Source organism: Urocitellus parryii, chromosome 6 (genome assembly GCF_045843805.1).
Source record: "Urocitellus parryii isolate mUroPar1 chromosome 6, mUroPar1.hap1, whole genome shotgun sequence".
NCBI classification, from domain to species: Eukaryota; Metazoa; Chordata; class Mammalia; order Rodentia; family Sciuridae; genus Urocitellus; species Urocitellus parryii.
Genome location: NC_135536.1, coordinates 8,344,555 through 8,416,441, shown reverse-complemented (window position 1 = coordinate 8,416,441; position 71,887 = coordinate 8,344,555). Strand labels below are relative to the sequence as shown.

Genomic DNA, 71,887 nt, shown 5'->3' with positions numbered 1-71,887 from the left:
CGCCCCTCCTGACTCACCCCCGAAGGCGTCAGCTCACCCTAAACTCAGTCGCTGGGATGCAGAGAACACTGAAGTGGAGCAGGAAGGAATCATGTCCCCGCTGTCACCCTGGTCTTTCTTTCGCATTTACCACTTGGACAGAGGCATTTGCATCTGAATTGAACCTGCGTTGAAATCTCCAGTTTCTGTCCTGCCAGCTGTAAACGAAAGGGTTAGGGCAGCGGTGGGTTATAGAAGCCTGTCCCCGTTTCCTGAGAGGTGCCTTCCTTACTGACCTCCACAGTCCAGAGGTGACCCGACTCCTGAGACACGTGGCACATTCCTTAGGGCAGCGTTTCATCTGAAATGAGAGCAAAGAACAAGAACTGCATTTTGTGAGATGCAAAGATACATTCCTGAGCGCTCCCAGCCCTTCCCACCTGCACCCCGAGGTCTCTGTTCCTCTGTTCGCTTACCTCCTCGTGTCTTTCTAACACGAAGCTCTTTCACTCTTCCTCATCAAGGGAAGAAATAAAACTTAAAGAACTGCATTGAAGTGATTCTGCACCTGTCACTCGCTGTCCCTGGACTTGCCCTCTCTAAGGGTAAGGACTGTGCCTACTTTACATGTATTTTCTCAGTGTGTCTGACCCAGTGTGACTATGGCATCAATGAAGGAAAGAATGATAGAAAATATGGTGAAGGAGACGCGTCAGGCTTTGGTCCTTGGTCAAGTCCTAGTGCAAGCCCAGCTCTGTGCTAGTCTAACTACGTTTATGTTTCGTTCCATCCTCACGACTCTGAGGTGCCAGGTGTTTTTATCACTGTCACCTTTATTGACAGTCTTACTAGGTAGGAATCTGAAGTGTGAAGAGGTTAAACGACCTTCCCAAGGTCAAGAACTGGTGGAGCCAGGACTCAAATCCAGGCCGTCCAACTTGGCACAGAAAGCAATCTAGGAATCTAGGAAGCAAACTATAGGAATGTGAGGGGTTGACCAGATGGCTCCGGGTACAGCACCTGCCTAGCATTGGCGAGAGGCCCTGGGGTTGATGCTCAGCACTTGAAGAAAGAAAAAGAAACGTAAGGAAACCAGTGTTCCATTGTGTGTGCACCGAGTACAATGGGTTGTACCCGAATACTGTAAAACCGAGATGTCCCCTTTGGTCTCAGACTCCAGCTCAGCTCTGTCATGCAACTGCTCACTCCTATGTGACCAACGCCAGAACACCCACTGTTGGGGTCAGGACTGGCCACATCTAGGGTGCTCTAACCCAGAGACCTTGGGCAATGTGCCTCCTGAGCTCCAAGAACCACTTTTATCATTTAGTCTTTCTCAGGTATTTCCTGTTCTCTCTAAATGTAGACCTTGTGTCCTCAATTTCTGCCTAGAGGTGAGATCTGGTGCCCTGGGAGCAGACTGGGCTCTGCTACTGCCTAGAAATTGGTGCTGTTATGCTGCCATGAGTGAAGGTGGAGAAGGGAAAGTGGCCTGAAAAATTATCACATTTGGAAATAGAAGTACCCTTAGGCCACCAGCATGCCATGCCTGCAAAGCAGCAGTTGGCTTGGGGACAGCAGGTTCTGTGCAGATCTAGGTGGTGAGGACAGCAGGAAGCAGATGCTAAGATGCCGCCTGAGATGACTGCCCCCTGGTGGGCACACTTAGAAAATACCCTCGGGGGCGGGCAGGGGGACAGACTGGGTATGTGGTGGACGTCACTCCCTGATTGGGTTCCTTAACAGGACCACAAAGAACCGGTGATCCTGGAGAAGGGACTGAGCTCTGGCTGAGATCACAGCTCAAGCTAACACCTGCCACACTGATTGCAGCCCTGGGAGACATAAAATGTCCCAGGGTCCTTGCTAGCTGGCACTCTGATCCTGGGACACTGTGATGATGACTGGTCTGTGCAGTTCAAAGCTGATACATCTGTGATAATTTGTTATGTAATAACAAAAAAAAATCATACGCTGAGGTCTGAATGCTGCTGTCTTCCCCAAATCCACGTATCAGAAGCCAATGCCCAGTGTGATATCATCAGAGGTGGGGAGTCTCAAGGGGTTCACCTCCATGTGTAGGACCTGTGCCCTTACAGGTCCTTGTCCCTTTCTGCCATGGGAGGACAAACATTCCCCTCCTCTCTCCCACCATGGGAAGATGCAGTGAGGAGGTGCCACATCTTTGAAGCAGAAATCAAGCCCTCCCCAGATACCAAATCTGCTGGCACCTTGGTCTTGGAAGTCCCTACCTCCAGAACTTGATGCTGCATATGAATGACCAGTTTAAGGTATTTTGTTATAGCAACCTGAGGAGGACTAAGACATTGGGGATGAAAAAGTTACTTGTTGCCACAATAACTTTCGATAATAAGCAACCATCAGAGCCTATGGTTTATAATAACGGTGTTTGCCATTCATGCACCTGTGTCTTGGGCCTGTGCTCAGCACAGGCCTGCTGTCGCTTTCCCCCTTCACATCAGCCAAAGCCAAGACCAATGTCAAAGGTGAAGGGAAGCATGCGTCACCCTGAAGAGGTCAGGATGGGCAGGGAGGAGTGAGGGGCAAGGATCACCGCCAACAATACCCTCTACACAGAGAAGAAATGGCAATGGTGACAGGCACTGCTGACCTCGTAGTGCCAGGATCTTTCTTGTCTCTGGGGTCTTGAACTGGTGGTGATAGACTGGACCTGTGGACCCTGGGCCTGTCAACTCAAACCCAAGGATGATGGGAATCTTTATTTTTTCTGCAACGGGATTCAGTTCTTTCAGCACCATTCACCTGGGTGACGCCTCTGAACCTCCACCATGATCTACCTCTAACTCCCATGGGAGGTGGGAGTTTGACTTTTAAAGAGCTTGCCAGGCCATTTCCTTGATTTGCATATCGGTATCTATTCCAAAGAAGCAGCTCTGCGCTGGTCCAGGGTGCCATGAAGATGCTCCATCCAGAGACAGCGAGGGTCTGCTCACCCGAGTCTCGGAGGCTGGAGAGCAGGGCCACACTTGAACTCCTAATCCGATGTCCCAGGAAGGGTGAGGACAGCATCCCGAGGCAGGATTTGACTCGTTCGTTCATGCTTATTCGATTCATGGAGCACCTGTGTGCCAGGCAGTGCACCGCAGCACCCAGGAATGGAAGTGCAAACAAGGTCTTGGGGGGGCCCTTAAGGAGTCACCCCCTGGGTAGAAAGCTGCTCTTTGGAAACCATCAATTATGACGTAGGGGGCAGGCTCCAGGGGCTGCATGCTAAGCTCCGGGGGGGCTGCATCTTAGGTCCCAGGATGCAAAGCAGCAAGGTGCTTGTCGGGAAGGTGTCCGTGGACAGAAAGGTGTGGTCTTAAAGAGGAGCATGGGTCTCCAGGAGGGGAGGTGGGGTCCCCATGGTTAGCCAGGGAGCTGGGTCTACAGCCCTCTCTGTGCTGGAAATCACAGGCTCTCAGAGGATCTGTTGAAAACCCTAGGCTCTTTCCTGGGGTCCACATACACCCAAGTGCTTGCCTGCAGTTTCAAGAGGTTCACCGGGATATTCTCTGAGATGCCCTTGGAGTTTCATTCACTGTCTTCCCTGGCCCAGGAGCCGCTGGGTGGTGCCAGGCAGAGCACAGTGCCCAGAGGAGACTGAGTCTTGCCATCTGCTCATTCGCTGGGGCTTGTCCACACCTGCGAGTGCCAGGTATCCCCAGGAGCTCAGAGGGAGAGGCAGGGTATGCCCCAACATCTCGGCCCAGGCACGTCCACCAGTGAGATGTGGGAGTGTCTGACTCCTCCAGAAACACTGTCACCTCGGAGGGACACAGGTTGACTCTGCAGCACGGCTCAGGAGGACCCCATCCTGTCAGTCACAGGGCCCTCCTTTGTATTCTAGGATTACTTTCCTCTTAATCTGTCTTATTTCGCTCCCTGTCTCACGGCTGATTGTTCAGTTTCTGCCAAGCAGGAGGAAAGAGCTCCGGATGAACCCAGGACTTCTGCAAGGCAAGGCAAGCACTGGATTTTACAGGTCTCTGCAGACTCCTGACAGCAGTCCTGGCCCCCGGCTGTGCTCCAGGAGAGATCTGAGAGCGGAATTTCTCTGAATATGCTGCTGACCTGGGTTTGCTCCGGAATCATCATTGGCTCCCTCTACCTAACGGTCTGTGTTTGGTCATGGAGCCATTTGTTCTCCAGGGCCCAGAGGGATCAGGCTAACCATCAACAGCAAGAACAACCAAGGATTTTATAAACGCTGGGCCAGGTGCTGTTGAGATGAAGCAGAGGAATTGTAAGTTGGAGAGCCGTCCAACTTGTTCTTACTGCGTGGCCTGTGGCTGGAACACTGACTACTGACCTCCCAGTGCCAGGATCTTTCTTGTCTCTGGGGTCTCCCCTTGAATACCACTGCTCCCCTGACTGCAGATCTAAATGTGTCCCACTGACTCTTGACCAATGCACTCTGTGTCATTTCCCTGTTGGCACTTACTGCCAACTTCAATCATTGACTGTAAAAGTGGCTGACAGTATTGGTTGTTCTGTGGACTCAAAGTCCCCAGATCAGCCTTTGGGACATTCTGATTTAATTTCTCAGGCTTACCTCTCTACTCGTTACTTTGGTGACTTCTCTTCACACCACACCCCTACATAAATGTGCACATGCAAGAACACACACAAATACACAAAGATACACAAACACATCTCACAAATGCCACAACACACTCATTCAACAAGTTCCTGTGGCCAAACACAACCACACACACACACACATACACACACATACGCACACTCCTCTTCATCTCTGCAGCCAGGAATGCCAAGGAGTATCCCAAGTGGGAGGTGGCAGGTGGTGGGCGGTGCACTGTCTTGCAGAGCTGAGGGCTCAGGTGCACTGAGAGACAAAGCCAAAGTCACCGCCCTCAGGTTTTCTGTTGTTAATGAGACCCTCAATGCTCATTTGATCCCAGAGCAAAAGGAGATGGAAATGAGACCCTCATGGGCCTGGGCACCTTCCCACCTTAGGGCAACAGGAGGTGTGGTGTGGCAACAGGAGTGTTCGAAACTAACTCCAGAGCTTCCTGGCAGCCTTCCCAACCAGTCGGCTGCCTTTGCCGGACCCCAGTGGGCAGCCAGAGGGTCCAGGCTGTGACATCCATTGGTGATCGTGATGCCAGGTCCCACCTGGGTGACCACTGCTGCCCTGACAGATGCCAGCGGGAACTCGGGCATCACGTGGCTGGAGAGGCTGACGGATCCAAAGCCTGCTGCAGTTTGGCAGAAAATCTTGGTTTGTGCTGTTGTGTTGGTTTTCTTTTCTCCTTCTTAAATTATTATTATTATTATTATTTAATAAATTGGGCAAGGTCCCTTCCCTGACCAAATGAAACCATCTCTTGTTTCTCATTCTTCCCAAAGGTCCTTTTCCCGGATGTTTCCACTCCCGCCTCCTCCTGCCACAGTCCCAGCCACGCTGCCCTCTCTGGTCTCTGGAGGTGCCTTGTTTCTTCAGGAATGTCCTCTGCCCTGTGCTACTCCACTCCTTGCCCCTGAGTGCAATTTCTGTCAGTGATCTTTGAACCAAGAAAGCATTTTAAAGCACAATACAAAAGCCTGATGCCATAAAAGGGAAGATTGAGGCATTTTAACTTTTATAAATATAAAACTCCTATATTGCAGTGTATGTGGTATAACTAGACTAATTTCCTTAATATACAAAGAGCTCTTGCAAATCATTAATATAGAGAACTAATCCAGTGGAAAAGTGGAGAAAGAAGATTAGTGGACAATTCATGAAAAAGGGAACACAAATAATTACTTAAAAAAAATGCTTCTCAGCTTGTTCATAGTGAGGAAAATGCAAAATACCAATGCTAGTGTGGATGAAAATGGGAAAAGGACTTTGCATACCTAATGTGTGTAAGTGATAAATTAGCGTATCCCTGGCAGCACAAATTGGCCATATGTATCAAACTTAGCATCACAGATACTCTTTGACCTAGCAGTTCCACTTTAGCAACTTGGCATCCCCGGACCAAACTAAGATCCGTAAATTAAACAAAATATAAAATATTCTGACAATACGATCTTGTGCAGGCATTAAAAAGAAAGAAGCAAAGCTATGTGTCTGTTTGCCAATAAGAAATGATCTCCAAGATGTATTTTAAGAAGAAAGGTGCAAAGTGTGTTACCCCGGGTGTGTTGCCCCTCATCAGCTTGTCAGAAAAGATGGCAGAGATGGGTGAGATTCAACTTTGCGCTGCTGATTTTCTAACAATATGCATGATTCACCTAGATTCTTAAAATTCAAAATAGGAACTCATTTTATAATCGTACATTTAATGACCAAAATCCATATATATATATAAAATCTATCTATTTATTTATTTATTTTTAGTTGTAGATAGACACAGTACTTTTATTTTATTTTTATGTGATGCTGAGAATCGAACCCAGTGCCTCCCGTGTACGAGGCGAGCACTCTACCACTGAGCTACAATCCTAGTCCTTCATGATATTTTTATGTACACATGAAAGTGAATTTCTATGATCCTCTAAAATGATTTGTAACTATATTATACATCACACCTGTGCCATGTCTTATAGCCACGGTAATGCTCTATTATAGGTGATGGCTACAATGCAGTATAATTCTGGCATGTCATACATGTACATATACATGTGCATTAATAATGATATAAACACAAATAAATACTCTGAATATTTATACTAATTCTCTAAACAGAAAAAAAAACTAGTTAGAGACTGAAAAAAATAATTCTGAATTTTTCTGGGTGTTGAGACTGTAAGCAACTTTATTCCTTTTATGCTTTTGTACACACACATATTTAGAATCTGCCTTATGAGGGTCTATGTGGATATACACAGAGCCTCTCGTCAGCATAGATCTTTAGGTTCTTGGTTTAGTTCCCTTGTTTCTGTTTTGAAAGCCTGAGAACATGATCCCATCCTTATACTTTGACCAGGTGACGCACTGTCACAGGCATTGCTTCCTGCAGTATCCCCACACTCTGGAAGAAGCCAGGATCTGCGGTGGAGCCCCATTTTACAGATGCGGTGCAGTCCAGGTCACTGAGAAGGTCACTGAAATGTCAGGGCGGGGCCAGGAGCTACGGACTCACTGACCTCCTGGTGGCCCTGATTTGGAACAGTCCCAGGAAGCATGGAGCGCTCTTGAGGTCCTGGAGATGCCCGCCAGCATCCCACCACTGTGCCCTGCTGGGTGGGATGCTGAAAGCGGGGCTCACACGGCTCCAGGAAGGATCCCTCTTACTTTTCTTCTCCTTCTCCACTTCACCCATGTATTTTTAAAAACCACGATCAGAGATGGCCACACAGATGAGTGCACTGCCTGGAGCATGATGAAAAGTTGGAGAACACACGGGTCCTCTTGTCCTCCCGCTCTGTTCCCTGTTTACTGATGTTGGTTTTGTAAACTGGAAAAACCCTCGCGTCTCTGAACCTGGGGCTCCCCATCCGCCTCGTGCTGGTGTGCGGGGTCCGCCCTGCCCCAGGAACCCCAGGACTAGAAGGGAGGCCCCAGGTGGACAGGACCTCATCTTTGTGCTCACTGCCCCCGGCAGGACAGGGCAGAGCACAGACGTGATCACAGAGGCAAAAGCACTAGTAGGTGGTTGGGTGCCAACGGTGATTTTCTCACTGTCCAGCTTCCTGCGACCTCCGATCTCCGGCTGGAGTGATCCCGAGCAGTGGATTTAACATTTTCATTAAGTACTTCCTTGTGTTTCAGCTTAAGATGTTCTAATTTTGTTGACTTACTTCACAAACATTTATTCAGCTCCTGCTATGGCAAGCACCTCAGAAATCGACTTCCTGTGACAGATCACAGGCCACTGTCACGCCGACTGCTGCGGCTTCTTTTTCCTTTCATCTTCCCTGTGGTACCTGGGACAATCCGTGCTGAGGGCCAGCCCTCTGCAAGGCGGGATGACACAAACCATCCCCGCGCTAGGCGCGTGGAGAAGCTCCACGGTAGCCATGTGCTGGTGGGTTAATGATTAGGAACATCGGTTTCTCAGTGCAACTGGGCACCCAGCTTCGTCAAGAACTTCTTCAGCTTGAGTTTGTTTGGATGAAAACAACATGGTTCCAAATTTCTGTGTAAATCTGAAACCAGACAAGTTTCACACAGTTGCACATTTCAAAAAAGTTCGGCTCCCGTTTGGTAAGTATTCTGTGTATCTGAAAGAAGAAGAAGAAGAAAAAAAAAAAACCCTTGTACTTTCCAATTGCAAAATGATTCTTCACTTCCTCTCCAAGCCCTTCAGGAGCATTGAGCCTGTGAGTGTAGACTGGGACGTGTGTGCACCCCAGGATGCTGCAAGTCACTTTGCTCTGAGACGTGCTGTACTACCTGCTAGGACAATCTGCTCCCTGTAAACACCCAGCGCTCTTCCTGACCCTGTGCACCACAGACCTTTAGCCATGATTTCAAACGCAGACCAGCCCACAGGAGAGCCCCGTTCTGAGCTCTCTCTTCACACACCCACACCCACTCCCACACCCACACACGCACATCTTTATCTTTCTGTCATTCTCTGCATTAACCACATTCTTAAAACCTGGAGATATGCCAATTTTTTTTTCAAAAAAAAAAAAATCGAAAGTTTTCTTTTTTTTTTTTGGTAATTGAAATTCATGACAAATTACAGACAGTTTTTTTTCCCCTTTCTTCCTTTCTTTTTTAGAACAACGTGTTCTTAGAAAAAGTGTCTACTTTCTGAGATGGAAGAACGTGGGAGTTCAGCGTGTCTGTGGATGGGGCACACCCACCTTGAGGGACCTGTGGCCACCCTGTGCTGAAGAGCTCGAGGGTCTGACCCTAAAGTCTCCGGAAGACCCTGAGGAGGTCAGGTGGCCGTGTGGCCAGAGGGGAAAGCAGGTGGCCCTTTCTCTTCCCGCTGCCAGCAAGGTAGGCCCAGGTGCCCCTGGCGGGAGGGAGCCCAGGCCTTGGCTTTAGTTGGCCAGGTATTCCACAATTCTGTTCCAGGCAAATCAGTGGCCTCCCCAAGTTTATCCCCAGGCAGGTCTCAAGGAGTTCCTGTTGTCCAGTGGAACCAATGACGTTGCATTTGAGAAAAGGTTTTGCGGGTTTATGCGGTTCGACTGCTTATTTAGGACTGTTCTTATCATGGCTTTTAGTAAATTCCTTTGATAATTTTGTTTCCCCCCAAAGAGATGTTTTCTCTTTTCAAGGCCATACCAAGAATATCACTTTGGTTTATTAATGGAAACCCGGGGTCTTGTAGCTACTGGTTAATTCATTACCCCACAGCACGATTTTAAAAGGCATCTGCAGTGTGGCTGTTTCTTTTATGTCTTTGCCTGTGCGTTTGTGCTGTCTGTGCCCTGCCTCTTTATCTCAGTGAGATTTGGGAGAATCCTCATGGAATATTATAGTTTTACTTGTTTTCAAGTCCATTTAAATTTTTAGGTAAATATGCACCAGTTTTTGGAAAAAAGTAAACTGTTTTTTTTCAGTTTCCCCATTTATTTCCTCCTGATGTCTTTAAACATGGAACGGTGGCACTGAAAAACTGCCTGGCAGGGCTGGGGACCGGCAGAGGCAGTGGAGGCAAGCATCCTACCTGCAAAATTCAAGAGTGTTAAAAATTCAGTCATGGAGAGAAATAATCTAATGCAATGTTATTAAAAAAATGAAAACGGATGCACCAAAATTCACGAAGAACAAAATATTTAACTTTTCAATAAAGACAGGATCTGATGCTGCCCACTGGTTTTAGAAAAATGAAATACACATGCAGGCTTCCGTTATTTCAAAGGCGATTTTGGGAAGCACCTTGGAGGGAATCTCTTATCAAAGGTTTGTGTTTTTCGGATAAAATGTTACCAGCACAGGAGTCGGTTGAGAAGAACTGGCTGGCTTCCGGCTCCTCCCTCCGGAGGTCACCCCGTCAGACGCTCCGGCTTTCCCAGCTCAATCTGTTTCCCAGTCCTGGACAAACACTTTTTAATTTCTGAAAGCCTCTCGCAGGGGGAGCTAGGGAGTAAGGCACTGCTCAAAGACACTCTCTATAAAGGGACTTTTTTTTGTTGTTGCTGGATTTTGATAGCAACTTTTGAGTAGGGCCAACCCGCCTTTGCGGGAATGGGTGGATGGCTGCTAAGGTCATTGTCAAGGACTTGGGATCAATTAGCATGCAGATCAGAGCCTCGGAGTTCAAAAGTATTGTTCCAATTCAATCACATTAGGCAGGGCAGAGATGAACAAGCAGGATGACCTTAATCACCAAGCCTTGCCCAGTGTGTGTGTGTGTGTGTGTGTGTGTGTGTGTGTGTGTGTGAGAGAGAGAGAGAGAGAGAGAGAGAGAGAGAGAGAGAGAGAGAGAGAGAGACTAGGCTGACTCAATCTGCAAAGAGGAAGCTGCCCCCACCCCTTATTATTTGTGAAAAATAATGTGGACATTTCCTTCCATGTATATTTGAGGACTGATTTAATTGGAAGTGAACAAACTGGATCTGGATTGTAAAGCGTGCCTCCACACATACCCAGATGCATTAAAATGCATTTGGAGGGGAAAAAAATAATATCCCTAGTATAATGCCAAGGTAAGTTTTCCCCCCTTTTCTTGCAGACAAATCCTATTCAAAATGTGCACAATTCTTTTAAGTCCCCCCAAGTGAGAGGACTTGAAATTCCACATTCTAAAATACAATCTCTGCAGCCCAAACATACCTTTCAACTGTGCAGTTAGAGCTATCATGGAGATAAATGAGGAAATTTTGAATTTTTAAAACATCACAGGAAGAAGAATCCCCCCTCCACCCTTCTCAAAGGAAAACCCAATTATTTCCCTGATTTGTCGGTGTTACACATTGAATTGTGGGCAAACCAATAGACGCCACGCACTCCCCGTGTGTCCTTAAAAACATCAGCATGGGAGGTTAGCAACACGGGGCACCCCATGTAAATAAGGTGCGGCCCATCTATAATTATATCTACAGCACACAGGAGATCCTTTTATGGTCTGGGTGGAAATGAGGGACGACATGGGGATTAGCCTTTGACAAAAATGTGACATTTAAACAGCTTCACCTGGTTCTGAAAACACTTTGTCCTCCGAGTCGCTGACTATCTGTCTTGGCGTGTAAGTTTGTCTCATCAATTTGGATAAACATTTGCTAAACACAACAATGACTTCTATTGGAGTGGATCACCCCGGGAAGCTGTAGGCTGTACTGGGGGGAGCACGCCAGAACGCCTCCTCGATATCTTCATTCCCATCGAAAATCAAACGTGATCGGTAACTAAGGTTTTCCCCCGAAGAACCCAGTCTCTGCCCCCACCTCCGGCCCTGGGAAGACAGTTAATCATAGCTCAGGAAGATGAAAGATGCGCGTGCAGGGAAACAACTCTCTCGCAGGCAAAGCTGCACCCCAGGGGGTCATGAATGTTGGGGGAGGAACCATGATTCCTTGATGCAATAACATATTGAGACACTTTCGGCTTTACACTCGCTCCCGAGTAAATATAGGACATCTCACCCATGAAGGGTGATTATCGCTCCGGAAAGGAGGAGACCACTTATTAAGGTCTTGTTCCCCAGCAAAAGAAAGAGAGGACTCTCTATGGAGAGAGGAAAACAATCTGGGATTTTTTTTTTTTTTTTACTCCCTATCAAAATATATTTCCTCTTAAAACTGTTTTGGCAGTTGGGTGATTACCATTATTATTATTAATTTTGGTCTGAAATTGACTGCGCTTCCAAAGCGGTTTTAATACGTGGAGGTTTCAAAAGGCAATTTCCCCGCTGCGCGGCCTTTCAAGGGTTTTTAGTAGTACTTTTATCTGTGGGTGCAATTAAAGACTTTTAAAAAATGTAAATCTGTCACCCAGACCCATAAAAATACTCATTCACTGTTTGCTATTTTATTTGAAAAACGTTGCTACGGAGCCAGGAAAAACAAAACAAAACACAGGACCCTCGAAACCCAGCGTTTACCCAATTATTCAGAAGCACCGTTTCTCCTTTGATGCTACTATTGTGATGTTTTCCCTGAAATGTGGTCCAAGAGAGACATTTTCTTCTTCTTTCTCTTTCCCCTAAACAAGGTCATAGACTTTCCCCCCTCCATGAAGACCAGAAGCCCCCAGCAGAAGATTAAGTAAGTCCTTGCAGTGATATAAAAGTGAGCGCTTCTTTCCTATAATAAAAGGTGTTTAAAAGGTTCGCTACAGCTTTAAACAGAATTACAATTTACTTCTTTCAAGTGTCCAGGCCATAAATTCTTCTCAATTCCCTCTCTCTCTCCTTGTCGGAATTAATGAGATCAGATCTGATCAGGGCGCTGATGTGTTCAGCGCCAAATCACACAACAGCGCGCGCACCGTAATGGAATTTGCATCTAATGCATACATAAATCAAACATCTTTCTGGACATTTTCATATGCATAATGTCATTTCATCCAGTTCTCTCTGTGCAGAGGGGGAGATTTTTCTCTCTGAGAGAATGACTTTCTTTAATGCTTTCATTTTATTTTCGCTGACTGCAGTCCGGGAGAATGCGCTCGGTCGGAGAATCTTTCGGGGCGCGGTTGACAGTTCCTCTTCCAAGAGGGGTCCTTCACATTTATCATGCCTCTTCCTCGGGGGCTTTGTTATGCAAATGTGGCTGAAATTGATAATTCCAAAGTGCTTCATTTCGGCTCCTCGGCGGTTGGAGATGGTAGATAAAAAGAAACTGACAAGACACTCTGATTGCCCTCAATGCATGTAACTCTCTTGCTAACAAGGCTGGATATTGTTAAAAATTCCTATTGTTATGAGGGTGGCGCTCCCATTATGCAGGCCTTGCAAATTTCTGATTTGAATATTAACCCTTTAATCACCCCACCCCCTAACCCCCTCTTTAAAAAAAAAAAATCAATTGCCATCCAATGTCTTCAGGACCCCAAACATCAAATTATTCTTCTATTATGGTGAACAGCTGGGGTACATTGAAAACACTTCATTAATCATTTGTTCCCAAGGTAAACTTTACATTTATTTTTTTTCCATGCAAAGAAAGGGGGTGTTATCTCAAGCAAAGGGACCCCCCAAATACCAAGTAAAGACGTGGGGCCTGGATTGCCTTCCATTTACACAAAGAGCTGGAAATTAATAATTGAGAAGAACAGTTTGTAAAAGAGCCTGGCCTTTCTCCCGCCCGCTCCCGCTCTGCACAGGGAGGCATCCGTATTTTAACTTGGCCAAGGTTTGCTTTTCTGTTCAGACCAGAGAAGGCCTCAGGGAGGGGATGTGTGTCTTCTGTCACCGGAGTTAAGTTTATTTTACCTGTCTGTCCAGGCAAAGGAGAAAAAAAAATCTCCCAGGTCCCCCTCTTAGTATAGGAGGAGGGGATGCAGAAATCTGAATACCATTTGGAGGAAGAATTGCAGATTGAGGCAGCTCTGGGCATTAGCATACCAATAAGACCCTGGCAGCACACTGGGTTTGTCGGCAGGAGCTGGGAGCCCTGGGCTGTGCGGCAGGGGGCCCAAGCTCGGGGGCACTTGGGGACTGAGGCCTGGGACTTTTCTCTGGAGCCTAAGGCCTGTGTCTCCCCACTCCCAGGACTGGAACCTGGAAAGGAAGGCCTCCTGTTTACACAAATACACACACACACACACACACACACACACACACACACACACAAGCACTCTTCCCCAGAAAGTGATCAAACCCACGCGTAGCTTCCCTGATTGGAAAACAAACTTAACAGGAACTCACCTGTCAGCTAATTAAAATTTGGCGACTAAAATTTCTTAGCAGCTTTCCCCTGGTGGCTGGTCTCCAGAAATGTCCACCAGGTAATTGGCCTCGATATGAAACCTCGGAGCCCTTTAGAATTTCGTTTTCTTTTGGACATGTTGCTAGTTTAGAAAAGGAAACCAGCAGGTTGGTGAGTTGCACTTAAGAAAAAAAATCCCCCCCCCACTCAACAAATGAGATCCTAAGCATGGAAAAGGATCCAAGCCTGTGCCTGGACTCACCCTGTGGGGCACGGCCCAGATACCCACTGGGGGCTGCGTTAAATGCTTCCCTTCTCTGTTCTGAAGCGGGAAGTGCGGTGTCAGAGACCACCCAGCCTCCCTGTGGTCTGAACCCCTCAGCTTCCCTCTTGCAGCATCTATGAGTCACCACGGACATTCACCAGGACCACACAGCCCTGCACAGGCCTGGGACACACACAGCCCTGTGGGTGCTCAAGGGCTTGGGCTCTTCCCCTGTCAGGCCTTGCGTGCCTGTCACCCTCTGCAAGCCATCTCTTCCTTACTAGTCCACGTAGATTTTCCTTTACTTGGAAACACTAAGCTAAATTTTAATGCTTCCTTATTTTGAGTATAACATCTCAACCTCACCTCTAATTTATATATATATATATATATATATATATATATATATATATATATATGTATGGCTTCCTAGAAGCAGATTATGTAAAGTTGGGGGCTGGATCTTGCTTGTGTCCTATGGGCCCACGAACTTGAGAGTCTCTCTGTTCATTGCGTGTTTCTGTCAAGTCCTGATATTTATGCCGGCTGTTATTAATATCGGAACGCAGCCACGTTTGCGTGATTAAGATTGCAGCCCGCACTCCCTGAACTTAGTGTGAGTCATTAAACCAGCGGGGTATAGTCAAAGTTGCAGTCAAAACAATGCTTATTCATTAATATCTGCTATGCTCCTCAGCACCAATAATTGTGAAGGTAGCCAGCCCTGCCCTGTCCAAGCCCCTCCTGGAAGGAAGGATCAGCTGGATTTTAAAAGCTTACACTTTCCTAGGAAAAGAGAAGCCTTATCTTTAGTTTCACAAGGAGCTTTTAGGATGCAAGATTTAAAGATGCGCCCCTGTGCATTTAATGTCTATTTTATTTTCAATTACACTTTGCAGCGAATCTGAATACCTCACGTTATCTATAGATTGCATGATATCATCGGACACTTGAAAGTGAGTTTTTCTGAGTCTATTTGATTTGAGAGGATGCTTTTCATCTATTTGCAGAATGCTCCCCCCACCCTAGGCCCCAGATTTTTTTTTTTTTTTTTTAATAGGAAACTTGGTAGTTTATTTCCTAGGTGCACTGGCTGACTCTCTGCAGGCCCCAGGTGGCAACCACCTAGGGAACGGGGCTTGGGCAGGGGCGTGGACACCCTGAGTCCTAGAAGCCTCTGCCAGAATGAGGGGCCCAGGCTGCAGTGCTGTGTGCCCAAGGAAAGGTGTAGGGACGTCCTTGCTCGCTGGCATTTAATTTACCAGTTGCCTCAGCGCTGGGGCTTTGGCAGATTCTGCTGGAATCTGAAAGACAGGCTGTCATACCGAGGGCCTGCTGCCGACTGCTGAAATTGAGAAACTTGGCAGATATGCAAACAGTAACTGGGTTTGAGTTGTTTTGATTACAAGTTAAACAGAGAGTCAACGGCAGGGCCAACGGATATCTGCTGAGGTTCTCACTCTCTCTTCTCCTCTTTCTTTCTCTCCTTTCATTTTCTTTCTTCCTCTTGGCAGGATGCGTGGAAGTGGCTGGTAATTTCCGCAGAATCAGGTAACATCTTGGCTTTGCAGACTGGGGGTTTCGTGGGGCAAGGAGAAAGGGTCAGTTTCCCCCTTCAGACCCACTTCACGCTGCCCTTACAATGGGGTGAGTGATGTGAAAGTTAGCCCTGGGTTCAAAGCCCTCAACACATTCAAGGTTTCCCCTCTAGGTGGTCTTCAGAGACAGAGCCCAGAGTTTCTAACTGTCCCATTATTTAGGGCACGCATGGAGGCTTTTGAGTCTTGAAAATGTAAGATGCTTCTCATAGTGAGAAATGGGGTGAAGGTAGTAGAGACAGCTTCTGCTTTTCCTCCATCCGGCCTTTGACCTTTAGCATCTGGCCTTTGACCCTTAGCACCTGTGTGTTTGGTCACACCCAGAATGTTGGGTGGTGAACTGTAGAAGATGCCTTTCCTCCCCAGGGACCTTAGGGGAAAGACAAAAGAAGGAAAAGTAAGAAATCTCAACAGACCTTATGCAGAAGGAAAAAGGCCATTGGCACCCTTGTCACCTGGCTGTCCTCCCTCCTGGGCAAAGCGGCTGCAGCAATCTTCAGGCAAAACCGGGCTAAGTTTGGAGGGAGGGCAAGGATGAGGTCTAATTGTTGCTGCCATTGTCTTAGACTGGCTGCCTAGAGGCAGATCTCTGTGAGGCTGTTTCACATGGCAACAAACACATTTGATTTACAGAAATGAGACTCTTCTGCCCCCTCCCCCAAGTGGGAAGCTGAAACTCTGAATACTGTGACAGAGTTCTTGGAAAGAGCCCAAATATATTGAATCAGACATTTTTTTTTTAATCCACCAATTTGACCATAAAAAAACTTTATTGAAAAATTAAAAAAAAAAAGACACAAAACAAAACACTGGGCTTTATAATGTATCTCTAAAGAAACAGTTCTGAAAGGGCCTCATTTGGACAAAGTTAATTACTGCACAATAATTGCATTTTAAATTCAGTGTCTTTCTAGATACAGTGAATTTTAAAGCTCACGATTAGGGAAAAAGTAAGTTTCTCCGTGTGCAACTTGTTAATTGCCTTTGTCAGAAACTGATGTCCCACAACTTACTCTCCCCTTGATGAAAAGAATTGTCCTGAGTCGTGCAACATGGGCCTCACAGACAGGCAGCTCAAGCTCCTCAGTCCAAGAGCTCAGAACAGCACACGCTGAGGAGGCCAGGTGGGGTCCCCGGGGACCCTGATTGTGGGCCTGATCCCTGTTCACCTGCCACAGACGCTGGGGACATAACAAAGGTTAGTAATATTTGGTTGCCTCTCTCCTCTCGACTACACTTTCATCATATTTTTTTGTGAGACATATGTAACATACATCTGTCACACAACTCCATCTTAAGCAGTTTCAAGTGCACAATTCATTGTCATTAAATAGATTCACAATGTTGGACAACCATCATCGTCATCATCTATTGTCAAAAGATTTTATGATATTGTATCAGTCAGCTTTTGGTTGCTGTGACCCAAATACCTCACAAGAACAACTTAGAGGAGGAAAACTTACTTTGGCCCACAGTTCCAGAGGTTTCGTCCATGACAGACCGACTCCATTGCTCCAAGTTGAAGCAGAATTATGGCGGAAGGGTATGGCAGAGGGAAGCTGCTCGGCTCAGGTTGGCTACGAAGCAGAGAGATCAAGGGGAAGGGGTAGAGGGAAGATGAACCCTGGCAGGGCACCTCCCCCAGTGACTTACCCCTTGATGATGCCCACCTGCCTGCAGTTACCAACACCAGTCAGTCCATTCAAACTGGGAGGGACTGATTAAGTCACTACTCTCATCACTTAATCATTTCACCTTGAAACTTTCCTGCATTAACACAGGAGCTTTTGCGGGGACACCTCATAACCAAACCATAACACACCCAGATGAAAACTCGAAGTCTCACTAAGTGTTGAATTGGTTTATTCCGCCTCCCGCAGCCTCCGCTGACCTCCAGTTCTTTGTCTCTATAACTTGGCCAACTCTGGGTACTTCGTAGCACTGATTCTCCTGAGAATCCTGAAGTATTGTCCTTTTGCTTCTGGCTCAGGGTGCTGAGGGTAACGGCTCCAGTGTTTATCCCCGTGACCTACGGCACCGGAAGTTCATGCACGTCTGTGGCTGCTTGTACTCCACTCCCTGGGAGACGCATTTTGTTTACCTGTTCATCTGTTGACCGGTGTTGGGTGGGTCCCACCTGGGCTGCATCTCTGGGTTGTGCAGTCATTCTGCTTTTAACTTTTTGAGGAACTGGATGGTCCATTTTACAGAAGAGAAAAGTGGGGCTTTGGGGGGGGGGTTAAATCACTGGTTGAATATGTATAAATAGCTCCGTTGCAGGGTGTGACGCTGGATCTGTCTGGCTTGGAAGTTGGGGTCTTCCGCCCTGTCCAATTCTCTCCTCAAAGGTGAGAGCTCCTTTTTGGTCTTCAGGAGGATGTCCATCAACTGTAAGTGTCCACACCAGAGGACAAAGCCCCCCCCCACCAACACAGGAACCTCTCTGAGCCTCCCTTCATCTCCCTTCATCTGCAAACTTGGAGCTGAGCAGGGCTGGCGTCAAGGTGGTGAGTTTTGAGTAAGTTGTACAGAAACAAGAAACACGTCATTCAGTTTGGTCAAGGACAGTGAAATATTTGGCTGTAGGAATACTTGTGAACTAAAATGACGCGGGGACTTCCAATCCCCTTTCCCCTTTTTCTGGATTCCTGAAGCCTCTCTTCCTTTCTGTGAGCACAAATCCCAGGTGCTCTGGAGAGCATGCAGCCTCTGTTCCAGCCGTGCGTTCTGCGCCTCTGGCTGGTGAGGTCCAGGTTCTGAGCATCCCGGGGCTGTGTCAGTGGAGACGGTGCATTTTATAGCTAACATCCTGAGTGCTTAAAAGTTTTTTCTGTGCTGATTCCACGTGGAAAGCTTCCAGCTGGATGGATTTGATGAGGTAACATTTCAAAAGCTTGCTTCCAGATTGGTTCTGTTCGCTGTCACGGGCATCTTTGCCTTCATCCTTTACTGTCTTAAGGTAGAGCATCTGATTTTAAAACTTTTCCCATACTCTCTTGTGAATGCAATCTGAAATTTTTAATGAGAAATTTCACATGATTACTATTTTCTTCACTATTTTCATCTGTGGTAGTGAAGGTAAAAAACTTTTTTTTGATGCCTCACCCCAAACTGGTATTGGAATAATCTGTTGGGCCCAGCGAATTCACTCTTTTTGCAAGGTAATATTAACACAACCGGTTTTCACAGGAGGTGATGTTAGAAGTTAGGCATCACACAACTGCTCTTCCACTTGGGTGCTGACAACTTCTCTGTTTTTTTTTGAGACTAAACGCTGATGTTAAGGTGAATTTCCTTCAGTCTGGGTTGCCCTCTTGGTTACACATCAAATCTAAATCATTCTTTTTCCAGACTTGCAATTTACCCCCTTAACATGATTATAATTTTTCTAGTCTGTCTTCCTCTGTAGCTTTGGCCTGATTAAACTCAATTCCCAACTTTCTTCCAATTAACCCCAGCTTCGCTGGGCCTTTCCCAGTTTCAGTACTGGGTGTCCCTAACTAGGCACAGCTGGAACTTGGCCTCCATTTCTTCCCCTTCTCAGCATTTAAACACAAATTGCTACTCCAAGGTTGGCTTGCAGGCGGGTCTTACTAGGATGTCAGTGGGCTGGCCAAGGGGTCCAGGAGAGAAGCGCAGGTTTACCATGTAGTCACCGCTGATAATAATAACAGTGCCAGATTTGCATTATTGGTTTGACAGAGGGGATTTGCCTGGCTGCACTGTGTCTTTGGACACATTGGCAATATGCATGAGTTTGTGTGATGTGCACTTCCTGCACTATGGAGACACCACACTTCACAGCTACCAATATCGGCCTAGGGTCTCAACACCTGAGCTAAAATTTAAAGCATATTCTCTTTTTCTTTAAACCTGCCGAAGAGACCAGTCTGTATTATAGTCGAACGGTCTGCAAAATTGCTTTTTTTTGCAAAATGAATCCCCTTTAAGCCTTCATAAATTTCTGTAAATAAGCATTTGAAACAGAGAGATTTTTGCATCTATCAAATTCTCTGTTAACAGGCTTTGTGGAGAATAGTTACCAAGGGTGTTAAATTTCTCCCCCTTTAAAAATGTTAAAACACCTTGATTTGAAAAAAATGGGTTCCTAGTCATTAAATTAAAAACAAAACAAAACTCGTAACTATCCAGGCTCCTGCAATGAAGAAGGGCATTGGGAGAGAAAGACAGAGAGACACAAAGTGTGAAAAAAATGATGATTTCCTTGGTGGCAATAAAACTGCATGAATTAGGGGTGCGTGCATTCTGAGTGATTTATAACACTCGAAATTTGTTTTAAAAATGGTTTCATGTAAGGAAATAACAAAAGCTGGTTGTTATTCATAGAATGGATAAAAGAACATGAATCTAAATATGGATCCGAACAGCTGTCTCTTAAAAGGATCTTATTATACCATTTATTTAAATTATTTCCTTAAATTTTTCTTTTAGACAGTGCACTTAATCCTGCAAAGTGGCATTATATATTTGTTTATATTTTAACTTCATCAGTATTCTTCTCCTTCACAGTTTCTCTGTTGGTGTAACTCTTGGTCTCAACTTATCAATAAAGTGTTTAATAACTGCACTTATTTTTCGCTTGCCTTATATTATTAACTCTTTGTAACAAGTACAAAGAACATCAATTTAGGAGAGATTTATTATTCTGAGGCTAAAAATACTTTGTTAAATTGTATAAACTTAGCAATTATATATTTTTCCTCAAGTGAAAAAAATTAGAATTTATTGGAAAGCCAGCCTAAATTGATGTCACCTTTGGTTTTAAAAGCATTAAAATTGCCTTTAATGCCTCTCCAACTCATTTAGCGTTTACATACGCATGTGGGATGAATGGTTAGAAAGCAATAGAACACCTTGTTATAAAATACACCTTCATCGTGAGGATTGCAAAGAAAAGCAGTGCACGGGACTCCGAGCATTAACTGATTTAGAGCAGAGAGGGATGCATTTTTCCTGAATTAAAAACCAAATCAAGTAAGCTCAATTTATTTCAAGCTAGATTCCAGATTTGAAAGCCAAAATGTCAGGCAGAGCTGTATCGACAACTCCTCAGGTGGGCCATGTGTGGGTCAGAAATGACAGTTGCCAGTGTCCCCTGTGCACTGTTGACCCCAGGTCTGATAGTATCAGAGCTCATTTGATTGTTCTTCTATTGCATGGAGCAGGAGTTCGGATTTGGGTTAGTAAGTGCTCTTGACCCTCTCAGATTCTCTTCTAGGAAGCAGCTGATTGTAGCCAGAGGTCCCAGGCCTTGGAATCCAATGGCCTATACAGCTGTAGGGATGGGACTGGACTCACTTGGGCATCTCTGCATCTGTATAATGGGCCTGATGCAAGAGATCAGTCCAAGAGATGTATGCCATTTGAACTATGTGAAGTTACAGAGTTCCACAGAAAGTACGAACACAGTTCTCTACGTCTTAATTTGAAATCATGTGTCAGAAAAAAAAAACTTACGTATATTTTTTGACATGTAAAGAAGTTGAGGATTTTGAATTTGTTCTGTCAAAGAGATTTTATATACAGCATGAGTGTCGTTGCTTCCTGGCACCCCCTTCTGAATCTGGAGCAATGACAGACCTGCCATCTTTTGTCAGAATTACCCACCCCACGTGAGCCCTGAATTGAGCAAGTGGATCAGGAGTGAGGACCTTTGGAATGTGGTGGAGGAGGTGGAACTTCTGCACAGGCAGGGTGACAGGAAGGTGTTTGCAAGACACCCAGTCCCTGGCAAGCCCTTAGGCACCCCACACCTCCTGCCACAGAGCATCACCCTGGAATCCCTGCAGAGGCTCCCCTGAAGAGCACCAGTCTCTGTACAACACTGTACAAGCAGGACGTACATTCTGTTTTCTCTCCAAAGGCAAAAACATTTCTGCTATTTGGGGTCCACATGCACAAACTGAAGAGCTCCATGATCTCTGCAGTGGACCAGAATGGGTGACTCTGCTCTGCTTCATTAGAACTGTATCTATAGCTACTGGACTTTAGTGATGAACTGCACATTTTTAAAAATTAAAAAATGAACGGTTCCAAAGTCTAACTTAATGGATATATGGTCTCTCATGATTTTCACAGAATTCACATAAAATAAAATCAAGTGTCCTTTCACTGATCAGGCTAATAATTTCAGTCAAATAATAATCAGTACTAGAAGATTAGACCCAATCTTTTGGAATTGGGGGTGGGGGGAGAACTTAGAGACCTAAGGTACATTTCCAGAACAGAATTTCACAGTATCCTTTTCTTCATCATATATCTGAAAACAAGACTGAGATTTTCAGTCTGGAGTTTGAGATGGGTGTATGGGGCTGAGTCCATCTAGCTTTCTGATTGGGATTATATTGCAACTGAGAATTTCAGGGTTAATTGTATCAGAAGCCCGAGTCTGGGGTAGAGAACGTGAGGGATTCTACAATAAAAATAGATGGAACTAAATTGCAGACATACACACGAGGGGTTCTATTTTTGTGTATGGGATGCATGTTTGGGGAGAAAGAAGGGAAAAAGGAAAGAGAAAGGGAGAGAGAGAGAGAATCAACACTTCATTCCTCAAGAATTGAATTGTTTTCAAATGTGTTCACTGAAAATACTTTTTTTTTATTGTAACAAACGCTCCAAGGCTGTGCCTGCTGTGGATTTGTGTGTCTTTGGGTTATTATAACCCTCGTCTTCACCGGTGATAGGTTACATTTTCTTGGAATGCTAATGCATGACATAGCCCAGGAAAAATACTCAGAAAGTACTTATAAAATAAATAAGCTTTAATTAAATATCATTGTCAAGCATTAATCATTATAGCGCTGCTCCCTATGGAAATAAGGGTGGATATCCAATTTGTTTTGATTATGTATGAATTTTAACAGAAGCCTAGTTTGTCTGTTGCTGTGGTCCTCAATGCAGCCCTCCCACGGCTCCGTCCAGGAGATGGTGAGGAGAGAGACTTCTGCTTGGATCAGAGTGAGAATCAGCTGAGTTTTATTGTGTACTGTGCTGTCATAAATATTTTGGAAAATAGAAATGGTAAGTCGACAGGGCACCTGCATCGGAGGGCTAGGGACCTCTGCACCAGCCTCCCCTCCCCACCTGCTGGTCCTGGGGTCTGCATTCCAAGCAGTGAGACCCGGGGGAGGTTTTCATCAGAATGTGAAGGAGGTACAACCACGTTGCCAGTTGTCATTGACAGCTGGAATCTTTTGGCGGGGAGACTCTTGCTATCTGAAATTTCTGGGTATAATTTTTTTGTTGGAAATGGGGCCATCAATTCTAAATGTGCTGAGATTCCCCCCATCAGTGGTGTCTGGAGTCCACCTTTATAAACCAACTGATTCGTTGTCCCCTGTCCCCAGCAAGAATGTTATCTAAATTCTATCCTTAAAACACACCCTTGTATGTATTGATCAGTCAGAGGAGGAATGCAGAGTGCATTCATTAAACTCCTACTATGTGCGTGCTCCCATCTAATGCTCACAGCAAAGTGAAAGCAACTCAAACACTTCCTGTTGCACAGACCACACACAGAACAGGGGAGGATAGGACTTGGGGTGGTGGGCACTGGGTAGAACCCCGACTGTCTTGGCCCTGAACCAATGCTCTTTCCATTGAAGTGTTTGCTTTCCTTTACAATGAAGTTTCATTTTTAAAACAACTACTGCTAATTCAGTGCTTAGCTAAGGGAAGGATATGATGAAAAACAATTTAAAGTTGATGAAGCCACTGAAACCCGTCAGGCATGAAAGGGTCTCTCCAGCCTCCCTGACGATGCTCTGCCAGGCTCTTCTGCCTTTGTCCTCTTGAAGGCCACTTCGAGATAGGTCAGTGGAGAGACCTGTGTTAGGTTTTGAAAGAGGTTGTGGGGACACAGAGATGACCCAGGGCAAGATGTGCACCATCCCTCCCTGGGGAGGCGGGCCCAGCATTCTCTACTCACTCATTCACCGAGGGTTTGCCGGCTGGTGAGAACTCAAGGGAGAACGGACATCGTCTGTCCCTGAGTTTGAAGACAGGTTGGTGGACAATGGCCATCTGCTGTGATCTGGGCTTTGGGATGGGGGGAGCATGAGTTGTAGAGTCCACCCAGCCCCCCAGAAGGACAGGCCTCCTGGAGGAGATGCCCAGGGAGTGGTCAGCAGGGGTAAGACCCAGGAGGAGGGGAGGGAGGGAGATGATGTGGGTGGAGTGGTTTGGGAAACTGTCCCTAGTTCTAAAAAGGTGGAAGGGAGAAGACGGGGAGGACTCCGTGCTCCATCCCAGCCTCTGCTGAGGTCTGTGGATTTTATTTTGTGATTTCTAGGAACCCAGGAGGCAATTTAGGTCCTGGGGGGCATTGTAGGCCTACCATTCTGTAGAGGTCGGGATGGATGAATTAGAGGGAATCGCTATGGGGTGAGTTTTGTCCCCCCTCAAATTCACAAGCTGGCGTTCGAACCCCATTACCTCCAAGTGCGATGGATACAGAATCTTTAAGGAGACAATTAAGTTAAAATGAGGTCATCTGGGTGGGTCTTAATCCAGAATAACTGGAGTCCTTGTAAGAGGAGGAGGGAGTAGGAAACAACCAACATGCCAATGAACAGGGGCAACCCCAGGAGGGGTCTCTGAGGAATGCAGCTCGCTGCCCCTTAATTCTGGACCCCATCCTCTGGGTCTGTGAGGTGTCGAAGGTCTGCTGTTCCTGCTGCACCATCTCTACTAGAGCTTGTTTTGGTAACAAGACGAACCAGGGGACCTGGGCACCAGCAGGAGTTTACTGGGGCAGTCAGGTGAGGGGAGGAAACTGGGAAGAGGCAGAGCTATGGGCCGCAGAGTCACAGAACGGCAAGTGGCCAGTGGGTCCCAGTGGGTGGGGAGGGAGGCAGGAGGCCTGGGAAGGGGTAGTGGGCGAACCCCCTTCCTGGAAGGCAGAACCTTGGGATGACTGATCAGATGATGGGTTGTAGGGGGAAGTCGGAGAGTGAGGTCCTGTTGTTCCTAGACCCCCGATTCTTTCTGAGGGTCTTGCCCATGAGTTCCCAGCACCTGCCACTGGGCAGGTGGCCAAGAAGATTTGGAGAGGTGAGTAAATGACCCAGTGCCCAGGAACCCTGAGGGTGCTCCCTGCTGCAGGTGCGTCCCCTCTTCTCCCCTGTGGTGCTTGGGCCTCCTGCTGGAGGGCGGACCGTGAGCTGCAGAGGGTCCTGGGCCCCTCTCCTGGGACAGAGCCTGCTGTGTCCCCATCATTTGAGCCCTGACTCTCTGGCTTGGCAGTGTGATGCCCCCTTCATTATTCCCTCTTTGGGAATTATTTTCCTCTCTCTATAATATTTTTTCGTATTTCAACAATAAAAAAAAATCTGTGCAAGGTCTGTGGATATATTTCTCTGATATTTGCAATGGGTCCAATCCTCGTTAATTAATTGCAGAACTGAATTGATTGCCAGAGTTGATCCGATGTTTTGGTAAGTGCTGTTGGTTTTAGAAACTCATGTTCTTTCAGGCGCCAGCCAGAGTGGCCGCACACTTGGTTTTTCTATTCTCTTCCGCAAGACGTTGGCCATTTCTTCTGGGCTCCTAGCACCCTTCAAAAGGCCTACGGCGTTTGTCCTCTGGTTTTCTGATAAATGGATCCCTTTCATTTTTCCCTCTATGAGAACAGGAGCCACTTCATTTTTTTTTATCCTCAATTCTTTGTGGGGAAGGAATCCTGCAGAAAGCATTTGTTACTTTAACAGAACTAAATCCACCCGGAGGGGAGCCATGTTTAGGTACTTGCTCACAAGGACTCCAACGGGCGCCTTTCTTCACTGTTAGTGTTTGGTTGACCTGTGTTGGGCCCATGCAGAGCAAAGGGGAATCAAAGTTGAGTGCAGCATGGTCCTTGCCTTCAACCAGATTCCCATCTAGAAGCCCATGGGATGCAATACTCAGGCTGTGTGCCTTCTTTGGTTGGCAACGCTGGTGGGTTCTTTATCTTGTCTTTTATACTCTTCTCTTATGGAGAAGGTTCCCCATACACGTCCTCATTGTAGACAAGTCACGAAGAGTGGACTTAGAAAATAAAAGTAGCAGCTACAAACAATGTATCTTTGTTCTGTGCTCTGAGCTCCTCTAAGCGCTTGACATCTGTGTCAATCAGCGGGGGCTGCTATAACAAAATGCCACTAGCCGGGTGGCCTAAACTATAGTTACATATCTGTATCTTCTCACACCCCTGGAGGCAGGCAGAGCAGGATCAAGGTGCTGCTGGAGAATTCAGTTTCTGGGGAGGCCTCGTCTCCTGGCTTGCAGATGGCCACCTTCTTGCTATATGCCCACCTGGCCTTTGTGTGTGTGTGTGTGTGTGTGTGTGTGTGTGTGTGTGGAGAGAGAGAGAGAGAGAGAGACAGACAGACAGACACACACACCCAGACATCTCCAGTGTCTCTTTCTTCCTTTTCTCATAAGAACACCAGTCTGTCCTATCAGATTAGGGTTCCATCAGATGACCTCACTTAGACTTTTTATTTTTTTATTGGCCTCATGTCCAAATACAATCACATCAGGAGTTGGCCCTTCTACCGGGGCATTGTGGGGAGACATGACTGAGCCTGGAAGTGTGTCTTCCTGAGTCCTCCACAGGACGACCTTTGGAAGTGGGTCCTTCCGCCTTCTTCACTGAGTGGAAGCCCAGGGCCCCGGAGGCCCGAGGAGCTGGAGCTGTGCCCCCGACCCGGGCCTTCCTGACTTGGAGGCCTGCACGCAGCCCCCGCTCCTGCTGAGAGCTGCGGGCCCCCTAGTCAATGGGCCATGGCCAAAAGTTAGCAACATCTTTTGTCTATTACTATGTATTTTGTTTAATCAAATGTAATGAGGTTTGTGGAAGCAGTAAACTGAAGTTATTTTCAAGTAGGAACTGTATTTAGCACCGTTAATTGAATCAGTCTAGTTAGTTAGAATAGAACAGTGGTTGTCTGCCCTGTAATAAGGAAATTGAGTTTCTCATAAAACAGCTAATTCTTGTCCTTCTACACTGTAGCACACACCGCGGCTGAGCCTCTGGAGCCATCTTGCAGCCCAGTGACAGCTCTGCTTGGACCGCAGCGTGGCTTTGGGTAAGCCATGGCATTCTTGGTGTCCAGGCCTGATGGGCTGTCGGGTGGGGCCGGACACACGTTGGGGCTGAATCCTCCCTGAGCTGTGCTAGTGGCTGGCTGGTGTCCTCCTCGTACAAATGGGGAACTGAGTCTGAGCAAGGCTTGGAAACACGATGAGCGAGAGGGTGACGGGCAGCAGGCGGAAGGCTCTGTGGAGCAGGTTCTGAGTGTGTGGGATCCATCCCTCTTCTCACCACTGCACCCAGGATGACCCTGGGGACTGCAATGGAATAGACATGGTCACAAACACTCCCTGTCTAGGAGACACTCCAATTCCTCTGCCCTCGAATCTGGCTGGCCTTAGCCACTAGCTGGGGTGCCGCAGAGGTGATGTCCTGCTGCTTCTGCCCAGGAAATTCTTGCTGTTGGAACCCAGCTTCATCCCCTGGCAGGATGGAGAGGTGCTTCGTCCCCACATGGCCATGGGTAGAAGGCCAGAGAGGGTCCACCTGCCTCCATCAGGCCCTTCACAAGGTCACCTGATCCCGTTCCTTAGAGTCTGCCTCAGGACTCCACCACCTGCTAAACTCTGCCTTACACTGGGGATTAGTTTGCATGTACATTTGGGGGACACCATCATTCAAGCCACAGTCCTGTGCGGGCCTCACCCACCGGCTGCATGGCAAGCATTTCTGGAGCTTTAGATTAGTGCCTGGAAAATGAGCTCCTGGGAGGGGCCACGGACAACGAGCCCTGGGTTCTGGGTACGAGCACTCTCTCCCTGCCACGCCTGTTCATCATGCACCCTTGCAGGGTTCTCTGGAGGTCTGCAGAGCCTCTCTCATTGGAAGGCCAGCCTCCAGAGGGCTGACTCTGAGCCCCTGTTGGTTTAGAATGAGCCCCAACCACACCCAGCTCCTGTACTCCCCAGGGAGGTTCCAGGAATGTCTGATGGTTGTGGTTTTGGCGGAGTCTCTCCATCCCTCTGCGCGGTCTAATGCCTGTGGTTGGAACGGCCGTTCTGCAGAGGATGGTGGGAAGGAAAGTAACTGAGACCTCGGCGGCACGGACGGACTGCATCTCCTCTCCTCCTCCTCTTCCCTCAGTCACTGATGTCCCTATCCATCTGACACCCGAGTTGGACACCCTGGAGCCTCTCTCCACCTCCGGATCTCATCCTGTGAATTCTCCCTGGGATGGGCTTCCAGCCCTCCCTCTCCTCTCCCCCTGCCCTGACCCCTCTTGGCCAGAGCTGCTTCTGCTCTGGTTTCCTGCTCTCAGCCCCGACCCCTCCCAGACCTGCTTCCCTGGACTTGGGATGCCCCCCACTCCGGGGCTCCATTCCTTGAAAGGCTCAGGCCTCATGTCCTGAGCAGAGTGTCAGGGTGCAGGGGGGGTCCCAGCAAACTGTCACTGAATGGCGGGGAGCGTGGTGGGTGTGAATGGAGGGGGTGCTTTAGTCCACAGCTGCCGGGACAGAGACCCAGGAGCAGCTACAAGTCCAGGATGGAGGCCGAGGCCAGGGCACAGCGAGCGAGGTCCTGGGGAGCAGCCTCTGCAGGGTGCTCTGGGGGCCTTCCTCAGCCTGGCGCCGGGGCTGCCTTCGAGCCTCCCCAGGTCCAGGCTGAGCTGACCTTCACCTCCTCTCTCAGGCCTCCCCAGCCTCCCTTCCTCTCCCCGCCCAAACTCCCTCCAGGCCCTCCTCTCTCAGAGCCCTCCACGCGGCTTCCCACCTGACGCCGGTGTCAGTGCTCTGTTCCCACCCACAGTGACAGATGACCACAGAGCGAGGGACTTAAAATAGTCTGAATCTATTATCTCGGGTTTCACAGATCAGAAGGTGACATTTAGCCAGGAGTCACTGGGCTAAAACCAAGTCACCCACAGTGCTGTGGCCTCTTCCGGAGGCTGCGGGGGAGGGTCGTCTCCCAGCTCCCCTGTGCTGTGGGCGGATCACAGCTCCTTGTGGCTCTGGGACTGAGGTCCCCATTCTGTCCCCGGGTCAACTCTTTGCTGAGGGACCTCCCAGCTCTGAAAGGTCGCCTGTGGTCCCTGGCCCTGGCCTCTTCCTCCCTCTGCAGAGCCAGCAACAGTGGGTAGGTCCACCTCAAGCGTCTCAAGTGTCGAACCCCCCTCCCGGCCCCCGGCCTCTTCTTCCCTGGGCACCACGTCCTTTGAAGGGTCTCTGCCTTCCTCTGCCATGAACAGGGATGAAGCTAGGCCCATCCATCTCGTCCAGAGGAATCTCCTCTTTGAGGTCCATGAACCTGACCCCATCTCTCGGGTCTCCTTGCCCTGTGATGTGGGGATTAAGACAGGAACATGGCTGGGGGTCCTGCTCCCACCCACAGGCCCTGGTGTGCCTGCTGCCTCTGCTGGATTGCCAGGAGGACTCTGGTCCCTTCCATGGGGCTTTGCAGGAACATGGCTTCCCCGCTGGAGTCATGCCTCCCCACCCAACAGCCACACCCACCCTGGGCTTCTTGGCTGGCAGAGGCGGCTCGTAGCACCCTCCACCCAGCTCCGTGGGCTAGACGCGTCCATCCTCTGTAACGGTGGGTTTGCGTGGCAAGTCCTCTTGGCCACAACAGAAGGCCTTTGAGCGCAGCACCCACCACTGGCCGTGTCTCCGAGGTGCTCCTGGATGGGTACCGAGAGCCTGATAGAACGACTGCGCAGACTCCTTGCTTCCTCGGGTGGCCCCTCGGCTGGGGGTGCTGTGTGGCAGGACTGCGTTGTTCTGAGCCGGCGTTGGTTGGCCTGCTGGCCCACAGGGGTTTGCAAGGGCAGCTTGGTGATCAAGGCAGAGGCTGCCGAGCCAACCACCTGTGTCCAGTGCTGGCTGCCCACTTCAGAGGGCTGACTTTGGGCCAGGGTGTTACATTCTCAGGGTCCCAGCATCCACCTGCATGCTGTGAGGACCCAGATAACTTGCAGCCTGGGCCAGGCCACAGGATTCCCATGGTAGCCGTGTTCCCCAGGTTGCTAGTGGTACAGAGCATGGCTGCGTGTACAGCTTGTTACCAGATCAAACATTCTTTGATTTTTTTTTTTTTTGTACCAGGGAGTGAACCCAGGGTACTTAACCACTGAGCCACATCCCCAGCCCTTTTAATATTTTATTTAGAGACAGGGTCTCACTGAGTTTCTAAGGGCCTCACTATGTTGCAGAGGTGGGCTCTGAACTCAAGATCCTCCTGCCTCAGCCTCCCAAGCTGCTGTAATCACAGGGTGCACCTCTGCACCTGGCCCCAGATTAAACATTCTGTACCATCCCATTCCTCCTTCTATAAGGTTTTCTAAAGGTCCTGAGATGGAACGGTACATTAAAATGCCCCCGAGGCCCACTTCTCCCCCTGGAGCTGAGTCACAAAGGCCAGAAGAGAGAAGCAGAGGGCTGCTGGTATGTGCTCCAGGCAGGACCTACCGAGGCAGGGGTGTGGGGGTGCACGGGGGGCGCCCCTCACCACAGAGGGCACCCTCCTTGGCCTGGACCCCTCAGGACTCCAGGGGGAAGACGGGCCCAACCTCGTCACGTGGGCTTCTGACAGGTGCGAACCCCAGTGCTGGGGCGGGAGCCGGAGGTAGAGACCAGGCTTCTGGCAGCCCAACGTGCTGGAATTCATTGGTATTTAAAGACACTTTCTGCCCTTTTTCATTATACAGTCTAACATTTAAAGACTCCAGAATCAGTGTTTATTAGTACAATGCAACTCGGGGAACTTGGAAGTGGTGTGGGGAAAAAGAACCTTAGAAGCTCTGTCTGAGGAGGGGAGAGACAGGCTGTCTGTTAATAGGGCTTTTTTTTTTTTTTTTTGGTACTGGGATTGAATTTGGAAGTGCTCTACCACTGAGCCACCTCTCCAGCCCTTTTTATTTTGAGACAGGGTCTCACTAAGTTGCTTAGGGCCTCACTAAGTAGCTGAGGATAGCTTTGAACTTGGATCCACCTGCCTCAGCCTCCTGAGTCACTGGGATCATGGGCGTGGGCCACTGTGCCCGGCTAGTAGGACATTCTTCACAAGCCATTTAAACCTCTCACAGAGCAACTGCAGGCTGATGGTCAGAGATGCAGTGCTGCCCTGTGGTCCCGTCTCAGAAGATAGTAGGGGCTTTAAAAGTGCTGAAGCTTGCCCTGGGAAACTGGGAGACTTCTCAACTTGCCTGATTCTAAATGAAACTCCAGGGAAATCCACAGAGCAAGAGAGAGAATACATTTTTAAAAGAAATTTGCTTCCCCTGTGAGTGCAGCCACTTTACTAAATGTTTTGTGGCACCGAAGAGAGAAAAGAAACGTCTCTGCCGTGGGAAGGCTGCTGTCACCTCTGTGTGTGCGTCCTGGTCTCTCTTCCTCACCTGTGCCCCTGGGGATGCAGCTGCCCTCCTGTGAGTTAGCCGTATGCTGTCCTCCCACAGGAAGGTGTGTGGTTCAGGATTGTGAACAATGTCACTGACCTAGAGGCTGTGGCCTAACAGAGGCCCTTCAGAGGTCTGAGGCCAGCAGTTGATACGGCACCTGGCAACTCACAGTGAGTCTGTCCCTCTGAGCCTCGGTTCAGGCACCTGGAAAAGAGGAGGGGGACCAACTGTGCTTTCCAGAGATGCTGCACGGTCACAGCCCAGACCAGAAACACACCCAGACTAGGCAGGCTCCAGGAGGGCCACTGGGATCCCTTAAGAGACCTTTAAAGAGCTCAGGGAGGGGGAAGCCAAACAGAATGGGAATCAAGACTCAAGACACAAACGCAACCGCAGAATCCAGTGGCGAACAATGGCCTCCAAACTTTTCTTTTTCGCATTCTGTTAATCATTTCCCCCCTTGTCATTTCCCCTGTCCCACATTTCCCAATTCCGAATCTTAGTATTTTTATTACTAAAATCCTAATTTGAAAGTCAGGCATAGTGATGCGCACCTTTGATCCCAGCCACCTGGGAGGCTGAGGCAGGAGGATCTCAAGTTCAAGGCCAGCATCAGCAACTTAGCAAGATCTTGTCTCAAAAATAAAAAAAATAAATAAAAAATAAAAAAATAAAGGATGAGGATATAGCTCAGTGGTAAATCATCTCTTGGTTCAAGTCCTGGCACTGACCTTGCAAAATTCTTGAGAGGAAGTAAAGTAGTGATCTGTTTAGTTAGGAGAAAAAAAAAAGTGTGGAACTTCTACTTTTAAAGTTATTCTCTGAGGCTTTAAAAATTGTTTCCTAGGAGAAGTGTCTTATTTGGGTCATTTGCTCATTTTTAAATTGGATTCCTTGATTTTGGTGGTTGAGTTTTTGCATTCCTTGTATGTCCTGGATACTCACCCTCCGTCAGATGAACAGGGGGTAAATATCTCTCCGTCCTGCAGGCTGGCTCTGTGGAGTCTCCTCTGTGGAGCAGAAGCATCTTAGTTTGAGGTCATCCCACTGGTCAACTTCTGATGCTCTTCCCTGTGCTTCTGGAGTCTGTTGCTTTTACCAATGTCCTGAGTTATTTTGTAGTTTCAGGTCTTACCTTCAAGCCTTTGATCCATTTGGAGTTGATTTTTGTACAGTGTGAGAAATCAGGGTCAAATTCTAACCTTCTGCATACAGATGCTGTCTGTATTGAAATATCACACCCAATCCTATTAATACATGCCATTAATACATGTTGATAAAAAATAAAAATTGTGTTTCTATCACTAGGTAATGGAAGGGCTATTGGCACTTATATGGAGAGACTGGAGAAGGGAAATTTGAAGGCACTTTTACATGGGATCTGTTCAGAAAGGGTGATCAGCTCTGTCTAGGCCTCAGTCAATCAACCCATCAGGTTAAATGGTGGTGGGATGAGAGAACACGTTCTCCAAATTGAATTTCAAATGCACAGGCCAATTCTGAATCTTAGTATTTTTATTACTAAAATTTTTACCTGTTTATCTGATTCTGCAAACACACCTCTGTTGATTAGAACTGGATGGAAAAAAAATGAACCAAAGCAGAGGCCATGAACTTGCAAAGTCAAGAGGGTTCTGTAAGCAGTCAGTTTATCGCTCTGTCTGAAGCTCTCTGATGTGCTCATTAATTTCCTCCTCGCAGCTACCCCGAGACAGACTGCTCTCTATGAGGTAGATAAGGAGGCCGAGGTCCTGGGAGATCTGAACTTTGCTAAGGGCCTCAGTTGGCAGGAGGTAGAACTGAGGTTGGAGCCCAGGCTGTCTTCTCCAGAGCAGCTGCTCCGTATCCCCAGGGAAGGTCAGCCCCAAGGTGTCAGGAATTACACAGGGTGTGGAGAATTAGGCTGTGAAAAGGTGTGATGGTCTCACTGCCCATACCAAGAGACTAGTTTATCTGGAGAACTTGGGTAATCCTCCCAAGGTCACATGATTGGTGGGCACCAGAACCAGGCTCCCAACTCAGATCCTCTGATCTTCAAAGCCAAGTTCTTTCATGGATAGTCCCTGGTTAATGATCTGCTAAGATCTATCTCCTTAATGAAAATGAGCTGGTAGCTGTCTAATTCCAAAATGTTATGACTATAATGCTGTCTACCACTTGGCCATTAACAGTGTTGGCATTTATACTTTGGGATATCTTTTCATCTCAGAAGAACTAGTCTAATAATGATAGTTAGGGTCCCATGTCAGCCCACCAGGGTCTGCTTGATTCTCAGGTGCTAAAAAGAGAAATGGGATGGTAAATGCTCTTTAGAGCAGGGTTTCTCCAAAGAAACCCACACCAAATTCCAGATGTGACCACTGTTGTTTACTTTGGAGTCAGAAGCTGAGTGTTTGCTCTGCTTATCCAGCCATCTCACCCCCTGAGGTCCCCTTGGCTTGTGTCCATCTGGTAATAGAAACGTCAGCATGGCAGATGGGCACCTGCAGTAGTCAAGGTCAGCAACAAGGCTTTGAAAATTGGCGGGCATGGGTTCTGAGTATGACTCTGTCAGTCACTAGCTGGCTGACCTTGATTTCTATATATGTGCCTTGTTATATATTCTTCCAGAGCTGGAGATAATAGGGACCAAGTCTTCACTGATCTGTACCTGGCATGAGAAATAGGAAACGTGGGCAGTGCCCAGCACAGAAACCAAGCCATAATCTAGCTTTGAGGAGAGGAGGACTAAGCTTTGTCCTTAAGTGTCTGTCCCTTGAGCCCGTGTTTATCTGGGCAAATCATTTTGCCATGTGTGTAAAGGGCTTAAAGCAGTACCTGTCACAGGGTTGCGTTCCATAAATATCCGTTCTATTGTTATTGCCATTATCGGTGCTGTTTAGTATCCTGATTCAGAGAACATTTTGCGCCTGCCATACAGCAAAAGTACCAAATGGCAATGTAAGAGGAAGCTGCAGAATCCTCCTTCTTTATGAAGTGTCATTAAAAGATGCCATTGACAGTATTGGCAGCTTCATTAAGAAGTCTGTTGACGACGGTAATAAGGCTGGCACATTTGGGATTCAGATTGACACTTCTCACGACAGTGGCAGAACTTGGGCTGGCGCGGCAATGCCAGGATGTGGCTCGGGATCTGGGGAGGGCTGGGTGCCCAAGGCAGCGCGGTCTGGGTGGAAAGCCCCTGCGGGGACAGGGCCTGCTGCAGGCCTCCCAGCTAATTCTTTTCTGTCTGGTGTCATCCCACTTCTCCGGCTCTCAGTTTCCCAAGCTGTAGCTGAAAGAATCTGCTCAGCCAGGCATTAGGCTCAGAGGCCTGAGTCCTGGGGGCTGATATCCCTGCGGGCACGGCTCTGATGCAGAAGAGTCAGGAAGAAGAACTCGAGTGGCAGGTGTCGGCATCCAATTTCTGCTTTAGAGAGGTGACTCTGGAGATGGGTGTGAAGGATGGATTGGGGAAAGGTGAGAGGAGTGAGCTAGGACAGTCACTGGGGACAGAGCAGGGGAGGGAGATGGGTGTCACCTTCACCAAAAGGACTAGGAGCCCTTCCCCATTGGTGGTATCCACCATCACACGTGGACTAGAAGAAGAAGCCAAGTTTAAAGAAGCAGTCAAGGGCCGTTTGAACCTAGATTGCTGATGAGTTTGGTGTGTGATCACCCAGGCTCCCGGGAAGTGCCCTTCTCTAGCAGGCGAGTAGCCCAGGGCTCTTGTAGGCATGTGAGCCAGACCAGCCTCTGGGTTCTCCTTGGAGACCCTGAACATGGTCTGAAGGGCATCTCTTTTCCCTTCTCCCGCTTGTCCGTCTTGCCTTGTCCTTGGTCTTTCAACTTTGAATGACTGACGACACTGAACGCAGGTCTCCCTCAAGGTAGGCGGAGGACTCTGAGCGGAACCAACAGGTGGAAGTTCTGCTACCTTGGTGCTCCGTGGCTGGTGGGGGACATGGGTGGCGTCAACTTGAGCACACCCACTCCAGCCTGAGCAGGAAGCCCACGATGGTCTCCGATGGTCAGCAAGTGTCATTTGTCATGACAATGTAAGACGTTCCCATGGGGAGTCATCTCTAAGAGGGGTGTTAAGCACTGATTCCGGCCCATTCTCCTGCCGGGACCTTTGTCACTCAGTCTGAGGTTACTGCTGGGTCTTTTATCTGATTCAAATGTGCCTGTGCTTAGGGAATTGACTGGCACTCAAAATGTAAATAGGTGTTTCACTTCTCCCTGTTAAAGCCATTACTGTGTCGATGGCTGTCTGGCTGCCGGGAGGGTCTGTCAGTATTTACATCAAGGAGCCTGATTTTCTGAGGCTTAAAATGCCATTAAAATCCATTCGATCTGGTGGTTCGAATGGCCAAATTATCCAAATTTATTTTAGAAATCTAATTGGTTTCCTCGTCATTGGTGAGAATGTAGGTATTGCTGTGGGGTCTAGGATTCTGAAGCCTTGCGGGGGTTTGTGAGACGGCAGGAGTGACAAAGTTCAGAAGCCCCGCAGGTTTATAAGGAGGCTCGCTATCATTTGAGGTGGGGATTAAGGGTACACCAGGGTATTTTCATCATCCTCCATGTTTTTAGCTTTTTGTAAAAAAGAGAAAAAGAGGGAGGTGTGCTCAGGGGCATGGTGTTCTGGAAACCTGGTGGATTTGAATGTTATCACCTCCGAGCTGCAGAGAAGCCTCACGGGTGGGGGTCGCTCATCCCCCCTTGACAATCGAGTAAATGAGATTCTGAAACTCAGCAATAAATGGCAGAACTGGGGGTCAAGATCAAGCTTCAAGCCCAAGACCTTCGCTCTCTGCCATGCCCTCTCCTCAAAAATCTTTGGGATACTCGGGCTCATGGTCGAAGGTCAACCAAGACAAAAAAACCAAGGTTAGAAATTTTAAGACACTTCACTAACTCTAGGGGTTTTGATGAAACTAAATACCCCCCCCCCATGTTGGACTTATTGTTAGCAAATCTGCCTCCTTTCCTTCCTCTTTTCTTCTTTCAACAAATATCTCTGAGCATGTGCTCTAGTGAGTTCTCCAGCCATCACACTAGAATTACCGCATGGATGCCTGCAAGCCCTGGTTTCTTGCAGTCACTAATTCCTGTTCCATAGCCGTCACGTGGCTCCACCTGAGGTCATCTGACTCTTGTTAGTGCTCCACAGCCCAGTGTTCTGGTTCTGCTGGGGAAGTCCTACTCCCCAGCTCACTCATCAATGCTCACGATCCCCGTTTTAGTCAGCTTGGCGTCACTGTGAGCAAAAGACCTGACAAGAACAGTTAGAGGAGGAAAACCTTATTTTGGGCTCAAGGTTTCAGAGGTGCAGTCCACGCTCAGCTGACCTGCACACCTCTTGGTCCAAGACGAGGCAGAACCTCATGGTGGAAGGTTGTGGTGGAGAAATGCTGCTCAACTCATGTCAGCCAGAAGGGGGCCAAGGGAGGTCCCTACTCACCAGGGACAAAGTGTGACTCTAAGGCACACCCCCAGAGACTTCCTTACTCCAGTTACACCCTTCCTGCCTGCAGTGACCATCCAGTCAATCCATGTTGGGGATCAATCCATGCCACTGATCAGTGTCTCTATCTTCTAGCCCAGGGGCAGGAGGTTTGGTGGCTGAAATAATTGTCAGTGTTATGACTTAGTCTACTGCTCAGGCTAATGTTCTCAAGACCTGACCATTTCACCTCTGAGCACTCTTGCATTGTCTCACACATGAACTTTTGGGGGATACCTCATATCCACCCCGTGACAATGTCCTTGTTTAAATGATAATATCTGTGGTTACCCAACTATCGATGGAGCCAAATCTTGGCTCATCTACTCTGCAAGGCTTTTTTCTGAAAATCCATCCCATTAATCTTAGGAAGATCTTTCTAATCTCTCATTCCTTTTATGATCAATCCTTTCAATGGGTCAATTACATATTCTCCAAATTTTGTTCTGAAATTTCTTTAGACTGATAGTGTCTTTTGTTCTCTGTTCCTCAGTGATCACCATGGGGAGGGCACATGCTCAAGGACCATTTATTGAAATCATGAGCAAGTGAATTAGTTGGAGAGAAAATAATCCCCCTCCCAATGCCCTTGGGTCAGTCCCAAGACTTCTCTCCCCCAAGGGCCCGCTTCGAGGTCTTTCTCTACAAGACCCCTCCATAATTCCCCAAGTTAGTCGATTCTGCTCTGCCCTTATCTGTGTTGGTGTCTATCTTAAAATATGATGGAAAAAATGGCAAGCACGTTTTGGGGTAGCCCCTCCCAAGGCCTGGAGCAGAATGGCATTCCAGAGAGAAGAGTGAGGGAAGTTCCCTGGAAGACACTCTTAATAGTGGTTTTCCTAATGAGCTGGCACCTCAGGGAACTTCCAGGCTGAGACAGACTGAGGCAGCGTTCAATTTACTATAACAATCATTTTAAATGACAATAATTTCATTAGACCATTGAACGTAGAACCCTGGCAGGTAGTAAACTGTACTAATTATTGCATTCAGAGAAGCTGGCTTGAGACGTGCATTCTAATATCCTTTCCCTCTCTCAGAGCTCAGGTGCACGACGGATCAGTGCCTCTGTCTTGTAGGCCAGGGGTAGGTAGTTTGGGGGCTGAAATAACTTGGAAAGATCTCTGAAGCAGCTGGTTATAATGGCTGGAACCATGGACCCTGAAATTAGATGTATGTATTAGTTACCTATGGCTGCGTAACAAATTACCCCCAAACTTGCAGCTTCAGAAAACACAGCCCTATTACCTGACAGTGCCTATGGGCTGGGAATGTACCTGTGGCTTAGCTGGATGCCTTTAGCTTAGCCTCTCCCAGGCTACAATCAAGGTGACACTGGGGCTGTGGCCACTTGAAGGCTTGACTGGGGGAAATTCTTTTCCATGTTCACTGACCCAGCTGTTTGGAACATTCAGTTCTGCTGAGACTGGTGGCTGTTGGCCAGACAGATTCCTCTCACGTATAGTAGCTTGTCTCCTTCATTATCCTGGGGTGGGGGTGAGAGAGAGAGGGAGAGAGGGAAGGATGATCAAGGCGGAAGCCACAGTTGCTGTGTGATTCTGTTTATGAGAAGTGAGTCCTTAAGTTCAGCTCACACTGAAGTTGGGTGCTTTCCTGGGTGTGCACACTAGGGGACAGGGTGGGCGGGCATCTGAGAAGCCATGTACCATGACACACACGGGGTCAGGTGCTGGTTCTTCCCTTCCACCTCTGTGTGTCTTCGGCTTGCTTCAGATTGTCCACTTCAGAGGGTGGTTGATAGGATGGAAATAATTTTTTTGTGACATGTCCATAATAGTATAATATTCTTGGGAAGAGGTAGCTGGTACCTTTTTGCTGTAATTAATCTTAGTGAATACTAGGGTGGTTTGATTCTCAATCCAGCATCTGAAGGGACCCAGGTCCCCCATGAACCCCATGCTTCCTGTTGGGAACATGCCATAGTTTTCAAGCTTACATGGTTTTTAATTGTTTCCTGGTCAAGTGTGAGTTCTGTGTCTTTTCTGTTCTGTGGAAAGTGATCTGTGGCACTTGGGTTATTTATATCGTTATTTAAAACAATGGCATCTATCACACACGGAGGGAATGAGTGCACTTCTGGTCATGATTTCTGCATTTTTCTCTTGCTGCCCACTGTCCCCATACTGTCACCTCTTCCCCAGACAGTTACCACCCGGAGCATCTGATAACTGATGCTCCTATTGGGCGTCCACCCACCTGGGGCAGATGCTAAGAGGTGGTATTCCCAGTCTGGCACACAGAACACATCCCTGTGCGAAGGAATGGATGTCTTCCCTGCCTGGGCCGCCATCATTTGGGGGAGGGGCCGCTGCAGCTCCCTCTGCCCGGGCCCTGCAGCCCCACCCTGGGCCCGCTGGCTCCTGCTCTGTCTTTGCAGAGCTGTTTTTACATAATGCTGGTTCGACTGGGGACACCTCCCATGAGTCCACTGGTTGAGCTCATTTGTGCCACGAACATTTTGGGGCACTGGCTATAGAGTGGGTGTGATGAGGGGGACAGATGTGGTCCCTGCCCTTGTGGGAAGACAGACCGTGATTGGATCCTTACGCACACGCACACTCAGCTCCCACCCTGGGAAATGGAATGCAGGAGAACTGCAGGGTGTTCTGGGAGCACTGGCATAGAAGGACCTGCCCCGGTCGGGTGTCAGGGGAGACCCCACTGTATGGGAGCCAGGGAGGGGCGGAGGGAAGAAAGAGCCTTCCAGGCAGAGGGACCGAGGACGGAGCGCTGGGAGGTCCTGAGATGGGGTGGTGGTGACCCTACAGCTAGGCTCATGGTCAGTCCATAGTCCTGCCAGCCCCTCCCATTAAACAGGGCAGTTTACGTTCTACCTCCGACTTTGGGCTTGGCCATGTGACCTTTCTCCTAGTGAGATGCTAGTGGACGTGACGTGAGCAAGGGCTTGGAAGCGCCTGCTTGGGGGAGCTGACCTTCTTGTACTTCTGCTGTCCATGTGAGAGGGTGTCCTAGGTTGGCCACTGGTCCCAAAGGAGGAGAGGCACGTGGAGCTGCATCAGCCCTCCCTGATTGGTGGTGACCTTGGAGTGGCTCAGGCCTGCCCGTCATGGACCTGCAGAAGGCACACACTTGTGGTGTATGTGAGATGGGTGGGATGGGCACTGAGGGGGGCTGGAGCTGGGGCTGAGGGGACCATGGGGACAGTGGCACAGGTGCGGCTGTGGGGGAGCAGGGATGAGCAATGTGGGCCTTTGGGGGATTGAGGCGTTCGACCTCCTCCTAACTCGATGGCAAGGTTTTGGCAGGGGTGACCTGGTCAGACTGGCGAAGCACACAGGGACAAGGAAGTTTCCTTCTCCTTGGAAATCCTCACTCCTGCACGAGCTGCAGCCTCTGCCTGCGAGTGTCCACCCTGCCTTGCCCGCCCTTCGGGTTTCTGCAGCCATGTTTTCACACAGGCCTCAAATGTTTCTCTGTACAAAGTCCCATCGCAGGTGGGGTATCCTTCCCTTGTTAGGATTCCTGTGCCACTTTGTTCTGGCTTCTATCAGGACCTGTCTCCCAACATAGCCCCAGGTCTCTCTACCCTAGATTGGGACCTCCTTGGGGAGGGAGCGTGTATTTCGGTCATTTCTGTGTCCCTGTGAATCCTCTGAATCTGTGAATTGCAAGGGCTTGCTGCACATTTCTTTAGTGCATGAGCAACCCTATTGGCCCTTGTTCATTATCCCACAACTCGTGCTTGCCCCCCTGTCTGTCAATCAGGGACACTGAGGGTGCTCATCTCACCCTCATGAGGTCACAAGGGTTTGAGGGCATTGGCAGCCAGGAGGCGTTCAGAACTGCAGCCGTTACAGACTCCTTCATGGCTGCAGAAGCACTTTCAACCTCCTGGGCAATACCTAGAGTTTCTCCAGGTGGGAAGCTGCCGTGGCACTGCAGTCGCGGATCCCTTCAGGACTGCAGCACGTGCCTGATGTGTACGACAGATGCTAGATGTTTTGAGAGAGGCAGTTGTAGCAGAGGAGATATATTTTCCTCAAGGAGTTGATTATCAGGGAATAAACACTTGAATTTAGGGAGGGACCTCCTTCTTTCTAGCTGTGCCTTTCGGTATAACTCAGTGTGAGACAATATTTTTTCTGAACTGGGATCCCCAATGTGTTCTGAAGCCACATGGAAACTTTGGGATGGAGAATCTAGATCCTAAGTCAGGTCTTGGACTTCCCTGGTGGCCCACGACCCTTAGTTCAACACACACATCCTAAGGAGACCTGCCTGGTGTTCAGTAAGTGGCTCGAGCTGGGTAGCCGCCGCTGTTCACGCCATATGGTCTACGTGTCACCCGACCCCCCATCTCTGGTGTGGGTGGCCAGGTGTCTTCTCCTCAGAGCCTCCATGGATAGGCCCCTCCTTCTATTCACCCATTCATTCGTTGCAAAAGCGTGACAGGGACTCTGATCAGGGGGCAATGTGGCATGGTTGCAGGGTGGTCTCAGGCCAGGCTCTCGGAGAGTCCCTACTTTCTTTGACCGTGGGCTCTTTACTTCTTGGCACAAGGGGTAAGAGGCGCCAGGGTTCAGAAGCTGGTGCGAGGTCCCGCCCAGGGAGGGAGCTGCGGGATCACTCTTCAGATCTGAGAGTCAACGTTTAAATAATTGAACAGACAGCGGTCTGAGTAGGAGCCTTCCCATTGGTGGACAGCAGGAAGTATCTCCTGCAGGAAGCAGAGGCAAGGCCATTGGAGCTCTGACAGGTGACAGTGGCTTTGGCTGGAGGGTGGGACTTGGGAGCACTTTCAGAATTGGGGCGAGTGCCTGGGCAGGGGAGGCCCAGGCCCAGGGCTGGCCTGAACAAGGGCACCTAGGACATGGTGTCCTGGGCACACCGCACTCACTGCAGGCCAGGTCAGGAAGCAAGCCGGGGCTCCACCCAGGGCATGCAGCCTGCCACGCTGAGGTTCTGGCCTTAGTCTTGCAGCCTGAGGGACAGATGGAATTCAAGGTGCTGGGAGGTGTGGCCCTGCAGAAGGGCAGCAGTAGGAAACAGGGAGAGGCCGAGACCTAACCCTTGTGTTCTTTGACTCAGGGAGGCTTCGGGCTCTTCCCTGCCCAGCCTCTCCTTCCCCGTGACCTGCCTCCACTGGGGATTTGAAACCTTGGAAACTCTTTTTCACACCTGTGGGAGCCACTTCTTGGCTTGAGGCCTAACATGCTTCCTCATTTGCACGTAGCTCGTTTGACTCGTGTAAACTGCATTAACAAAAGAGGTGCCGTGCGATAAATTACTAGTGACAGAGGCCAGGCTGGATTGCAATTATTTTTATAAGCCCCTGGTAAGCAATGATGTTCTGTTTTTACAGCACAGAATGTCCTGTCCTTATTGAAATGCCAGCCGCGTCTGAGAAGCACATCTGTGCTCACCGGCCACGCAGGTACGAACTCCGTGGGAAAGTGTGGTGGCTGGAGGGCCCCGATCCTGCCCCAGGGCTCTGGGGTCCTGTGGATGGCAGGGTCCATGCCTGTTCCTCCCGACAGGAGAGCCACCGAGTGGAAAGTGTGGACGTAGCATGTGTCACCGGGTGGGGCTGGGGTTGTGGCTCAGTGGTAGAACACTCGCCTTCCATGGGGAAGGCACTGGGTTCCATCCTCAGCATCACCTAAAAACAAAATAAAGGTGTTGTGTCCATCTACAATTAAAAAAATATATATATACATATAAAAAAAGAATGTGTGAGCAGGTGGACTTGGGTTCCTGTCTTCATGTCACCATCTTAGTTATAAAAATTAAGCAAACCTCGTCAACTCTCCTGACACCCCAATTCTTGGCCTGTAAAGTGGGGATAGCCATATGTCAATTTTTCTAGATTATGTGGAACAAGGAGAAGAGGTCACAGAATATCTACACTAGTGATGCTACAAGCTAATAATTATTGAGCACTTACAAGTGCCTCTTCAACCCTGGAGACCCCTTGAAGCAGGCGTTATTATCGATACCATCAATATTTTATAGCAATGTGACTGAGAGTTAAAAAGTTGGAATTCTTTGCCCAATGTCTATAGATAAGGCAAGCCTTGAACCCAGGTCTGTCTGAAGTCAGAGGAGAAACTTTGGGTCATTACACAGTCCTGTCTCATGGCAGGTAAGCCATCTTCAGGGGACACTCACTGCCTCGGGGTGGGCAGCGGGCATTCCAGGGCTGACCTGCCAAGCTTGGGGCATGGGAAGCTCCAGTGGAGGTGGAAGCTTCCAGCACATTGGCCCCCTCCATGATCTCCAGTTCGTCTCTGCTCCTGCTAATCTGCTCCCCGGGCCCCAGAAGGTACCCTGTGTGGTCATGTTTTTTTTGCCAATCTGAATCGTGCCAATCTGAAATTGTGATCTATAATGTATTAGTAGTTGTACTTTATGCGCAGATTTCCTACGAGCACAAACCCTGCTTTACATTTCCTCCTCCAGAGAATTAATCTTGAATTGTGCTAGTTTTGAATTACTTGAGGCCTTCGGGAATAGGTCTACATCCCTCACACGAAAATTAATCACCCTGTAAATGACTTAACCCGCCTCGCAGGGCCTCATGGTGGAGACTGAATGGAGAATGCAAATGAAGTGACTCAAGCCAGCCTTCCTCCAGGACCCCGCTCCTCTCCTCCCCCCCCTGCCCCCCCCCCCCCCCGCAGGGAGTCTCCCCTAGCTGACCGGCTCTCTGTTCCTGCACCTCGGGGATTTCCAAACTCTCTTAGGGACCCTTCACAGATGCCAGGTCAAGGATCCCCACAGCTGAACCCACTCCCTCATGCAGAGAGCACGTGCCTGGTGTGTCTCCACTTCTCCAGACGGGGAGGGCCCAGGGCAGAGCAGGAGCCCCACATGAGTGACCACAGAACAAACTTTTCTCTTTGGTTGTTGTTGTTTAGGAAGCTGGAAGCAGTTTTATAAAAAAAAAACTTCAGATGTGTCAAGTACCGTCTGGGCCCATGGCCACTTCAGGGCCCCGGGTGGACTTCTGGTTCCATCTTCGCCTTCCCTTCCTCCCTGAGACCCCAGACTTGGACGGGTCCTGCAGAACCAGGATCTTCTTGCGGCTCCGTTGTTCTTTCCCAGGTAACCACACCGCTGGGGAAAAGGGCCCCGTGCAGGGGTTTCTTGGTATATTTCACAGAAAGCCCCTGCTGGGGAACCCCGTGACAGTGGCTGGTACTGTCCCATGCCTTCTGTCTCCAGGGGAGGAAGCGGTGGGGGGGGGGGGGCGCAGCCTGAATCACTCTGTGAACCAGTGATGGGCTGAGAGGCTAGCATGAGATGTGGAAGCACTTCCCTCTGCTCTCCCTCGTCCCGTAGGACTGCAGCCTTATGAGCAGTCAATCGTGGCCTGGAGGGCCCCACCCACGGATCTGCAGAATGTTTTAAAAAATCCAGTCTACTTGCCAGGGTCACTGTAACAAAGTCCTGGACACAGAGTGGCTTAAACAACACAAATATACTGATGTGCCTCCATGTACCGTGTCCTGTTAGGCCTTTGGTCAAACGGAAAATATCATAAATCCAAAATGCACTCGATGTGTCGAATAGTCCGCCAATCCTCGCCTAGCTGCACAGCTCACTGTAGTGTTTGTTGTGTTCCTATGTGATAGCGGGGCTGCCTGGGAGCTGCACTCACTACTGCTGTCCAGCATCCCTAGAGTACTGGACAGTCCATTGTAGCCCAGATAAAGACCAAAATTGAAAATTCCAAGGTATGTTTTCTACCAAATTGCTATCACTTTAACACCATCATAAACTTGAAAAACTCTAAGTCAAACTATAAATCAGGTGCCACCTGCATTTCCTCAGTGCTGGGGCGTGGGAGTCCAGGATGGAGGTGTGGGCAGGGTTGGTTTCTCTCCTTGGCTGGCAGATGACGTCTCCTCCTGTCTTCCTCCACGTGGGTGTCTGTGTCCTGGTCCTCTCTCATAAGGATGCCAGTCATGGGATTAGAGTCCACCTCGATGACCTCAATCTAACAGAATCACCCTTTCAAGCCTTCGGCGCCCATTAGTCACGTTCTGAAGAACGGCGAGACAGGACGCGAACACGTGGATTCGGAGGGGGCTACGATTCAGCACCTAGCACCCCACCACAGCTCCCCCCAGCTCATCTCCTTCCTGCATGTAAAGTACACTCACCCTCCTGACAGCCCCAAAGCCATAACCCCTGCCTGCGAGTCCAACGTCTCACCTGGACTTTCCTGAGATGCAAGTTCTCTCTGTGTTGGTGCTGGTTCAATCGGCTTTTTCGCTCCTGTGACCAAAGGCTCCCACCAGAACAATTTTAGGAGAGGAAAAGTTAATTCGAGGGCTCACGGTTTCCGGGGTCTTAGACCATAGGAGGCCGGCTCCATTCCTCGGGGCTCGAGGGGAGGCAAGACGTCATGGCAGAAGAGTGTGGCAGAAGAGGGAAGTGGCTCACCTCAGTAGGAAGCAGAGAGAGAGACCCCAGATACAGATATATACCCACAGCCACGCCCCGATTCCCAGCTCCTCCGGCCACACCCACCTTTCAGCTTCCACTCAGCTAATTCCTATGGGGAGGGCTGATTCACCGATTGGGTTAAGACCCTCACCACCCACTCATTGCTCCTCTGAACCTCTCGCACTGTCTCACACGTGACTTTCTGGGGACACCTCATGTCCACACCATAACAGATGCTGTGAAGCCAGACCAGTGATGTGCGCCCAGAACCCAATGGTGGGAAGGCAGGCGGGGGCTGGCCATCCCTCCCCAGGAAGGGGTGCAGGCGCCTCGCATGCCCAAAACCCACCAGGGCCAATCCCACTGCATTTTAAGGCCCGGAGTAGCCCTCTTTGTCTCCACGTCTTCCCTCTGGGCCCAGTGAAGGGCTTCCTTGACGTGTCTGGTCGTTTCTGTCATCATTCCAGCAAATCCTTGCCACTGCGTGACAACTCACTATGTGCCAGACACCCTCCTGTTTATCAGTTGCTTATCCACCCTCCGACAGCTCCCTGGGGGCAAAGCCTGGAGCCTGGCGGTCCCCCTGTGAGGAGGGCAGAGGTGACCACAGAGAGGTGGCTGTGGCTGGAGACCCGCTTTCCCCCGACACCCTGGTATTAGTGCAGGGGTGTTGTGAGAGCTGTACTCGGCCACCCACCCTAGTTTGGACCCTGGGCAGGCGGGTGGGGCTGGAGGAGCGGGTCACTGGAGGCAAGCCCCTTCCCCTTTCTCTCTCCCGCTCTGCTTCCCAGTCACGGCGTCCTGAGCTGCTTTCCACTGCCTTGCACTTGGGCCATGAGGTTCCACCTCACCTGTGACCTACGGCAACAGAACGGGCCCACCATGGACGGAAATTCTGATACTGTGAGCCCCAAATAAACTCTTCTTCCTCTCAGTTGTTCTGGTTGGGTATTTTGGTCACAGTGATACAAAAATTGACTAAAGCAAGTCGAGTTCCTGGTCCAGGAACCCATGACTTCGTGAAGGCGCTGCTGGAATTTGAACCCAGGCATGCTCACCCCAGGGCCCCTGCACATCCTGACACCTTAGCATCCCAGGTGAGGAGTTGGTTCCCCAGGGCGAGACAACCCCTGGCCTGTATGGTGTCCATTCCAGGTATTTACTTCCATGTTTGTTCCCCCACCCTCTCTGTGTCCCTGTAGCCAGGACAATGTCTGACCCCGTAGCACACACAGTGAGTATCTGTTGGTGATGAGCAGGTAGGAGAGACCGTGGTCTATACCTGCAGAGATGGACCGATTCAAACCCAAGGTCACCTTAGAGAAGCACCACATGGCACTAACCCCTTGGCCTCTGCCCCTCTGCACAGATCTCCTTGGCTTTGCCTGGCAGGAAGTGCCTCCACTCAGCCAGTAATTAGGTTGGAATCTACATAAGAAAGAACGCCAAGTCCCCGAAAGTTGTACTGTGTCACTGATAAGTGTCCAGCGTACTGCAGCCGCGGTGGGATTCACGGACCTACCATAGATAATTTGCCTAAAAAAAAAAGGTTGGTTCTGCTGGTGGAACCTCTTAATTCCTGCTACACATGTCAGCATATTATGACTGGAAGCTGTCAGCTCTAATGACGAAAATTTCATTTTTCAGACTTTTCACGCTGTGTTTGAGAACTATAGGTTTGAAATAATTCTGCAGCTAAGTTTCCTACTCGCCTGGTAAATTTAGCCATCCCCCCCGCCCTGGGTAACTGGTGTGTGTGTGTGTGTGTGTGTGTGTGTGTGTGTCCAGGTTCACATTGATACAGTGAATAGACTCACCTCATGCTTCATTCAATACACAGGGGCGGGGGGAACAAATGTACTATGTTTCTTCCTGAAGCCACTGTCCGTTTTATGGGACTTAATGTATCTCGACAGCTGACAGAGTCAACGCAAAATTATTTTTTACTTGGCAGCGGGGATCAAAGCATGGATTATTTTAGATAAAGAATGTTAGCACAGATTTTTTTTTAAAGTGCACCCTTCGTATGGATAAACAACCTTGACATTGAATGTAACTTGTTTTATTCTTCTTGAAATGGGAATCTGTTGACACGATATTCAATAAATAGAAATATTACAGTCATGATCGCTTACCCAGATACAGTACCAAACAGGAATTATCGATCCTCCCGTTCCTACGCTGGTGTCTGAGATGCTATGGGCAGAGCAGGGAGACCAGCTTCCAATTGAAGTTGTTAACAGATGAGTAGCAAAATTTATGTTATCCGTGTCCAACAAATCACTAATAAAAGCTTATGAAAGGCAAGATCATCTGCGCTGAATTACTCATTCTTTCCCCCGTAAAAAGCCTTTAGCTAGAGACTGACCAAAGAATTTTAAATTGCTTATTATCCATAAGTCATTGCTCAAAGTGTCCCTAAATGGGATTAAACCATCGTCACTCAGCTTTCCTACAACGACTGTCCCCTTCTCCTCCCACCTTGACTTAAATTAAGGCCAATGATGTTTCCTAGGGAGAGGGAAGAGGTGGATCTCCCTTGAAGGACTTTCCAAGATCTCGCAGCTGACCCTCATGGTCCAGCGGCTAGGCATGGGTGACTGCATCTCCTCCCCAGAGGATCTGCCTGGGAGTGGGGTTGTCCGAGTGGACGTGAGACCTTGTGGCGGCTGTGGGTGGGAGACTGGACACAAAGCCACCCAGGTGCCACCTTCTGCTGCCCTGGTCTTACTGCCCAGGTGGGGCTGGGCACTCTGTGTGTAGCTTCAGATGCCCGGAGGCGGGCCATGCAGATGTTCTCCCCTCCCCGCCCCCCCCCTTTCCTTTCCTCTTTTGTCTTTCTACCTGTAGACATTTAAGGAGCCTCGTCCATGTGCCAACTCAGGTCCGGGCCTGGGAGACCTGGATGGATCAGACTTGGTGCTGTTCTTGCAGTCTTGGTCCCCTGGGGCCCCAGCAGCCCTTGTCCCTGTGTCGGAGACACCTGCACAGCAGGGTGGTGTAGCTGGTAGGCCCTGGGCCAGGTATGGGGAAGGCAGGACTTCTGTCTGTATCCTTGGCCACATGGGCCTGGTGGGGATCAGAGGCCCTCAGGGATTGAACAGTGTTTATTAACCTGAGGGTGTCCTGGAGGTGAATGACCAGGGCCCACGGGGGTGGGGTGGGGTGGGGGTGGGGAGAGTGACCCCTTTACATGAGGCAGCTGGGAAGGGTCCACACAGGAGAGAAAAGGCCAGGCTGTAGTGGAAGCCACGGGCCACAGGAGGCCCTGGGTGGAGCGGACTATAGGGAGAGACAGAAATGGGCGATGGTTGTGTCTGTCCCCAACTTGTGCAGACTTTTTTGTCATTATTATTTAAATAATGCAGTATGACAACGATTTCCATAGCATTTACATTCTATTAGGTGTTATAAGTCATCTAGAGTTGATTTGAAGTGTGTTGGAGGGTGTGCAGAGGTTATATGCAAATACTACGCCATTTCAGTGGAAGGGACGGGGCATCTGCTGCTTTGGGTGTCTGTGGGGGATCCCCGGAGCCACCCCCACAGGCCTGGAGGAACCTTGGCCTTTCCTTTACCCAAGTGGGTGCTTACTGTATGTGTGTGCGGGCATATGCACCATGTGCACACACACAATCGTATAGATCTGTGTACCTATTCTTCTTTTCAGTAGTCAGCACGTGATCAAAGTTTTTCTGGCACCATTAAATATTTTGGCGACAAAAATCATTTTTTAAAACTGCCTGCGATACAATTATACAGATGTAAACTTAGCCTCATCGTTAGACATTTTCACTCTTTTGTTTGTTTAAATCATACATATTGCTGCAGTCAACATTGGTTTCTGACAGCTTCTTGGACACTGTGACCAAAAGACCTGATGAGAACAATTTTAGAGGAGGAGAAGTTTAATTGGGGCTCACGGTTTCAGAGGTTCAGTCCGTAGACAGCCGGCTCCATTCCTCGGGGCCTGAGGGCAGGCAGCTCATCATGGTGGAAGGGTGTGGGGAGGACGTGGCCATCGGGAAGCAGAAAGAGAGCTCCCTCAAGTAGGACAAAACATAAGCCCCAAAGGCACCTTCCCAGTGACCCCTTCCTGCAGCCACACCCCACATGCCTCCAGGCACCACCAGTTAATCCTCTGAAGTGGATTAATATGCAGATTAGATTAAGGCTCATGGTTCATCTCTGAATGTTCTTGTATTCACACACACACACACACACACACACACACACACACACACACAGCTTTGGTGCTCTGGGGGGACACCTCCTACCTAAATCTCAACGACATTCCTGCACAGGTTTTTATGTGGATATCTGATTATTTCTTGTAGATACCTTTGTAGGGGTGAAATTATTAAGAGAAAGTGGATAAACATTTTAGGCTTCTTGGGCTTCTTACGTGTGAAGTTTTAATGACTCTCTCTGATGCGTGACCTTTTCTGCTGATAGCTATGACCTGCCAAGGCTGAGAGCTGGGAAAGGGGACCTCGCTCCTGGCGCACAGGGACCGGAGGGGGCCCCCCCTCCCCCGTACGGGAGAACAAGCCTACTGTCCTGCCACCCTCTGCAAATATCCAGGCAAAAGTACCAACTGCCTATTGTTTTAAGTTTTTATGTGTGTTGCTAAAAAACAATAAATGGAATTTATTGATTTGGCCACTAATGTATGTTTTTTATTTTAAATTATTTATGAATTTTGCCTTTATTTTTCTTTGAAACGTGTGTGTGTGTGTGTGTGTGTGTGTGTGTGTAAGTTGTTGGATATTTTCATGTCTATGTGCTTCTGATGTTGTTTCTGACAATTTGCAGCAAACTGATTTTTGTCTTGCATTTAAATTTTATTCACGATGACGTTTAATAGAGAAAGTTTTTAGGTTTGGTCTGGTCAGGTGTAGGGAGAAGTTTGGTTAAGCATTCTTGTAGCAATCTGTTTGGGTTGCTATGACAAAATACCAAAGACTGGGTGGCTTATAAGAACAGAAATTTATTCCACACAGTTCTGGAAACTGGAAACCCTGAAATCAAGGCACTGGGGTCTACGAAGGTCCTTTTCCTCCTACCCAGTGTCTTTCCACTCTGGCCTCACAGGATGGCAGGATGGACGCTCTCTGGGGTCTCTCAGGAGGATGGTAAGCCTGTTCCTGAAGGCTCTGCCCCATCACCTAGTCACCTGCAGATGCCCCACCTAGTGTCTCACTTCTCCTGTTATTATTATGGTACAATAGAGGGGGCTTACAATAGGCCATCTCTCCTTCCCTTTTTCAATTTTTAAGGCAGTTTCACCCAAGTTCTCCAAGGGAATGTTAATCCATTTCTTTTTCTTCACCCCCTCTAAGACAAAAAAGGAAATTTCATGTGAATTGTGTTTAACATAGATATTAATTTGCAAACCATGAGCATTTTGTCTTTTCTATCTAAAGTAACTAAGGCTTGGAGATCTTGAGTGAACTAGGGAATAGTGCAGAAGAATTTCTACAAGGGTGTTTTCAGCCAGCTACTGTGACTAAAAGACCTGACCAGAACAATGTTAGAGGAGGAAAAGTTTATTTGGGGGCTCATAATTTCAGAGGTCTCAGTCAACAGACAGCGGGCTCCATTCCTCAGGGCTCCAGGTGAGGCTGGACATCATGGTGGAAGAGTGTAGTGGAGGCCAGCAGCTCACATGATGATCAGGAAGCAGAGAGAGACTCCACCCACCAGATATGAAATATAGACCTCAAAGGCACGGCCCCAAACATCACCCCTCCAGCCACACCCTACCCACCTCCAGTTACCACTCAGCTAATCCCCATCGGGGGAAATACACTGCCTGGGTTAAGGCTCTCATAACCCAATTGTTTGTGCCCAAAACCTTCTTGCACTGTCTCCCACAGGAGCTTTGGTGGGCACCCCACATCCAAACCCTCAAAGGGAATGGAGGTGACAGCTGGTGAGGTGACTAATGAAAACCTGGAGCAAGGCATGCCATCAGAGAACATTAAACAGGTTTTCCTTTGGGTAATAGATTATAAAACTAGTATTTCTGAGGTACAGTAGTGTAGACAGAAATACTTTTTCAATTCTTTTTGGATGTGCTGTTTATTTCCTCTGCACAAAATGGCTTGGGTAACCCAACTTTATCCAGGTTGCTTATCTTATATCTGGCTAATTTACCGAGTTGTCTGAAAACTGTGTGTATTTTCTTCCAGTTAACTGTGTGAGATATTTGAGACCTATTACCTAATGATTTATAAAATTAGCGATTATGAGTGGTTAACGAACATTTTTTCTCCTTTACGAGTTATAAACTGGCTTTTATGTTTCCCATCTCACAACGTTATCTGGAACGTATAAAACAATGCCAATGGTTGGAGCTGTTGCCCTTGCCCACATCCCAATCTGTAGGAGAGTGTATCTGAGGTACAAGCATTTAAGAAACGTAGTCTTTAGAATATTAAGAAAGCCTTCCACGAGCCTTCAAATGCTAAATTTATGAAGTTTATTTTGCTTCTCTAAAAATGTTATCACACATGTACTTTTTTCTAAATTTGGCATCTTAATGTGATGTGTTAAATAAAATGAATAGATCACTAATAGTAAGCCTCCTTATATCCCTAGTAAAGCACCTAGAATTTTCTTATTGGGCATTAGAATTCATTTGGCATTTGATTTAGGGTATGCCTGCCTTCTTGTAAGCAAGTAACATGTGCAGTCTGTTATTTGTTTCTACCATCTATTGTGATCTGCAATATTGGTGGAAATTGTCTACAACATGAACGGAAGATTTTCATTATTTTGTATGTTCTGGATCAGATATGACATAATAATGATGATCTAATTCTTGAAGCTAGACAGAAATGGCAGAATTACTTGGTCTAGGAGTCTTTGGGAAGATGCTTCTGTTGAAGATTCTTTCCCCATGTTTCTCAAGGGCTATGATTTTACTAAAGTTTCCTAATTCTTGTTTGATTAATTTTTGTTATTTTTCAATTTCCCAGAAAATCATATTACATTTTCAAATGACTTTATATAAGGCTATACATCTATATTTTTCTAATTTTTAGGTCTTAGCTGATATTGTATCTAATTTCCCATATCTTGATTCTGCATATTTATTTATTTGTTAATTTGGAGGTAATAATGGCTTATCTGTTTTATTGTATATTTCTAAATACCAACTCTTATGTTTATTTATTAAAGCTATCATGTTTAGAATTAATTAATATCTCATTTTATTGCATTTATCCCTTAGCTTCTTTTGTACTTAGATTTGTTTTACTCTTCTTGAAATGGTTGATTATATTTAATTACATACTTTGTTCCAATATGACTTTTAAGTTTTGGCATTTTAATTTTTCTTACTATGCTTACAGAGCTACTTTGGACCTGACTCTATGTTTATTATTTAGTAGATGTGATCCACACTCACTACTATATGTCCTAAACCATAATTTCCTACTCTTCAATTATTTATTTTGATTAATTACTCAGTGACTGTGAGTATATTTGCAGATTGTAGGTAATAATGGTAGAATATGTTTTATATGGCTAAATCTTTTTCTTTACATCATGTGAACACTTGGCTGGGTATAAAATTCTTGAGTTACTACATTTTCTTTTCAAAAGTCATTAGATTCCATTTCATTTTCTTCTGGGATTTTTTTCCTCCAGTGCTGAGGATTGATCTGGGGCCTTGTGCATGCTAGGCAAGTGTGCTACCACTGAGGTGCATGGGCAGTCCTTCATTTTCTTGATGATGTGAAAAACTTTGAAGTCTGAAATTAGTTACTTTTTTGTTTCCTCTTGTAAGTATACCATTTGCCTTGCAACCATCTCTGCTAGATTATATAAGAAAAACTTTCCCCAAAGAATAAAAAAAAAATTTTTTAACTAAATGTTTCTTTAGAGACTAATTGTTTGAAATAATTTGCCCTCTTCTGAGGAACAAACTCAGGTAGTTCCAGCTCTGAATTCATCTGTATTTGTTCAATTGCTATTCTCTTTCCTAGACCTAGTTATGACTTCTGAAATGGCAGCTCACCACACAGTAGGTCTTTCATATCTCATCTTCCCTCACAAAATGTGCATCTATTTGTTTTCTTTTTCTACATCAGGGAACAGCAAACTTTACTGTAAGGACTAAATGAAAAATTTAACTTTGTGGGCCAGAAAGTCTCTGCTATGCCATTTGAAATCCAGAAAATTGTCATAGATAATACATAAGCAGTTGAGTAGAATTGTGTTCCAACAAAACTTTATTTATAAAAACAAGTGGCCACCAAATTTAGTCAATGGTCTACAATTTGCTGACTTCTGCTATAAATTTATGAAAGCCTTCTTTAGGTTTCTTTCTACATACTAATTTAATTTTCTGCTAAGTAAATTCTGTTCTTTGTTTCCTTAGAGAAGTAAGGTCAGAGGACTGAGTATGCAGATTTTGCAGTGTGAGTTTAAATTGCTGCACTTTCATTTACTAGCTTTCCTTTTTCCTTTGAGTTGGGCAAGATATTTAACTTCTGAATGTGTCTCAGCCCCCTTATAAAAGAGCATACTTGGGAGTCGTTACAAGAATTGGCTGAGTTAATAGATATAAATTGCATAGAACAATGTCCGGGGCATTGTAAACCCTTAGCAAGTATTAGCTAGTATTGATTCTTTCATAATTTCTTTCAGATTCCTTTTAAGATCTTAGGCTTCATCTGACCCTGCTGTGTTAAAAATAGTTTATTTCTTATCATGCTTCATATTTCTATGTCATATTTTAAAGGGAACATAAAGCAGATGCATTCTAAAATTTCTTCAGTTTCCTGTAATAAATTCTCTTCTTGGGTATGCTTTTCATCTGCATTTTTATAACACTGGTTGACATTTTTTACACTTTCCTTGGGCAAGGTTTGGTTTGTTTTATGTTTAGTGTTCTTTGAATACAGATTGAGTGTCTCCTCACCATTATTCTCACTATTTCCAAAAGAATCCTCATGGATTTTAATTCAGAAGCCACACTGACGTGTGACATGCATTGCCAAACCTCAGGTGTAGCACTGGTGAATGATCCACCGACTTCTACTTGGCCTCTTTCCAATCTTTGGGGATAAAATCTATTTGGGGATGATTTAAGAAATCTGTGACTCTTGTTGTTCTTATTTTCATGCATACAGAATCGAGCTCTTTAAACTCCAGGGCTCCTGTGCCCATCCTGGAGCTTCCTGCTCCTCTGGTTATACAAGTCTGCATGTGGACCAGTCTCTCACCTTGGTGAGTTTGTGGTGTGTCTCTGCCTTCCAGGTGGCTGCAGAAGAGAAAGGTACCAGTGGGTACCAGTGGGCACCAGTGGGCAGAAATAAGAGTGAAGAGGGTTCTGAATGTGGCGGATGGTTCTCAAAAGTATTGGGAAGTCACCAGGACTTAGGTTCAATGGTGCAGCCTCTGAGATGCCAAAGAGGCGTCTTCAGATTACTTCAGTGGGCATGACCCTGCTTCTTCTCCCTGGCTGCCTGGCTGTTTTCAGAAAGAGCACGTGAGTCTCTGATCATCCATCCTTGCTTATCTCCTGTGTGGAGAGTGAGCAATTTGCCTCGGAGATGAGTTTGTTTCCAGTGCTATTGTGACTTTGGAGATTTCTGTGTTTATTTATGTATGTTTCAGTAGCACAGAGGACCAGGCTGAATCAAGTGGAGCTCCATGACCATAGAGAAATTTCTAGAATGTGATTCATGATAGGACACAAAGTCTAATGGAGAGAGCATGAGGTCTGGAATTGGAGATTTGGGTCAGTATGCTGATTTGGTCATTTAGCCGAGCGGTTTTAGGGAAATCACTCCCCTCTCTGAACTGGATTTTTAAAAGTCAGGATAACAGTATGTACTCTAGATAAATTGTAAAGATTTCATATTAATGGGAAAAGGTCCAAGCAGGGATGCCACTGTTAGTATTGCTATCTCTTTTGCCATATGCTAATATCTCTGGATACAGAAAACTTGAGTTTCTTTTTCCTATGTCTATTGAAGCTGTGATATAGATCATTGCCGTGTGGATCCTTTACACTATGAAAAGAACATTTGTTCATCTGCAAGGATCATTTGTTTAGAGAAGAGTATTAACAAAAATACATCAGAATGTACTCTACAGAATTGCTAATGTTCGATATTTTGACCACAACTATGGCAGTGCTGTATGGCTCAAATAAATTCCAGTAAGTCCTATTTATTTGTGTATTGCTATAATTGATTTATGGAAGAAAAAAATGGTAGCATTCTCTTGAAAATCCAGAGCATGTGGTCACGCTGGACCTCAGGTTGTGCATTGCTTCCTGTGTACAAGGGTTGCTCTTGAAGTTGACAGCGAGGCTCAAGGTGGAAGCACAATTTATCTGAAATGAAGTTGCAGACACAGTTTTGGAAGACCAAGTGGACAGAACACAATCTGTACTTGTAGTTAGACTCCCCTGTCTCTGAGTGAGAAGCCATGCTGACCTTGGAGTCCTCGCAGTTCACTTGGTGCCACTACTTTGGCATGCTCCAGGGATCCAGTGAGGTCAAATATTTAATGCTTTCCTTCAGTGACTGCTGAGTAACAGGGGCTCACTCAATGGCAACAATGTTATAAGCACATTTTTCTTTTTCTTTTTTTGGCTTTGTAGAAAGAGAGCAGGAGTTTCAATGCCTTTAGAAACCATGCACAAAGAGAAAAACTAGGTACCAGGTACCAGGGAACCAGACAAGAGTTCCAGGCCCCCCGGCGATAGGTGAGATTACGACCTTTTAATGATTCCACCCCACGAGGGTGGGGTTGGTGTGTGAGGTACTGGCTTTGAGGAGGGTCCCTGTGACCCCCTGCCTCGGGGTGTGCAGTCCTGAGGAGCTCCTCTGCCAAAGGTGGCCAAATCTAGTGAATCACTTCCATACAACAGAGTGTGGGGGGAGAGCAGTGGATCACTTCTGAGATTAGGCCATCAAAGAGGGGACTTGTGGCCTGCACATACCCTGCCTGTCTTGGGTTCTCCCTGGCTTGGCAGGATGAGTTGAGCTGTTGTGTTGAGAGCTACCTGCTGGGAAGCCCACCCGACAGGGTGTGGGTATGAACTGGGGTGCTCAGTCCTGCTGCCTGCCAGGAGCTGCGTCCTCTCAGCAGGCCTGTGAGGGGGCTTGGAAGCATATTCTTTTCTGGTGAAGACTTAGAGGGCTGCAGCCCTGCTAGACCCTGCTTACTTCCCGCAGGAGACCCTGAAAAGAAGGCCCTGTTAAGTTGTGTCCAGATTCCCAATCTCATAAACATTTGTACCTTTCGGCCATTATGCCTTGGGGTAATTTGTTACAGGGTGACCAATGGCTGATACAAAATATCCCAAATAAAAACGATCCTTTTGTGCTGATGTGGATCTGGAGGACCTGGTGTAGAGGTGGCCAGGGTACAGGGTGGCTTTGAGATCTTCTCGTGGGCTGGGACAGCACAGGCAAACAGCTGGTGGCCAAGCAAGGGGGTTCACTCCGATCATGGTGCCATGACTTGAGGATCTGGCATGTGAAGTCAATAAGAGGAGGTCAATCCTGACTCCAGAGCTTCATAACATCACTGTCACCACGGTGGACCTGCTGCCTCTCCCCGACTGTCACACAGAGGTCAACCACATTTTTGGAGGAGGGAACAAGACAGGAGAATTAGAAATTGTGCCTCACAGAACACAATTCTCTCCATCAGGCTGATTTTGTGAACCGTCCTGGAACATTCTGGCTTGTCGGTGACCTCTGTCCCCTGAATGTCAGGCATGATCTGCCTCACTGCAGGCACACCTAAGTTGGTAAGCTGGCCCTGTGGCCATCACATGCTAAACTTGCTTCTCAGTGTGGCCTGGTGGGGGGAGCAGGATGTGAGTCCCATGGGCCTGGAATCTGACCCTGACCCCAGCTGGGGAAAGGGAATGGCAATACAGACCGTAGAGGGTGGTTCTGGAAACTAAACCAGGGGACGTTCTTGGCGTGAGCCTGGAGCGGGTAATTGTTCCGGGTCACAGAGATGGGGTTGCTGCTCACATCCTGTGTGAATTTTAGGGCTGTCTGAGTCCGAGGACGGGGGGTGGCTCAGTTCCTCTTTAGGCTGCAGATCACTACGGTTTCAGGTTCCCTCCTTGGAGCTTACCCACCCTGGGACAGGCTCAGGGGACATGTCAGGCAGGGGGCTGTGTAGAGAGGGGCTCACTTGGAGACCTCAACATGTGACAGAGCCCGAGGCAGCGCCTGGGCCCAGACACCAGAATCTGGGGAGATGACTGCAAGACAGGTTCCCGCTGGGAGCCAGGTGGGGCCAGCCCTCCTCCCAGTGGGTGTTCTGTGCCCAAGGCACAGCTGAGCCTCAGAGGAGGGGGCTGCACACATGGTTTCTGTCACTTGCACGGGGAGCCACATCTGCATATCTGGAAACTGTATGGCAGCCTCCCTGGACTCTTCTGGGGGCACATTGCATCTTCAAGAAGGGTACAAAGCAGGAGAAAACGAGAACAGTCTCCCCTCCCCAAAAGGAAAACGATGTGGTGTTTTATTTGAAAACTGCATGTTCTTTTCCTTAGGACAGAAGTGGCAAAGGTGGATTCTTCTCTTGGCTTCTGCACTAAGGCCTGTGCCCCTCCTGACCGCAGCTGCCCAGCCCCATGGTGAGACGGCAGGGAGAGGTGGGCTGCTGCAGGGAAAGCATCTGCCACACCTGCTCTTGAGCAGTCATGAGGCAGAGCCACTATACAAAGGGCAGTTGGTCCCTCGGACGGACTGCCTGTGGAGGCTCCAGGGAGAACGGCCAGGGTCTCTGGCAAGGATGGAGAGAGGGCAGCAGGCATCCTGTCTCTGCAGTGGAATTTCTGAATAGTCACACCTTGTTTGCTGTGCCACATGGTGACAGAGCAAGCCATTCCTGCTTATCCCGCTTGCAGGAGTGATTACAGTGCGAACGCCCAGTGAGAGAAGCCGGGCTCCAGCCCTGGAGAACCATCGAGGGTCGCTGTGGCATGCTGCTCCCCTCTGCCAGCATCCCAACTGGACAGCTTCGGTTTTAGCATAAAGTCCATATTCCAGACCTTTCTGGATCAGGGAGGCTAACTGCAGAGCTGCCCCTGCAAGCACTAAGCAGCTCTAGAGCAAATTAGGGAGGGGCGTTGGGGCCCTTCCCCTGGATTCTCCCTAGAGAGGACTCAAAGGTATGGGGGCAAATTGGGAGGAGGGAGTGGTCCAAATGCAGGCCAGTCTGGCCAACCTCCTTCTGTCGGGGGTTGAGGGCTGATTCCACAGCACGTGTGGGTTTAACTGGGGCAGGGGTCTTCTAAGGATGCTGGGTGCAGGGACCTATTGGGAACTATGCACTATTGGGTTCTCGGATGATGAGAACATGCTCGAGAAGCAAAGTCCCACCACTTGGGTCCGGCTTTGTGACAAAAAAAAAAAAAAAAAAAAGCCCAGGAGGGCATCAGATGTGTGCACTCCGGTGTTTGGAATTTAAGTAAAATCTGTAATTTTCCCCCTGCATTTCCTCAGAGAAATTAGCTATTCTATTCACTGCATAAATTTTCAGGTTTTGCTAGCATGACACTCAGGGTGTTGAATTTTTTATGACAAAAATGCTGTAATAATTGTTGAACAGATGTAAGTGTTGGAGACTCGGCTCTGGCAGACCTCACGAAACCTCGATTAGCAATTTAACCCTGTCGGTGCTTCTGTCCGCCCGCCGGGAGGAGGAGCTACTGCTGGGAATCATTTCCTCATTTCCTCCGGATGATCACAAAGGCAGGAGGGGGTGTTGGGGGAGCTACTTTAGCAAGCTCCTCTGCCAGCCAGGAACTTGGGTGCCTCCTAACCCTGAAGTACCACGTCACCAAGTTGGGTGATTAAGAAGCTAATTGTCATGGGGGGCCTTGTCACTGATGCAGTGGTTTCTGAGAAACAGAGAGGGTGGGGGACACAGTGGCTCTTAGGGAGCTGGGAAGTGACAGTCTACACCCGCTGCTGGGCTCCATGTGGCAGGGCCAGCCAGGCTCCCATTTACACCCCAAAGCTGAGTCACACAGGGCGCTACTCTTTCCGGGCTGTCTACCCAGAGGGCAGCCATGGGGGACTTGCCGAGGACTTTGTCCACTAAGTGATGAAAGCTTGCAAAAGCTGTTGAATCAAGAGGAGGTGGCAGCCCACAAGACAGGCAGCCGGACAGCCCGTCAGCACGGAGCAGCCCCACAGGCCTGGTGGCAGTGCGGAGGCTGCCAGGAGGACCGCCCCAGGTGGCCGCCTCCCAGACAGATGTCACCTCCAGGAGGACGAGCTTTCCTGGCATTTGGCAGGGCCTGGTGGGGCCTGATGGAACAGGAAGTGGTTCTGTATGTGCCACTTAAGAGAATAACAAGACCAATAAAGCCAAGAGCTGGGGAGGGGAGAAGCTGGGAGGAAGACAGGGAGGTCTGTCGCACTGTTTGGTGAGGGAGGGGTCCAGTTGGTGGCCTTTCTGTCATGTCGGAGTGTGTGACCGTGCACAGGCATGTGTGTGGGAACATGTCTGCTCTGGTCCTGGAGCTCACACCTTGAGACCCTGGGCTGCTGCTATGCTGCGGGTCTGGCAGACAGCTCTGCCTTCCAGGGAGGGAAGATGGCCAAAGGCCATGCAGGTCACTCTGCCTTCCTAGCTATCAGCCTTTGGCTTCCTGCACATAACGGGTTGCCCCATGCTCTGGGCTCTGGTCATGGCATATGCAGAACCTAAGAGATGGACGGAGATGGAGGCAGGGTGGGGCACCCTCAGCTTCTATTTCGCTATCTTTCCCTCTGTGACGTCATGGATGGGTGGTGACCTTCAGCACAGGAGCCCAGCAGCATTCAGGTTGTGTGTGTTTCTAAAATCCATAGGCAATCATTGCAGAAAAAGAATGTCTAAGATAATCACTCTGATGTGTTTTTTGAACATCAAAATCTTCCAAAAATGGCCCTGACTTTGAGGTGAGGCACCTCTTGCTTTGCAGTGCTCTGGGAAGGTGGTGGGTGCATGCTGGAAAATCCAATCCCATAATGTGTATGGGAAAGATCAATCACTTTTGTCTAGGAAGTGATTTCAGATAGGCTCTTAGCCTTAAATGTATAAAACTGGCTATGCAACCAACATTTTGGTTTGACCATAATAAATCCACTTTTTAAAAACTCTCAGGAGAGCATTTGAGAGTACGACAGTTGATGAAACAGAGGATTTCAATACCTCATGTTCAAGGGCCTTGGGATGACAGAGTCTCACACTTTGTGCTTTTTTTCCACCACACTTATCCTGTGCTGCATTTATAGGCAGGAGATCTCCTGGCTTTGTAGCATGGAAAGTTTTGATGTTTCTGCCATCATCTTATTTTAACAAACCTGAAACACTTCCAGAGGATTTGTCTCTCCATCTTGGGTTTACTGAAAACTCTCATGGTGACATGATGCAATACATCCCTCAGGACAAAGAGAACAGGGTAGGGGTGAGGTGGGGGACATGGTCCAGCCTATTGAGCCGTGAGCAGGATGGCCCTGGATGTGAATCCATCCTGGATCTAAATACAGCCTTCACAGTGGATGTGTGACCCTAGCATCTCCAATGCTCAATTTTGCTATCCATAAAACATCTTGATAACTCTCTTTATTGTGTCCAGGATTAAAACATATAGAACGCACACATTGCAGTGGACAATGTGGTGCATGCTTCGTACAGATGTGTTGTCCTGTGTGTCACAAAACAATCAGGAGCTGGTAATGGAACCCACGGGATGGTTTCCATTTGGAATTCATTGCACACTTCATTTAAGCATAATTATAGATCTCAAGTCACAAAGCATATGCAGTGGGATTCTGACGTTTGCTTCTAATACCATCTCACTACGAGTTGGGTGTGTCAGGGTTGTCTCTGTTCTGGACCAACACACATGTTCCAGATGTTCTTCACATCTCATCGATGACCTGCCCGCCCTCTTCACTGTGAGGCTCTCACTTCACTTTTTTATATAGTGTACATCAGGTTGTCCTTGGGGAATAATTTTTTTTTTCTTATAGCAACGTCCTTGTTACTAAGGGCAGAATATCCTTGTGCCAGAGCCTAAACACTTTCCTTCTCAAGTATCCGTGAAAGAGATTGCTTTCTTCTAGTGCTCTCTGTTGTGATTTGTAATTTTTGCTCAGAGGTTCCCTTTTTTAAATTTAATCTATTCCTATAATCAATCAGTTTATGTTCTCAGTGGACCAAGAGGGGCTGGAACAAATTATTGTCTTCATCATTATCATTGTATCTCTATTTCTTAACTTCACTCAGTGGCTCAGTCAAATATTGCTACACACGTATTTGACTTGTGGCGTGATGCTGAGGCAGACTCCCTTGACCCTCCCAGGAGCCTGTCCTCCCTTTCGTCTTGCCAGCAGAGGCCCCATGTGCAGTGGTGATGGACACAGCTTAAGGCTTGTTTTCCCAGGCTCCTTTGCTGCAGGAGTAACAAGGTTCCAGCCAACCAGATGCATGAGGTTTGTAGGGGTCTCTGAGAAAGTGCCTTGCTTTCCTTTAAAGAGAGGATTGACCTGGGCAGGGCAGTCCTGGCCTTTATTTCTACCTTGAATATGGCCATGATTCTGGAATATTCATACACATCTTGCAGCTGTTAACTAAAGAGTCAATAGTGGAGTGGAATGAGAGAAGGCTTTATGATAAAGCTGCTCTGTCAACCTGGGGCTTCCTACTTCAAATCTTCTTATGTGAGAAAGATAAAGTCCTAATTGAGAAAATAACTTTAAGACAGTTTTTTAAAGTTACCTGTAGTTGAAAATATTCTAAGAGGATTCCATGGTAACACTTCCCATTTTCAGATGAGGAAAACAAACACTTAGAGAGCCTTCTGCAGTCAGTGTGAAAAAGGATTTTAGAAAGGGTTCAGTCCCTCCATGATCATGCCTGACCTCAGAACCTACCTGTCTGGCTTTATGGTGGCAAATAAATCATGGCCATAAATATACCTACTAAGAGGGTCAGTCCTCCCTCTCCACTTTCTGTGTCTTAGAACTTTCTTTTGAAAGCCTGAACCACTTTGGACATCTGGCTCTTCTGTGACCACTAAGCTAGGGATGTCACCTATTGGCATTCCTGTCAACAGTCCCCACTATCCCAAATAGACAGTATGTCAGATGCGTGAGTGATTCCTTCCTACCAGTCCCTCCACCACATGAACACCATTGAGTGCCCTCTGTCAGCACCACATGGAACAGAAGAATCACCCAGCTGAGCCCTAGCCAAATTTCTGGCCGCACAATCCCGATGCCTCATTGCCATTTTAAGCCACAAAGCTTTGGGATAGTTTGTTAAGGAGCTATAGTTATTGATGAGTTGTCATAAATAATTATAATTACAAAATTATTCTAGACTCTGTTGGAGTTTTCTCCTTCTTGCTTTAGTTTGCCTGAGTTGCTTTTGAATAGTTCTGCAAAATCACAGTCACACACTTGACATCTAATCTCTCCAAACCCAGAGTCTCCATTCCTAGACTTCATTCTGCTGCCAAGTATTCATAGTCTCTGGCTCTTCAATTGCATGAATAACTTTCACACTTTTGATTTTAACAATAGATAATCTGAGTCAGGGAATTTCACCTTCCTGGTACAAATACATGGAGATACTAGAGAAATATAGCATTTAAAAGTATGCATCTGGGCTTAAAAAGAAGCTAGGTGCTAAAATGAATATTCAGTTTGCCGATACCATAGTGTCCTTCAGTCCCGGAAGGACTATCAACCTGGGGCTTCCTACTTCAAATCTTCTTATGTGAGAAAGATAAAGTTCTATTTGCTAAAATAAGTTTAAATCATATACGCTAGGATCTGGTGATTTCTTGCCCATATTGGGAATGTAAATAAGGTTTGAATCTACTTGTGGTAGGAATTAGAACTATAGCATAAAATATGCACCTTTTAAAGACCTGACATTTAGGGGATAGAGCAGGAAAACGCTCTGTTTACCTTGGCCTCTGAGTAGAAAAAGAAAAAAAGTATTTCACGATAAATCAAAGCTATAACCATATATATGGTACGATATATGGGAGAATTCAAGTTCACCTTGTATTTGTGACGTGGGAACCCCCATGTCAAAACAACTAGGCATGGTTCTGGGATCCCTGGAGATGGAAATGCCAAATGGTAATTCAGAAACATCCTCAAACTTGGGCTATGAGACTCTTTGATTTAAAAATCAAACTGAAACTAAATCAAATCTCTGTGTAAAATAAAATCAATACAAATTATAAAGTTCACCAGGAAAGAAGACGGGGGAAAGGAAAGCCAGCAGACATACCAAGCTTGCGAGTGGCTACCACAAGAAGTAGATATGATGGAAGGGTCTGAGAGGAACGGCACCTCAGTGTGTTTGTATGTTTAAGGGACTCAGTGGGTATGTGTGTGTAAGGAATAGGACACAAACAAAAGATGCAAGCTAACAATAAACTCCGGTGCATGTAAACATAAAGGCCCATGGTACTGTCAGTGTTTTTGACCTTATGGTCAAACCTTACTGTTATTGTTCCAGGCTGGAATTCTACAATCCTGTAAGGAGCAGGCCATTGGGCAAAGTGAGAAAATGTTCCCTCCTAAGGAGAAAACAGGCTCTCCATGCCTTTAAACTGAGCAACACACTCGGTCAGGTTTATGATCCAAGAAAGGGAAACTTTCAACTCACATTAGTTCTGGCTGTTAGTGGAGCTGTGAGGGGGAGCCCTGAGCTGGACCTTGTGTAGGGCAACTGGCTCTGGGCTTCAGGGCACCTGCAGCCCTTGGTCACTGAGTATCTCCTGCCCTGTACCTCACCTGCTGCCTTCTAAAATGAGCAAGAGTCTGATCCAAGAGAGGGAGAACATATTAAGAGAACCTGGCTGTCTGGGATGTCCAGGGCAACTTGGTTCATGACCCAAGTGCCCATGGAGCTCAAACATTAGGAAAGCAAACCCAAGCCAAAGCCCCACGCCCCCAGTCCCAGGTCATTCATGGTTGTCCCAGTCCTTCCCACCAGGGACCACCTGACGCACCTTGAGCAGCCCTTGTTCATTTGTTAGACATTGTGGTGGCAGGGTTTTGTTGTCTCTCCTGAAGGAAACAATGGCAACGTGTACTTAGCTGCAGAATAAAAGAAATCATGATATCGTGAAAGGAAAGTGACCACCACACCGGGAGCAACCAAGAGATCTTTATTGTAGCAGTGCAACAAAGGAGAAAAGAAAGAGAGAGAGAGAGAAAGAGAAGAAAGAGAAAGCAAGAGCAAGAGAGACAGAGAGACAGAGCAAGAGAGCAAAAGAGAGAGGGGCCTGGCAGGAGAGAGTTTTTATAGCCCCAATCTAAGGGGGCCTCTGGGTCTGCAAGCTGCCTTGTTGGCACAAGGGGTGGGGGTTAAATGTTCAGGCCTTGAGCGGGGTTGAGTGTTCAGCTTTGACACAAACAGGTGATAAAGGAGCAGACCGAGTAGGGTTTGAGTGTGTGGGCTATCCTGCAGCTAACATTTGTTCAGCCTGCCCTGCAGATAACACAGTTCAGCCTGTCCTGCACCTAACACATGGTGTCACAAGGATTCCATATTCAATGGCCCAAGGCCATTTTCAGTGACTTCAATCCATTCCACTCCAGGAAGATGGATCTTCTCCACTGCCACCCTGTGCCCCAACCCCAGAGCCAGAGTCTAAGAGTGACCAAGGAGAGCCTTCAGGAGGGAAGGGTCTGCTTCTCAGGGTTTACCTTTCTGCTCTGCTGCCCATCAGCTTTAGTGGAACCAAGGCCCAGGCCCTGAGAGGCCAGGAGATGAGAATCCCTGAGGGAAGAACTGGCTTGGGTGCTTGACCAAAGAAAATGGTTGGGACATATTTTATACTTAAAAATCATTTGTCACTCATCTGAAAGCCTATTTTAACTGGGCCCGCCTGAAGTATGAATTCTGAATCTGGCATTAGGGTTTTCACAGACCCCCTTGGGATTCAGTGTGCAGCCGGTGATTTTCAAACTTCAGTGTTTAGGAACCACCTGGATGGAGTATTGGAAGCACTGTCCCCAGGCCCCACCTCCAGGGATTCTCATCCTGTACATCCGGGATATGGCCTAGCTCCCGGCAGATGCTCAGGGTCCCAGGACTCTGACCACCCTTCAGTAGCAACATGGTGTCCTTGCAGGCCTCAGAGTGGACCCCTCTTGAAGCACCTGCTTTACACTGACCACTACGTGGAGATGGCATGGATTTTTGTGCACAGTCATTGGCGTTGGCTACAACACAAAGAGTTTCTCTTGTTCTTTTCTCAGATCTCTTACTTGAGGAGCTGGATCCCCAGGGTTCAACTTATCTGATCTGAATTATGTTTAACCACAAGGTATAGTTGAAGATCCCCTCCCTTCATGACTGATGGTGTCTAGGACCCGTCACTTGCCTTGCCTGCAACAGGCTTTCTGGGAGGCGGAGTGGAAACCCAGACACTGCCCCACCTAAAGGAATTTGCCGGGTCTAAGACAAGAAAATTACATTTGGAAGAAAAAAACAAAAACCAAGGCAATCTATATCTTTGTTTCATGTTGAGAGTCATTTCCTAAAAAGTTTTAAACAGATTCAGAGAAGAGTGGGACAGGGGCCCAGGACCAGGGGGAAGAGGGGTGGGAATAGCAAGAAAGAAGACAATTATTCCAGCTCTTTCTATGACCCTGTTGTGGTTCCCAGGGGCTTTACCTTATTCAGAAAGTTGACAAATGTGTGATCTTGGAAAAGTTTCCTGAATTCCTTGAGACTCACCATCCTCCTTCCTAAGATAGTGTCACAGACCAACTTTATGAGTGGGAGGAGGATTCAGGAGATAGGTTCTTTTTTGGGGTGGGTACCAGGAATTGAACTCGGGGCACTTGACCACTGAGCCCCATCCCCAGCCCTATTTTGTATTTATTTAAAGACTCACTGAGTTGCTTAGCCCCTCGCTTTTGCTGGGGCTGGCTTTGAACTCGCGATCCTCCTGCCTCAGCCTCCCAAGTCACTGGGATTACAAGCATGCCATCATGCCTGTCCAGGAAATAGTTTTCTTTCTTCCTTCCTTTATTTTCTTTCTTTCTTTTTTTTTTTTTTTTTTGTGAAGAGGGAACACAGGCCCTTGCACATGCTGGGCAGGTGCCCTCCACTGAGCTACATTCCCAATCCCAAGAAGAGAATTTTAAGGAGGTGGTTACAGTACAAGGTGCTTGGAAGTCCCCAAATTCAGCTGGCCAGAGGAGCTGGGTTGGCGATGTCCATGAGCATGGGCCATAACCAGGCCCCTTTAACACCAGCAAACTGCCACAGTGTGAGAATACAGTTGGGTGAGCCTCATCTTTTAGTTTTCTGAGAGAAAATTGTTTGCATTTTTGCGGCATCTTCCACAAAATGGTGCACACGAGAAATTAAAAAAAAAAAAAATCTAATATGATGTCTCCCAGCCTAAGCATCAGATATCTGCAAACTGACATAGTCTACCGGTTTACCACTGCTGTCGTGAACTTGAAATAAAAATAAAACCCAAAGCTTCTTGTTCTTGCTGTTATCACTGCACCCTCCTGCTGCACCACACTGTCAGTGCCGCAGCCCCCTGACCACGTGGAAGCCCAGCGAGGAGCCTCGGTGGACGATGCTGGGGCACATCTCAGGGGTGCCGGGAGCGGAAGGTTCCCCGGGTCTTGCTGCAGTCTGGACTTCCACTTTCAGCTTCTGCCACCGCCTTAATCCTTTTGATCATTCAGTTCAGTCTCTGGAGATGGAGCCGTGCCTCATCCAGTTCATCCAGTCTAGTTAGGCTACCGTATGTCTCTGTTCCACTGATGGACGTCTCCACTATGACCTTTACAGCAAGACCTTTGAGACTGTAAGCATTGTCTGGAGGCTGGATCTCAACAGACATCTTCAACACTTCTGTGTATATGGGATCCATCCCATTTCTATGTAGGTGGTGCCACCCTTATTTTACAGGGGGAACAAATCGAGGCCTTCTTAGGTTAAATATCTAGGCCAGAAGGGACCCCTTGGCTGGTGAGTGGAGACCCCAGGGCTCTGAGGACTCTCCTGAGAGCCCCCTAAATCTGACTTTGTGCTGTTTTCCCCATAGGGCCCTACGGTCTTGGCAGAGTTCCTTGGGCTGGATCTTATAGGAAGACAGAAGATGGGGTCACTAACCAGGTGAGGCAGTTCCATGAGGGGAGCTGGAGGGGTGCCCAGTTGATGGGCCAGGCTGGCTTCAACAGAATCCCAAGGACTGAGCGTGGGGCAGCCTCTCCCAGGCCCTGAGTCCACACCTGCCATTCATTTGTCTCCAGTGGGCCTGGGCAGAAGGAGGAAAAATAAGGATTCTTATGCTCTGTAGCAGAGAAGGTAGTGCCCTCCCTCGGCCACAGGTGACCTGGGCAAACATCTGGTGGTTCTGCAGTGGAGCAGCCCACCCCCTCTAAACTGGTTATTCCACCCGGCAGAAACAGTTCTTCAAAAGATTCTGCACGGGCATCTGATGCTCAGAAGAGATTTGCTGATGTAACAATTATTTGCACTATTTATATTCAAATGCTCTTTTAAAAAAACCCGCAGCCTCCAAATTTACCGATAGTAACTGAGTGCAAATCAGGAAACTTATCTTCTTTTTATAGGCTAAAATCAAATTACACTTTACATTTTTCTCACTTGCAGAATATTAGATTGTGGTGTCTAAATGACTTGTGTTTATGAAAAAAGGTGAATTTTAAGAACAAATTTTAAAACTGCATAAGCAGTTTAATGGGTGTTTTTAGAAACTGAAAATGATTTGCCATTACATACTTATATTAAACTGGAACTCATATCATCACATTGGTTAGAGCTGAATCCTGAACGTCTTCTATGGCCCAGGTTTGTACTTAACCACCCTGAGGCCACAGGACTCTTGAATAAAGTCTTTTTTTTTTTTAAGTTGTTTGATGTTCCTGTGTTTCACTTGTTTTCTGACCTGTAGACTGAGATCTGATTGAGTTCTCAGTATTCTTCAATTCACAGATTCTGTCCCTATTTAGGAACACGTTTGTAGTTGTCACATGGTTTTCAGTGTTCTTAATGAGCTGTTAACAAGCTGTCAATTACCTATGTAAATTAGGGGGGCCGCTGTTGAGGGGTGCTGTAGGTGCAGTGGGAGAAGATACCTTGGAATGTGATGAAATCAATCACTCTGGCTTTAGTGGCTGTCTTTGCCCATGTGTCTCCTGTCATGTCTGGGCCTTTTTTCATTAGAATATCTACCACATAAGAAAAGCCCTCTGGGGAGTCCGAAGGTACTTAGAGAGGCGCCTTCCTAAATCCTCCATAACCTTCACCTTGGTGCACATAGTGTCTTAATGGAGGCACACAGAGCCAGGGCAAAGAGCAGGGAAACTGCTATTCCAGGGGCTGTTGGAAGGGGCCTCTACCCACCTGTTAGCTCCAGCTGTGGGGGGCTATTTGGGGTCTGTTACTCTCGTCTCCTCTGTAGCAAGGAGGTTTACACCTTGGAGTCTACTTGATAAACATGCAAAGTCCAGGTGGGTGGTCAGTAAACCCAACGCGCCAGAGGCTTGGAGTGACTTGGGCAAGCAGTGTTCCAGGCACTGAGGATTCAGGAATGACCATCAAACTGATGTCCAGGAAGAAGCAAGCACAGAGAAATGGAGCAGGGACTTAGGAGGAGAGTGGGATGTGCAGAAGGAGGAAGAGCCACAGGGCCTGGAGGTGAGAGGTCCTTGTTCTCTAAAGAGAACAGTCAGGCGAGGCCTCATAGAGAGGAGGCCTTTCACAAGGACTCGAAGGAACTAAAGTTGTTGGCCAAGGAGAGGCTGAGGGTGACCCCAGGTGTCCCAGGTGTGGCGAAGGAGCCTGGGACAGGAGCGGCTTCCAGAACAGTATGAGGCCAGCATGAGGGCATCTGAGGGGGCTGGGGAGGGAGGTCTCGTGAGGCCAGAGGAGGAGGGCGAGCAGCTCACAAACGCTTTTTCGGATAAGACCTGAATGAACTGGGAAGCCACTGCTGTTGGTTATTCTTATGGTTTGGATGTGAGGTGTTCCCCAAAAGCTCACAGGTCAGACAATGCAAGAAGGTTCAGAGGAGAAATGATTGGGTTGTGAGAGTCTTAAGCCAATCAGTGAATTAATCCTTGATGAGTATTAACTGAGTGGTAGCTAAAGTGGTGGGTGTGGCTGGAGGAGGAGGGCATTGAGATGTGGCTTTGGGGTATATACTTGTGTCTGGCAAGTGGAAACCTCTCTCTGCTTCCTGATCACCTTGTGAGCTGCTTCCCTCTGCCACACCCTTCCGCCATGCTGTTCAGCCCCACCTTTAGTCCCACGGAACGGAGCCAGTCTTCTCTGGATTAAGACCTCTGAAACTGTAGCCTCAAATAAACTTTTCTTCCTATACAGTTATTCTGGTTGGATCCTTTCAGTCACAGAAGTGAAAAAAGTTGCCTAAAACAGTTATTATGGTAGTTTTCAATTTTTTTTTCTCAACAAGTAATTTCTAGACCTACCGAGGAGTTGCAAGGAGAGCATGGGATCCTGATACCCTTCCTTCACCTTCCTCTAGGACTCTTGTCAACTTGGTACATTGATAAAAATTAAGAAGAAACCCACCTTTGACTAAGATGTTGGTTTTATTGATGTTTTCCCACTCATTTTTTTTAATAGTCTTTTCAGATTATCTTTGATGTTTTCCCTGACAGTAACGACACCAAAACTTTCTAAGCAGTGAATTGTCTTAAAGGTTAGTTGTAATAGAAAATGTGAAAATAAACTGTGTCAATGAGCTTTTCATTCTTCCTCGTTAAAATCCATCCTTGATCTTGAACTTGAATGGAAGTGATCATGGGCTGGTGTGATTCGTATACCTTGGTCTTTTGGAAAATACTGGTTGACTGAGTGACACTGATCTTCAAAACACTGGTGCAGTGAGCTACAAAATATTTTCAGAACCACATGAATAATATACTAGCAATTTCAACCTGTTGTGAATATTTGTGATCCTTCAAGCTCACAGTGGTAGATTTTCAAATATTTTAACTTCAAACTTGCTGTTATCAGTTGTTTTCTTTCAAATGGCAGGACTATTTTATTCATTTCTGAGAAAAATGTCTTTTGAGTCTTCAAGTCTGAGGAGCTCCACTCTGTCAGTTGTCTACTTAAGTAAAAATGTCATTGCATGAAAAAATGGGCTACTTGAGCTGGCTACTCAACCACCAATCACTTAAACGTGTTCTTCAAGACATCCCCTGCACTTTGGAGGGCAACAGAATCATTCTGTGGGTTTCTTTCATCTTGTTACACATGATATCAAAAAGGAATGCAGATGGGGGTCAGGATATAACAAAATTAATAATTACTACAGCTTCATGAAGGACATTCTGAAGTGCAACTGGCATTGTTTATTTTAACTTCAGGTGTGTGGTCTTGAAGAACACGGTGCTAACAGGAAGCTCAGGCTTCTACTATAGCCTAGGCAGAAGCACAGGCACCTTTGTGCACCATGACTTTTAAAATAATTATTATTGACATGTAATAATTTACATGTTTTTGGACAACTGAACATTAAAAATGATCAAATCAGGGTTAGCAGCATGCCTATCACCTTGAACATTTATCATTTCTTTGTGGTAATAACATTCAAGATCATGTATACCTCCCTTAAAACATGCCATACATGGTTATTAGCTCTCATCACCTGTCTGTGCAGTCACATGGGGGAACTGATCCTTCCTCTCTGACCATCCACCATCCTTATCCTACCCTATTCTACTTCTATGCAATCAAGCTTTAAAATTTCTTTCCATGACTGAAATCATGTCATAGTTATTTTTCTGTGTCTGGCTTATTGCACTTAACATAATGTCCTCTGGGTTTATCCACATTGTTGCAAATGTCAGGGTTCCATCATTTTTATAGACAAGTAGCATTCCATTGTGTATATTCCCCACATTTTCATGAGTCCCACCATAATTTCTGCACCATCAGTATAAATTCTGGTAGAGAGAAGGAGGCAACCAGTGTCTTAACATTGCCACGGGAATATCTTGATCATAGACTGTTTTGGGGGACCTGGAGCTTTAAAGCAAATATGGATGTTTTGGTTGGTTGATTGGTTGGTTGGTTTGCTTGCTAAGTTCACAAAACCTTTTCAGAGAATTTCTCTAGTTCTTAGTCTCCCAAGTATGTGTAGAAAGCTGTACAATTTCTCTCCTTCCCACACCCATGGCTGTGACCTGTGAAGGAAAAGGTCAGAACATGGCTAGAAAGCATTAACCCAGTGGCAAGGTTGTGACCAGCAGGATCACTTTTCCAGTCCTTCAGAGTGGTACCCGGTCAGGCAGAAGTGCATTGGGAGTGGAAGAAGCCGTTTCAACCCTCACTGTGACCAGGGATCAAATGAGGCTGGAGTGCTGTCTGCAGGAAAATTCTGGGAAATGGAGCTGTGTTGAAAAGAGTAGAGCAGGAGTCCATGAGATGTCATGGGGAAGAGATGGAACAATAGTAACCGAAAGATTCAAGTGGAGTGAGACAGAGACAGAGGAGACAGGGAGACAGTGAGATACACACACACACACACACACACACACACACACACACACATCATATATATATATGATTGACTTCCAATAAAACCCCTTTTCCTTGTGTTAATTTGGCTCCATTTCCTAACAACTAAAACATGACAAAGGCTCCAGGGGGAAATTCAGAAAGTGAAGAGGGAATCAACAACTTGAAGTCTTTAATTATGAGAATGCACTCGGACTCTTAAAGACCTCCACCAAAATTCATTGAAATGAAAGGCGTGAGAACTCTGGTAGGATGCAGGAAGGATTTGTCTGTCTTTATTTTCATCTGCCTTAAGAAGACATTGTGGATTAGAAAATAGGTAGTAGAATTACAGCTTAGGTTTCTGACCTGGAGCCACCAGCCCCTCGAGGCCCATGAC

General features: G+C 47.5%; 1 long non-coding RNA gene across 1 annotated transcript; it reads left to right on the top strand.

Moving 5' to 3' along the window:
• The first annotated feature begins 28,723 nt into the window (after positions 1-28,723).
• On the top strand, positions 28,724-42,600 carry LOC113190237 (uncharacterized). Its single transcript, XR_003301756.1, has 3 exons — positions 28,724-28,756; positions 41,852-41,923; positions 42,552-42,600. It is a non-coding gene; the product is annotated as an uncharacterized LOC113190237 (long non-coding RNA).
• Positions 42,601-71,887: the final 29,287 nt, after the last annotated feature.